The following is a 72,089-nucleotide window of genomic DNA, read 5'->3' as shown; positions in this document are numbered from 1 at the left end:
TTCCGGGTTGTTATTTCCGGACTCCTCTTCCCATAGTACGGATGGCTTAAAGAGCCGTTCCAGGAAGATGTTTGGAGGGACAGCGTCGCGTTTCGCGCCGATGCGTGCCAACACGTCGGCTGCTTGGTTATTATCCCGGGCTACGTGGTGGAATTCGAGTCCTTCGAACCGAGCTGACATTTTTAGGACAGCGTTACGATAGGCTGCCATTTTCGGATCCTTGGCGTCAAAGTCTCCATTTACTTGGGATATTGCAAGGTTTGAATCCCCGCGCACCTCTAGGCGTTGAATACCCATGGAGATTGCCATCCGGAGACCATGTAGGAGGGCCTCGTATTCGGCTGCATTGTTGGAGTCCGTGTACATTATATGAAGTACGTATTGGACTGTGTCTCCGGTTGGGGACGTCAGTACGACGCCAGCCCCCAAGCCGGCCAACATTTTGGAGCCGTCGAAATGCATAATCCAATTGGAGTATGCGCCGTACTCTTTAGGGAGTTCGGCTTCGGTCCATTCAGCGATGAAGTCAGCCAAGACTTGCGACTTTATAGCTCGCCGAGGTTTATAAGTTATATCGAATGGTAAGAGCTCAATGGCCCATTTTGCAATCCTGCCCGTCGCATCGCGGTTGTTTATAATGTCGTTGAGGGGCACTTCGGAGGCCACTGTTATCGAACACTCTTGAAAGTAGTGTCGGAGCTTCCGGGATGCCATGAACACCGCGTACGCTATCTTTTGATAATGCGGGTACCGGGACTTGCAGGGAGTTAAGACAGTGGATACGTAGTACACTGGTTTTTGAAGAGGGAATTTATGCCCTTCTGTTTCTCGTTCGACGACGAGCACCGCGCTTACAACTTGATGTGTTGCCGCGATATATAACAACATTGGTTCGCCCAGGTTAGGCGCAGCCAGGACCGGATTTGTTGCCAATATGGCTTTTATTTCTTCGAGTCCGGCAGTGGCAGCATCCGTCCACTCGAAGTGTTCGGTGCGCCTGAGGAGGCGATAGAGGGGCAATGCCTTTTCTCCCAAACGGGAGATGAAGCGGCTTAGAGCCGCCACGCATCCAGTCAATTTTTGTATTTGTTTGAGGTCTTTTGGAATATCCAGTTGTGACAGAGCTCGGATCTTGGCTGGGTTTGCTTCAATTCCTCTACCGGATACAATGAAGCCCAGGAGCTTTCCGGCTGGTACGCCGAAAACGCATTTTTCCGGATTCAGCTTAATGTCATATGCTCGGAGGTTGTCGAATGTGAGCCTCAAATCGTCTACTAGAGTTTCGACGTGTTTGGTTTTGACGACTACGTCGTCTACGTATGCCTCTACTGTTTTGCCGATCTGGGTAGCCAGACATGTCTGAATCATGCGCTGATATGTTGCGCCGGCGTTTTTGAGTCCGAAGGGCATCGTGTTGAAGCAGAATGGTCCGTATGGAGTAATGAATGCCGTTGCGGCTTGGTCCGCCTCCGCCATCTTGATTTGATGGTAGCCGGAGTATGCGTCAAGGAAGCACAATGAATCGTGCCCTGCAGTAGCATCGATTATTTGGTCGATGCGGGGAAGGGGGAAAGGATCCTTTGGGCAGGCCTTGTTGAGGTCTTTAAAATCGACACATAGGCGCCAGGATTTGTCCTTCTTTGGTACCATTACCAGGTTTGCTAGCCAGTCCGGATGTTTGATGTCTCTGATGAATCCGGCTTCCAGTAGTTTGGCTAGCTCTTCTCCCATTGCCTGTCTTTTGGGTTCGGAAAATCGCCGAAGAGCCTGTTTGACTGGCTTGAATCCTTTTAGGATGTTTAGGCTGTGTTCTGCCAATCTGCGTGGGATTCCTGGCATATCTGAAGGGTGCCAGGCAAAGATGTCCCAATTTTCCCGAAGGAATTCTCGTAGTGCGGCGTCTACATCAGGGTTCAACTGTGCCCCGATGGAGGCCGTCTTTGTTGGGTCCGTTGGATGGACCTGGAATTTGACTATTTCGTCCGCTGGTTTAAAGGAGGTGGACTTGGATCTCTTATCGAGTATCACATCATCCCTATTCACCGTAGAGCGCAGCGCAGTGAGTTCCTCCGCCGCTAGGGCTTCGGATAGTGCCTCCAGGGCTAATGCGGCTGTCTTGTTTTCGGCGCGGAGTGCTGTGTCCGGATCACTGACGAGAGTGATTATTCCGCCGGGCCCGGGCATCTTAAGCTTCATGTACCCGTAATGGGGTATGGCTTGAAAAATTGTGAATGCCTCTCGTCCTAATATAGCGTGATATCCGCTGCTGAACGGGGCCACTTGGAACGTGACCTCCTCGGACCTGTAATTGTCCGGCGAGCCGAACACCACATCAAGTGTGATTTTTCCTGTGCAGCGTGCTTCCCGGCTAGGGATTATTCCTCTAAAGGTTGTGCTGCTTCGCTCAATGCGGCTCCAGTCTATTTCCATTTTTTGAAGAGTTTCCTCGTAGATGAGGTTTAATCCGCTGCCGCCATCCATGAGTACCTTGGTAAGACGAAAGCCGTCCACTATTGGACTGAGGACCAATGCGGCTGGTGCTCGGGCTGTTCGGAATTTAGGTTCGTCGCTGGCGTTGAAGGTGATGGCCGTGTCGCTCCATGGATTTGTTGTTGCTACTTGGTAGACTTCGGCGAGGCTGCGGATTGTTCGTTTCCGCATATTATTTGATGCGAAAGTCTCGAAGACTGTTGACACCGTACTGGTACTGTTAGAGTGGTTCTCTGGGGTTAGAAGCTCTTCGCCACTTTTGGCCACCTGCCGCAGTATCCAACATGCTCGAAGGCTATGTGTTGGAGTGGCGCCTTCTGTACTGTGAATTTTACAGGGTCCGCTGAGCCACCCCTCCAGTACGGTTCCGTGCCCTTTATGGGGTTTTTGCTTTTTGGTTTTTGTACCTGGTGCCTGAGTATGATGCACCCTTTTGTTTCGGACTAGGGTTGTATTCGGAGCCGGATTGTCCCAAAACTTAGTTTCGGTTTTCCGGAAACTCTCCATCGCACAGTACTTGCGTACTATGGACGCCAGGTCGGCGAATCGTGTAATTTCACGACGACTTACGGCGTTCAAGATTCCCTTGTCCGTGCAATTATTGCAGAAAATTGAAATTGCGTTTTCCTCACGGCAGTCCTTTATCCTGTCCATAACCAGGAGAAATCTGGCCCAGTAATGATGTACTGTTTCAGCGGGCTCTTGCCGGATTTGAGATAGATCGCATATGTTTGGGTGGGTGGCTGGAATTGAGTCCGGAACCCTACCCATCTCGAGGCTCAAGGGCCAGAAAGTTTCCGAATTTGGAAGCTTGGTTTGCTGGAGGTTGTCCAACGAGTCTGGTCTGATGTCTGACTTTATGTTCAGTGCTTGATCGACGTCCGTCCCTCCGCGGAAATCCGGCATGGAGGGTTCGGGGGTCCGGACATAACTAGTTTTCAATGTATAAGAAGAATCGCCGCGTTGTTCCTCTACCATAGCAACGTGGTGGGTAACCTGGGGAGAGTTAATCTCTTAGATCGGTTTTAAGCCCAATCTGATTGTAGTCCGTAGCGACTCCCAGGGCGGCGATGCGATCCAAGAGCTCGTTTACGGACAAGAGCTCTATTGGATCCAGCTACTCGGCGAATTCCGAGTTGACGTGAAGATTGCTTTTGATGACCCGAGAGGTCATCGTCGAAGCGGTGGCCGAACAGGCGGTCATGAGAAAACCACCTAGCCGGATAGTTTGGCCGGAGGCTAGGGCTCCTTTGGCGATGATACCGTCTTTAAAGACAGGAAGAGGCATCCTTCCTGCTCGCGACGGCACAGAGGAACTCTCAATGAAAGCACCAATGTCGGTGTCAAAACCGGCGGATCTCGGGTAGGGGGTCCCGAACTGTGCGTCTAGGCGGATGGTAACAGGAGACAAGAGACACGATGTTTTTACCCAGGTTCGGGCCCTCTCGATGGAGGTAAAACCCTACTCCTGCTTGATTAATATTGATGATATGGGTAGTACAAGAGTAGATCTACCACGAGATCAAGGAGGTTAAACCCTAGAAGCTAGCCTATGGTATGATTGTTGTAATGGTTGTTCGTCCTACGGACTAAAACCCTCTGGTTTATATAGACACTGAAGAGGGCTAGGGTTACACAGAGTCGGTTACAATGGTAGGAGATCTACATATCCGTATTGCCAAGCTTGCCTTCCACGCCAAGGAAAGTCCCATCTGGACACGGGACGAAGTCTTCAATCTTGTATCTTCATAGTCTCTGAGTCCGGCTGATGATGATAGTCCGGCTATCCGGACACCCCCTAGTCCAGGACTCCCTCAGGTACGAAACCACCTCAAAGTTATTCTTTCCGACCAATCCATTGAGTTATTCCTATAAGTGTCACAAACAGCCCTACAGTTCGTAGCAAAATAACACCATATGACACACATCAATCAACCCTAATCTCATCAAGATATTCCAATGTCACCACAAGTATCCATGGGTCAACTATACGTTATGCATTAAATAACTTCAGATTCATAATATTCAATCCAACACAAAGAACTTCAAGAGTATCCCAATATTTCTTTTGGAGAAAGGAATATGAAAACACGTACCAACCCCTATGCATAGATTCCCCAATGTCTTCACACGACATGCAGACATTACTTCTGCTGCGTAGAGCGGATGCGTGGAGGAGCCATATTGTTTTGACTTCTAATATGTACAGATAGAGAGAGAGGGGGGGGGGGGGGGCGTTGTTCGATCGCCGTGTCATCTGTGTGATGACATGACCCTCTGTTGGCTCGCTGGGAGAAACTTAAGCTGGCAGCTGCAATGCATAATTTGCAGGTATCAGCTAGTGTTTCTCTTTTCGCGGGGTGTATGGACCTGAACTTGAGCAGTACTTTAAGAAACATGGGATTAAGACATTGTTGGATGCTGTTGTTACATCTCATGGCCTCTCCTTCATTTTGCAGCTGTCCGGCTTTCTGTTTCAGGTCCCCAATGTATAACTGTTTAAGCTTTATTAAGCTGGATGCAGCTCTGTGAAGTGTGGATGTTGGGGCAGAGTTGGATTAGCATTAGCCATGGACTTTGTAAAGATTATATGTCCATTTTGCCAAGACAAGGACTAAAAAATATTCTACTTTAACTTGTTGAATCATCAGTATTTGTTTCGAGTCTTTATTATAAATAGAAATCCACATACGCATTAGAAGAGATTCATGATTTTGAGAGGAAACACCGTGTGACTAAAGTGTGACTCAAGTACCGTGTTTAGTGGGTTGTTTTCTTTTTAAACTTGCATTGGATGGTTATTATAGTATCATGCTAAGATTTTGTCACTCACTTTGGCATCATCTAATCAATCTTTTATTAGTGTTCCATGAAGATTGGTTTGGCAGTTTCTTGGCTATTTAGCCGTTAGTTGATTGGATTTCTCGTATGAGAATTAAGGAATTTTGAAGCGCATTAGTATCAACGGAAGGAAATAATAGTGAATTGACGTGATGATGTTGTGGATAGTAACCATGGTGGGATTTTAGCCGAGTCCATTTCAGGTTCCCTATGTTTCAAAGTGTAAATGTATTTCTATATCAGTTAAAGACAAGCAAGTTACAAGTAATTATTATGCTGTTAATATAAATCATAGAATAACCAGTAATTATTACGCTGTTAATATAAATGCTCTTATATTTTTGTACGGAGGGAGTGCCAGATTTTTAGGACCCGCCTCTGCTGCTAAAATCACTGTTGAAATTGAGGTAAAATCACTTTTGAAATTGAAAAAATTGAATTGGAGTACTAATCACTACTCCCTCCGTCCCAAAATAAGTGTCTCAACTTTGTATTAACTCTAGTAGAAATTTGTATTAAGCTCAAGACATTTATTTTAGGACGGAGGGAGTATTTTTTTAGTCCCCATTTCTGAACCTATGCATCAGGCAAAGTACTCCAAATACTATAAGAACTGGAGTAAAAGATTACTAGTACTACAAGCCACTCCAAACACTATAAGAACTCCAAATGCTACAAGCCACTGCAATGATGCCTTCAGAGAAATTCAGTTAACATGACAGGAGTACATACTGTAAGATTTAAGTAGTTAAGATTACACTGTCACTGCTATACAGGGCTGAATCTCACTGTCGGTTATGCAGGACTAGCCACTGCTATACAGTACTCCAACGTACTGTATGCGATTCAGCACAAACGTTTGATCATCTATCTCACTCCACTTACTGTCAATTGACACTGCATAACTAACTGTCAGTTGTCGACAGGAGTATGTTAATTGTCCAGGGCTGAATCTTAACACTGTATTTTATCATCTCACTCTACTTACTGTCAATTGACACTGTATACACTATCAACTGTACTGTACTGTGTGCAATTCAGCAGAAACATTGCAGCACTGAAACGTTTGTACCCAGTACAGTACACTGAATGTACACTGAATTGAGAAAAAAGAAAAAACTTGGCAACGTGATCTTCTTTTCTTTCTCCTGCTTGTTTGTCTTGTTAGTGAGGCATTTGTTTATCTGTAGTGGCATCCAGGATGAAGCTCGCGGGAAGCAACAGAAGATACGGAAACATTTTTTTTTTTGAGAATCAGAAGAAACGTTCTCAGTTGGGCGTTGCTAGAGAGAACAAGCAAGGCTGGAAGAACGAGCGGCCTTGCCCTCACCAACGGTTCTTTTCTTCTTAGTTTTCTGTTTTCTCAATTTCTTCATTTATTTTGGAAATCGGCAAATCTTTTTTAAATCATGAAAAGTAATTTGAATTCGTGAATTTTTTGAAATCACAAACAATTTTCGAATTTTCGAACATTTTTCCAATTGGAGGACATGTTTTTTAAATACACAAAGATCTTTTTCAAACTCGCGGACTTTTTGGAAAGTCATTAACATTTAATCAAACCCACAAACATTACTCAAATTCTTGAACATTTTGTGGAATCCGCAAACATTCGTTTGAAATTCACAAACAGTTTTTAAGCTTGCAAACATTTTGTGAAATGAGGTGACATTTTTAAACTTGATGGACATTTTCTAAAATTCAAGGAACTTTTTTTTCTTGAAATTCACAAAAAAATTTGAATCCGTGAGGAATTTTCAGAGTTTGCAAATATTCTTTGAAGTCATAAACAATTTTTCAAGACGCGAGCATTTTTTGGATTCACGAAGATTTTACAAACATACTTTAGGCGATTCAATACACCGTGGTGGCCCGATTGGAACTTTAGCGCCCGACTGACATAGTCACGGAGTTAGTTTCTTAAAGCAAATCAACCTGTGGTTGGGATGGTTAGGTGGACAGTGGTATCCCTAGTCAACCAGGGTTCAAGTCCTGGTGCTCGGATTTATCCTGCATTTATTTTAGGATTTTCGGCGATATGTGTTCAGTGGGAGGAGACGTTCTCGTCGACTACGAGGCGCCTACGGTGACTTCATAAAATCCCAAGATGATGTGCCGACTCAGTGTCTCGGAAGTGCTCATAGGGGTAGAGTATGCGCACGCGCGTGTGTGTTCATAGGGGTGAGTGTGTGCGCATATATATGAGCGCTTGCGTATGTACTTTGTTAAAAAAAGTTAGTTTATTAACAATTTTTGAGGAACCGCTAAAAATCAATTTTTGAGGAAAACCATACTAGCTGCATTTTGCCGCAAGTTGTCAACCTATCGGACACGTTCGATGGTACATGGGCAAGCCCAGTTAGCATTTTTATACAAGCGATCATTTTCCGGTTTTGGAACCATCTGGATGGTTCCTAGCCAGTTTTAGGGACCTTTCAGAAGGTTCTTTAACCGGTTTTCCCCCCTAATTTTCTTTTCTAGGTTTTTCTGTCTTTCCTTTTGTTCTCCTTTTTCATAAAATGTTCAAAATATTTGATTTGTTCGTGTTTCCAATTTTTGTTCAGATTTTTCAAAAGTATTCTCAAAATTCAAAAAAATGTTTGAGATTTATAAAAATTGTTCACTTTATTTTAGAAAATGGTCGAAATTTCCAAAATTCAGAAAGTATTGAAAATATTCAAATACATTGCCGGAAATGATAGGAATATTTCAAAAAAAGTTTGCGTTTTACAAAATTTGTTCAAAGATTTCAAAAGATGTTCCAGATTGTAAATTTTTGTTCTGTGTTCAAAAAATGTCCGTGCTTCCAAATTTGTTCAGGATTTTTGAAAATGTTCTCCATTTTGAAAATTGTTCTCAAATTCAAAAAATGTTTGTGCTTTAAAAAAATTGTTTACAAATTCAAGAAATGTTCATGTTTTAGAAAAATGTTACCCGAATTTAGAATTTGTTCGTGATATCATAAAATTGTTCGCTTTTGGCAAAATTGTTTGTAATATTAAATTTTTACTCAAAATTTGGAAAAAATATAAAGGATTTTTTTCAAACAGTGTTAAGTCTTATACTGTGATTAATTCTTTAAGCATTCTACTGTAGAATAGTCAACTTAGCTGTTTGTTCTTTATTTGTACCTTCTCTTCTTGACGGGCTTGAGGGTAGACACACAATCCTGCTATACCTGACTACATTCAACTTCTCTAGTCTAGGACTATACAAAAGAAAAAAAGAGAAGGGTTGTTTCATTCAGAAAGAACAACCAAGAACAGAGCTCTACTCGACTCTTCACATATGGCACCCACTAAAATGGGTACTACAGTCTACAGATCAAATGAAGTTCAGATCTGAAACTGATGGATTTTTCCATCCTTCTATAATCAGCTCTCCTTTTTTTGGCAACTTAAGCTTTATACTAGCTTTTAAAGACAAGTTACAGACAGCAATGTGCAATGATGCACATTAAGGGCAGCTGATCACAGCTTTTACATGACAAGTACTACCTCCGTTTCAGTTTACAAGTCATGCGCGTATACCTAGGTTGCCAATTTTATCACCTTAATCTAAACTATATAACATAAAAATTATATCTTTTGAAAGTAGAAACTTCGAAGTTTACGTTGGTATATTTTTTGTAATATATGACTTGTATTAGGTTGGTCAAATTGACAACCTAGGGGTACGCGCACGCCCTGTAAACTGAGAGAGAGGTAGTATCAGGGTCATGCCTGACACGAACACACACGAACAGACAAGCTCTATCATCTCTTATGTTGTAAGGATCACGCGCCTTCCTATGCGCTATCTTAATTTGCTTTTTTTTATTTTACCTTGAAAATTCTGGAATCAGTGCCGTCAGTGAGCTGCATGTACTGATGCAAGTTTGGCCTTATGGTCCAATGTCCGTTTATAATAGAATGAAAATTCTCATGTATGTTTGCATTGTTGAGATGGGTCTTTTCTTCATGTATGCCATGATAAAGTGCGATACTTGCAGGTTAAGAGACATATGGTATAGAGGGCGGACCTTTTCTCATGCACGTTGTGCTATGATGTGGCATGCTTGCATGTTGAGAGAAATAGTTAATCGGAGCTAGCTATTTAGGTACAGACAATAGAAGATATAGATTCCCTAGAAAAAATTAAATATAGATCAATTACATACTCCACACACAACTCCACGGGTACATAATTTATTGGCAAACAGGATCCTCATCTGGCGGTTTACAAGATACGAATTGAAGTATGAGAAACAGAGGTGGAAATTAAGAAGAAGAAAACGTACTACAACACAAACATGAATGAGAAACAGAGGTGGAAATTAAGTCTCAAAAGATAGCATGCATCATGCTGGCCCAAATCAGTGCGGGTTAATGATCTCGAACTCTTCTGGGTTCTGACTAACTAGAATTTTGACGGGCACACGTACCATCATGCCGACAGCGCTGAGCAAGGCCCAGACGTGGGTGACGAACTCTCCACCTTCGGCGAGCATGTCGATGTGCTTGGCAGTGCTGTTACATGGAGCTATGTAGAGCAAAGGTCTCAACCCAGAAATCTGCCAATCACATTCCACAGTGCTGCAATTTTTTCTGAATTTCTCTGTCCATCAATTTTTCTTTCTCGATTTTTCTCCACTGCGACCCGTCAGCGGATGCTCTCAACTTCCCGTCTTTCTTACGGTCCTCACTGTGCCATCGCATCAACTTGGCATGCTCTTTGTTTCTGAACAGTCGTTTCAACCGTGGTATTATAGGAGCATACCACATCACCTTCGCAGGAACTCTCTTCCTGCGGGGCTCGCCGTCAACATCACCAGGGTCATCTCGTCCGATCTTATACCGCAATGCACCGCATACCGAGCATGCGTTCAAATCCTCGTACGCACCGCGATAGAGGATGCACTCATTAGGACATGCATGTATCTTCTGCACCTCCAATCCTAAAGGGCATACGACCTTCTTTGCTGCGTACGTACTGTCGGACAATTCATTATCCTTTGGAAGCTTCTTCTTCAATATTTTCAGTAGCTTCTCATATCCTTTGTCAAGCACAGCATTCTCTTCCTTTCACTGCAGCAATTCCAGTACGGTACCCAGCTTTGTGTTGCCATCTTCGCAATTGGGGTACAACTCTTTTTGTGATCCTCTAACATGCGATCAAACTTCAACTTCTCCTTTTGACTTTCGCATTGCGTCCTTGCATCGACAATGACCCGGCGGAGATCATCATCGGGGACATCGTCTGGTTCCTCTTGATCTTCAGCAGCTTCCCCCGTTGCAACATCATCGGGCAAATCGTCTGGTTCCTCTTGATCTTCAACAGCTCCCCCCGTTGCAGCATCACCGTATTCAAGGGGCACATAGTTGTCATCGTCCTCTTCTTCTTCGCCGTCTTCCATCATAACCGCTATTTCTCCGTGTCTCGTCCAAACATTATAGTGTGGCATGAAACCCTTGTAAAGCAGGTGGGTGTGAAGGATTTTTCAGTCAGAGTAAAACTTCGTATTCCCACATTTAGTGCATGGACAACACATAAAACTATTCTGCTTGTTTGCCTCAGCCACTTCGAGAAAATTATGCACGTCCTTAATATACTCAGAGGTGTGTCTGTCACCATACATCCATTGCCGGTTCATCTGCGTGCATTATATATAATTATGTGTGTCAAAAGTAAGAAAATCAGACAAATATCTATCTAAAGTAAGAAAATCAGACAAGTATCTATCTAAAATAAGAAAATCGGTAAGAAGATAAGAACAAGAGGCTCACCACGGTGGTGTCAGCGACGAGATCGGCGCAGGCGATCAACAGCGGTGAAAACGGGGACGGGGCGTGACGGACTTCTAAATCTAGTCAAATCTCCGTGACAATTATTTTTGCCGCCTTGATCAAAGATAGATTAAGGATAGAGCTGGTCCTATTAGCAAAATTTCTTTGCAGAGTACAACACCGATATTAGGACATATGGTTTGAAAAAGGAATAAATTTTCATAAAAAGCAATATCCCTAGATAGGGATGGCAATGGGTACCCATTACCCGCGTACCCGGTGGGTAAAAACCCTATTAGGGCAAGGGTATGAGTCAGAAAAATACCCATGGGTATACAAATACAAAAATTTAAAACCCATTGGGTATAGCGGGTACGAGTATGGTTTAGTATAACCCATACCCATGTACCTATAGACCCGCATATTATCTGATTAAATAATAGGCAATAAATATTATTTAGCAACATATTAAACGATTTATACATAAATACCGCAGCTAGCCCACAACGAAGCCACAAGCCCACATTCAGATCCCATACGTGATACGTATCTAGGTGATTGATTCTAAAATAGCGTATCTAGGTGATTGATTGATGTCCAAAATTGCCTCCTTTTATATGGCTATATCAGTGTGATTGACATCCAGAATTACCTTGCAGGCTCGTAGCAGCCAGCAGATCGATCTCATCTTCTCACCCCCGCCTACCACCGCTAGCGCCTCCGGCCGCTTGATGGCCTCGCACCACTACCCCGTTCATGTCCTCCAGAGCTCGCACGTGGACGGGAACCACGAGGTGGAGCTGCAGCTCGACGACCACCATGGCCAGGAGCATGGCACACCTACCTCGAGCGCAAGCCCAAACCTAGCGCCAGGAATGAATCAACTCCCTGGACGACGTCAAGGTCTGCCACCAAATGCTCCGGGGTCCAAGGAGTAGCACAGTCACAACACTATGTCTGAGACGTCCGTTATGTGTGTCAAAAGTAAGAAAATCAGACAAATATCTATCTAAAGTAAGAAAATCAGACATGTATCAGAAAGAAGATAAGAACAAGAGGCTCACCACGGTGGTGCCGACGACGAGATCAGCGCGGACGATAAACAGCGGTGAAAACGGGGACGGGGCGTGACGAACCGCTAAATCTAGACAAATCTCGGGAAAAATGGAGCTCCGAGGTCGAGCTTCGAGAGGAGAAAGCTTAACTAGTGTGTCTCGGGCATTTCATCGAACACCTCATGTGCATAGGAGATGAACTAGAGGACCCAAATGCCCTCTCCTAGCCGGATTGAAAAAACAGAGCATTATGGAGTGCTCTGCCGCGGCGATGGGTATATATAGGCAAATTGTTTGTCCCGGTTCGTGGCATGAACCGGGACTAAAGCCCCCCCTTCTACACCGGTTCAAGGCATGAACCGGTACCAATGACTGTGGGCCAGGAGCAAAGTCCATTGGTCACGATTCGTGCCTAGAACCGGGACAAATGGGTCCAGACGAACCGGGATCAATGCCCACAAGGCCCCGGCCGGCCCCCTGGGCTCATGAACCGGGTCTAATACCTTCCATGGGTCACGGTTCGTGAAGAACCGGAACTAATGGGCTGGCCAGGCCCGAACGATAACCCTGTTTTCTACTAGTGATACTACTGGCACTATTGCGCTGCTAGATGCAAATGCAGGTGGTCACGCGCAAGAGTGACGGTCGAGGACATGTGGCGTAGCCAAGCGCCCACCTACCATCCCCGCGTATAAGATGCCACTAACTTTTCTTTCTCTGAACTTTGATGTAGTATTACGATAGTACCGGACTATACTACCGGTACTCAATGCCAACAGCACGTGAGGAAAGCACGAGCTGTGGACCGTGCCCGGGAACCTGCGCGAGTCTTGCCTCTCACTCTCTTTCCTCTTTCCTGCACATTATTAACTGTTGGATCATCATCAAGGTGGTGGTGCACAGTAGCCGAGGAAACCGCAGCCACTCCGCCACTCCACGTATGCGTTCCCATTCTCTTTTTTGTTCAATCTTTATTCCCTCAAAAGTGTTACAAACTCGCGGGCATTTTACATGACATTAGGGGGCCATTCTCATATCTTAGTAATATACAGTACGAATAATCAGTTTTGGATCTCAATTGCATGTGCTCGCACTAAAGGTTCCATCACCACTGGTGGAAAAAAGGCCTTTGGTCGCGGTTGCGCAACCGCGACCAAATAAGCGCGACTAAAGCCCCCCACCTTTAGTCGCGGCTGCTTAAGAACCGCGACTAACGGCCCGTCCACGTGGGCGCCAGGCGGCCGTCGGGGCGGAGGACCTTTAGTCGCGGTTCTTCTGGCCAACCGCGACTAAAGGCCGCCACAGGTTTAGGGTTTTAGCCCCCCCCTAAACCTGTTTTCTGTTTAATTTGTATTGTTTTATTTCTTTTGTGCTTTATTTTAATTTTGAAGGAGTTTCATATATTCTCTCTCTCTCTCTCTCTCTCTCTCTCTCTCTCTCTGCTCTCTGCTCTCTCTCTCTCTCTCTCTGCTCTCTGCTCTCTCTCTCTCTCTGCTCTCTCTCTCTCTCTCTCTCTCTCGATCATCGCTCTGTAGAGCAGTTGAGGGCGGCGAGGCCGGCGGCCCGAGGATGGATTGGGGGGCGGCGTTGAGGGCGGCGAGGCCGGCCGCCGGCGTTGAGGGCAGCGAGGCGGCGCGGTGGGCGAGGGAGGCCGGCGGGCGGCGTACTAGGGCGAAAGGGGGCGACGGGCGCCGTACGTGGGCGAGAGGGGGCGGCGGGCGACGGCGGGCGGCGTCGAGGGCGCGGGCGACGGCGGGCGGCGTCGAGGGCGAGGTCGACGGCGGGCGGCGTCGAGGGCGAGGGCGGCAGGCCTTCGGCGCGGCAGAGAACGAGCAGAGAAATGGAGGCGACGGGTCGGGCGGTTGTATTTATAGCCCCCCCCCCTTTAGTCGCGGTTGGGGAGGCGACCCACGACTAAAGGGTAACCTTTAGTCGCGGTTGGGGAGGCGACCCGCGACTAAAGGACTTTTTTGGCGGGTTTTTCGTTCCCGCGCGCAACCACCTTTAGTCGCGGTTGGGCAGGCCAACCGCGACTAAAGGTATTTTCCAAATACTTTTTCTTTTTGAAAATCTTAAAAATACAAATAATATATCAAAAAATTCAGAAAAATATAACTAATTCAATTCAATATGTTAAAAACACAAATATTATATCAAAAAATTCAGAAAAAAAAACTAATTCAATTCAAAATTCTAAAAATACAAATAATATATCAAAAAATTAAGAAAAATAAAACTAATTCAATTCAAAATGTTAAAAATACAAATAATATATCAAAAAATTCAGAAAAATAAAACTAATTCAATTCAAAATTCTAAAAATACAAACCTACACCCACTTGTGAAGAGAATGGCTCCAAATGGCTAAGTGTTGGCTGCTGGATGGGTATATATAGGGGAGGGGCTTTAGTTGCGGTTGGCCTGGCAAACCGTGACTAAAGGTGCCCGAAGGCCTTTAGTCGCGGCAAACCGTGACAACTCCAACAGTATATACATACATACATATATACACTGTGAAAGTTGTCGTTTACATGTAAATAATGTGTAGCATATTTTTTTTCCGCATTTCCATAGGTACCTGGTGTTAGAAAGGAGAGAGGTTTGGTGGAATAGTTTGATGTATTGCTTGAGCCTCGTGGGCATATATATATATATATATATATATATATATATATATATGAATACAATGATCAACTTGGAGTATAAGACAAGGCGGGGCAAATCCTAGTCTATCTTATGTTTCCTAATGAATCAATATACTCAACACCCCCCGCAGTCACAACGGTAGCGACGCAGATGATGAGACTGGAGAAGAATCTAAAAGCAAGCTGACGGACACCCCCCATAGTCGTAACAGTCGATGCATCACGAAGTCGTGGCTGGAGTGAAAACCGACGAGATTGCTCAAGCAGGCGGTAGCCCTTTGTGCCGTTTGTCGATGTAGCCGAGAGCGTGGGTGGTGGAGCCGTGGTCGAGGTAGCCGTGCAAAGAATGCCGTGGTTGATGTCGAGTCGGGGTAGCCGGTGTTGAGGAAGTCGCCGTGGAGCGGCGGGCGCAAGGAGGCGCCGAGTTAGTCATGGGCGCAGTGGTGTCGAAGTAGTGGTGCGCCAGGGTAGATGATGTTGACGACGCGTCGCGCCGGGGTTGGCAACCCCGGGGACACATCATAGACGAAGGCACGCGTCGGTGTTACCAGCACCGGGCATGTGTAGATGGACGAAGACGAAGTTGACGAAGCACCGCACCAGGCTTGCCAGGCCCGGGGACACATCATGGACGAAGGCACGCGGCGGTGTTGCCAACACCGGGCATGCGTAGACTGGGACCTGCACGAGCTGTACGCCATGTCGAAGAAGTCGGAGAGGCCAACAGAGAAGAACTCGACGACGGTTGCAGCGTCCATCGGTGCGGGGCCAATGTCACCAACGATGGTCGGAGTAGACGAAGTGGTCGGGATAGATGACGGCGACGCTGACGACGGGCTGGTGCTGGATGAAGACGAAGGAGGTGGACGGGCGGCTGTGGCTGCTACGGGGTAGTGGCGGCGGTGGCCAAAGAAAAGCAGCGGCGGCGGCCTGACGGCGGCGGCGTCGGTTTGATTAGGAGCGCGGCGGCAGTGCTCAAAGTAGGCGGAAATCCCTGACAACGTGACGAAGACCGGCGCGGACGGTGGCATTCCCGTGCCAAGGGAGACGGCGCGGCGCATACCACGGGAGGTCGACGCGCGGTGACGGCGGAGTGGATCGCGGGCCGCGGCGCTATAGCCCGAAGGGGCGACGCAGCGGCGACAAGAGGGTCGGGGTAACGGCGGGAAGACCACGGGGCGGCGGCGGGGACCGCAGGCCGCGACGCTGCGTCCCGAAGGGGCGACGCAGCGGTGGATCACGAGTCGGTGCAGCCGTGGGGACGGCCTCGGGGCGGCGGCGGGGACCGCATATCGCGACACTATGGCCCGAAGGGGCGTCGCAGCGGCGACGCACGGGCCAATGCAGCCGCGAGGAGAACCACGAGGCAGCGGCGCTGCGGCCCGACGGGGCGACGCAGCGGCAGCCCAATGCTCGATCGTTGGAGAGGCGTGCTGAACTCGGGGACGATCTTCACGGGACCTGCGGAGGCGCGCGTAACCGACGGGCCAGGTCGGTCGCGCAACGTAGATGAGGTGGATCGCCGCGGCGAGCGGGTGATCAAACCGATCGCGCGCGAGGTCGGGCACGCCGCTCGGTGGAGACCTGGTGGTGGCGGAGTCCGAGATGAAGCCGACGACGACGGAGCGTCGTGCGGACGAGCTTGTCAGCACCGGCACCCAGGCTGCCAAAGCAACGCCGGCGCCGGGGCAGCGAGGCCCGAGCGACCAACGGAGCAGCGGCACCCGAGTTGAGGCAGCCGACAAGCCTGACGCAGCCGTCCCGACGCAGCCGAGGACGAGGCCGGCGAGGTAGACCGCCGGGCCGCCGTGCAGACGCAGCGAAGGCGGGTGATGTGGATCAATGGGCGGGCCGCCGCACGAGCAACGACTATGATTGGCCGTCGCATGGCGCGTGGTCGCAGGATCGGGGCGATGCATGTGTCCCGGTGAGAGCAGGGCGGCGACGGCCGGCGCAGGGCGACGGGCGGACCGATGCGGGGACGACGGCTGGCCCTGACGGGCCGCATCGGCGCGCATGGCCGCCGGTTCGGAGGAGAGGCCGACGGTTCGCGCCGGGGTCGGAGGAGAGGCGCTCGGGGTCGACGGCGGCAGTGGGCGACGCAAACCGATCAAGAATAGATCAGAAAACCAAAAAGAAACCGCGCGATCAAGATGACCGGCGGGAGAGAGAAAACCCCGGAGCAAGGCTCGGGGAAAAGACTCTCTAGGGCAGCCGGTCAACATGACTGGCGGACGAGCCCTAGGTACGGGCGGCACGGCCCCCGGCGGCGGTCATGGAGGCCGACCGCCCCGGGGGCGGCGCGCAGGTGCGGAAGCGGCGGCGGCTAGGGTTTAGGATCGACTTGCGATAGATACCATGTTAGAAGGGAGAGAGGTTTGGTGGAATAGTTTGATGTATTGCTTGAGCCTCGTGGGCATATATATAAGAGTACAATGATCAACTTGGAGTATAAGACAAGGCAGGACAAATCCTAATCTATCTTATGTTTCCTAATAAATCAATATACTCAACACCTGGCAACTTCTTCTTGTTTGTTGCTCCTTACATGCACACACATTTACCAAAGTCAATCTTGTCTTAGAATAATTCATATCAAGTTGTTTTTACAATCACTTTAATCACTATAATTTTGTTCATATTGATAAAAGGTGGAGGGAACACACATCAATATCTGGCTATACTGTTTTGAGAAAGAGCGTAACCTTTTTTTCTGGAAAGGAACGTGACCAAGTTTACTTTCATTTAACCTAAAAAATTGTGACTTTTTGTTAATCATTTGTCAATATTTGTATGAATGAGATATATGCATCATACAATATTTAAGGGAAGGATACCCACATACTACGGATCCCATTTTACGTGCTTTACCAATTTCCTGAGCACCCAGGCTTGATAATTATTATTATTATTTTGATCAAAGCGTGGTTACAGAGAAAGGTGGGACGGACGAGCAGAGCACCAAGCTACAACATTTTCAGAGAGGGAGGGCACACAGCTAGGAATCGGCATGTGTTCTACGACTTTCAGGGAGCCTACCACGCCACAGAACGGCGTCTTCACGACAGCACACGAGCAGCCTCCCCGCTGATGGTTGTTGCCGTTGAAAAACAACCGAGTTCCGGTGCTTCCAAAGTTGCCAGCAGCACAACATGGAGAACTCCACCTCCGAGCTCACAGCCGAGGCCGCTTGAGCCGCAAGCACGCCCAGGTTGCACGCCGTGCCGCCGTCTGTGTCCATGCCCACCCTGCGCCAAAAGGCCACCGCGAACGGGCAGCCGAAGAGCAGGTGACCGGCGGTCTCGAGAGCGGCTGAACACAGGGGGCAACCAGCCTCGTCTGTCGAGACGATGTTCTTCCTGAGCAAGACATCGCAGGAGTGGATGCGTTTCTGAACCAGGAGCCAACAGAAGAATTTCACCCTTGAGGGGGCGTGTGACCCCCAGACCGTGTCCGCGTAGCCGGCGCTCACACCCCCGAAGTGCAGGAGCCCGTACACCGCCCTGGACGAAGAGCCCCCTTGGGGGCGTGCTTGTGACGCAGCCGGCACACGTCCGGGTCAGCTCCGCCCGTCGAGGCAGACATCAGGCCCGCCACCGCACTGAGCTTGCGGTCCTCCGCTCTGGTCAGCCGAGGGACCAGGAAGCTGGCAACGCCACGCTGACGCACCTGTCAGACGGTGACCTCCTCGTTCATGGTGTGAGAGAAGAACCGGCGGATTTCGGGTAGGGGGTCCCGAACTGTGCGTCTAAGGCTAATGGTAACAGGAGGCGGGGGACACAATATTTACCCAGGTTCGGGCCCTCTCTATGGAGGTAATACCCTGCTTCCTGCTTGATTGATCCTGATGATATGAGTATTGCAAGAGTTGATCTAGCACGAGATCGTAGAGGCTAACCCTAGAAGCTAGCCTATGATTATGATTGTTGTTGTCCTACGGACTAAACCCTCCGGTTTATATAGACACTGGAGGGGGCTAGGGTTACACAGAGTCGGTTACAGAGAAGGAAATCTACATATCTGAATTGCCAAGCTTGCCTTCAACGTAAAGGAGAGTCCCACCCGGACACGAGACGAAGTCTTCAATCTTGTATCTTCATAGTCCAACAGTCCGGCATAAGTACATAGTCCGGCTGTCCGAGGACCCCCTAATCTAGGACTGCCTCAGTAGCCCCTGAACCAGGCTTCAATGGTGATGAGTCCGACGCACAGACTGTCTTCGGCATTGCGAGGCGGGTTCCTTCTCCGAATACTCCAAAGAAGATCTTGAACACAAGGATCGTGTCCGGCTCTGCAAAACAAATTCCACATACCACAAGGATCGTGTCCGGCACAATATTCCACAAGTCTAATCTGCCGACAACTTTTTCATAGCGTGACATCACGCCGCGGCCAGATCATCATGTGAACCATTTTTCTCAACCTGCTACTGCACATCTTGCGAGGCGGTTTTATTGGCACATCTTGTCGAAGCATAGATCGTGTCCCCTTATCACGGGATTCTCATCAATACGGGTATGAGTAACCCAACCGCGCCATTAACGCGGCGCTTGGGAAATAAGCGAGTTTCCAGGACAAGTGGGGAGGCGCAGGATCCCTGCTGCCTTTATAAGGAGATAATGACTCCCTTTTTTCACCCACGCCTTCTTCTTCCTCTGCTTATCCATTCTCTCTCGCTCGAGCTCCAGCGCCCAAGCATTCGTCTTCTCCGCCCACAAAGGACCTCTAAAAATGTTCGGATCCGGAGCCGGAGGCAAGTGGATGGCCTCCACTGTCCGGGAGAAGGATGTCAAGAAACTTCGGGAGGCCGAGTACCTGTCCAAGAAGATTAGCCACCGCCTTCCGACGGCGGGACAGATTGTCCCTACTCCGGAGCGCCATGAGAGGGTTATATTCCTCCCTCACTTTGTCCGCAAGATAGGGTTTCCCCTCCACCCATTTGTTCGCGGCATTATGTATTACTACGAGATTGATTTCTAAGATCTATCCCCCAATTCCTTCCTCAACATCTCGACATTCATCGTCGTGTGCGAGGCCTTCCTCCGCATCTCTCCACACTTTGGATTACGGTTGAAGATCTTCGATGTGAAGCCCAAGGTGGTGAGTGGCGAGCACGCGGAGTGTAGAGGAGCCATGGTGAGCAAGATGCCCAACGTTACATGGCCATCAGGCACATTTAATGATTTTGTCAAAGGATGGCAACAACAGTGGTTCTATGTCACTGAGCCACGTGGCACAAAATGGGCCGCAGCTCCCGAATTTCGATCCGGAGCTCCACTGCGGCTTACGTCCTGGCCCAAAAAGGGCCTAAATTGGTCTTCGCCCAACGAGTTTTTGGTGCTCCAGACGCGCGTCAATGGTATGGAAAACAAGAATATCAAACTTGTCAACGTAGTCCAGGTGATGTTAGTTCACCGGATTCTCCCTTGTCAACACAGGGCCTGCAATTTATGGGAATTCGACCCGGCCAAGGACCAGACCCTGCTAGAGTCTTTGGATCATCGCACAAAGACATCTGGAAGGTGCTCTTTAAGTCCGGAAAATCGTGGCCAGCTTCGGCCGAGGACCGCGGGTACCAACTGTCCCGAACCGCGAGTCCGGTAAGTCATCGTATGTTGGCAAGTCATACGTCTTATTTGCGTAATCCAAGGGAGATGCTTAATGTATTTTTCCACAATTCTCCCAGGTCTGGACGAAGAAGGCGGGGCAGATCTACTGCTCGGCCCCACTGCCAGAAGAACCATCCGTCCCGCTTCTGACGAAGATGCTGGTCCCGGCGCCTTATAAGGAGCCGAAGAAGAAAGCCGAGAAAGAGGCCAAAGAGACCAGGGGTGGCCTTCATTGCCGAGGCACTTCGGACACAATATCCGAAGACTCTGATGCCCGCTCTTCCTCCAAGGAGGATGAGGAAGAGGAGGAAAACCAATCCCCCCCCCCCGCGAGGGGAAGAAAGAAAAGGACGACCTCCACACACTTGGAGGCTGAGTCGCCCAAGAAGGGTAAGACTCCCCTTCCGGAGGAATCCGCCACTGCCGCCGACAGCAGCCCGGAGTGGGATCCCAGGGTCCAGCCCCTGGTGAAATCATAAGTATATGAAGCCCGGACATGTTCATGTATCCAGACTCACTATCGTGCAGCGTTTAACGCTTGCGTTGGTTTTCCTTGAAGAGGAAAGGGTGATGCAACAATAGTAGCGTAAGTATTTCCCTCAGTTTTTGAGAACCAAGGTATCAATCCAGTAGGAGGCTCCTCAAAAGTCCCACGCACCTACACAAACAAACCAAGAACTCGCAACCAACGCAATAAAGGGGTTGTCAATCCCTTCAGGGCCACTTGCGAAAGTGAGATCTGATAGAGATAGTATGATAATATAAATATATTTTTGGTATTTTATATTTTAGATGCAAAAAGTAAAGATGCAAATAAAAGTAGAAAGCAAATATGATAAGAGATAGACCCGGGGGCCATAGGTTTCACTAGAGGCTTCTATCAAGATAGCATAAGTATTACGGTGGGTGAACAAATTACTGTCGAGCAATTGATAGAAAAGCGAATAATTATGAGATTATCTAGGCATGATCATGTATATAGGCATCACGTCCGCAACAAGTAGGCCGACTCCTGCCTGCATCTACTACTATTACTCCACACATCGACCGACTCCTTCCTGCATCTAGAGTATTAAGTTCATAAGAACAGACTAACGCCTTAAGCAAGATGACATGATGTAGAGGGATAAACTCATGCAATATGATATAAACCCCATCTTTTTATCCTCGATGGCAACAATACAATACGTGCCTTGCAACCCTTTCTGTCACTGGGTAAGGACACCGCAAGATTGAACCCAAAGCTAAGCACTTCTCCCATGGCAAGAAAGATCAATCTATTAGGCCAAACCAAACTGATAATTCGAAGAGACTTGCAAAGATAACTCAATCATACATAAAAGAATTCAGAGGAGATTCAAATATTACACATAGATAAACTTGATCATAAAGCCACAATTCATCGGATCTCGACAAACACACCGCAAAAAGAGATTACATCGAATAGATCTCCACAAGAGAGGGGGAGAACATTGTATTGAGATCCAAAAAGAGAGAAGAATCCATCTAGCTAATAACTATGGACCCGAATGTCTGTGGTAAACTACTCACAACTCATTGGAAGGGCTATGGTGTTGATGTAGAAGCCATCCGTGGTGGATTCCCCCTCCGGCAGAACGCCGGCGACGGCTCCAAGATGGGATCTCACGGATACAGAAGGTTACGGCGGTGGAAATTGTGTTTCGGGTGCTCCCTGGATGTTTTCGGGGTACGTAGGCTTATAAAGGAGGAAGAAGTACGTCGGTGGCTGTCCGAGGGGCCCACGAGACAGGGGGTGCGCCCTATAGGGGGGCGCCCTCCTATCTCGTGGAGGCCTCGGCTGCTTCTTGACTTGCACTCCAAGTCCTCTGGATCACGTTCGTTCCAAAAATCACGCTCCCGAAGGTTTCATTCCGTTTGGACTCCGTTTGATATTCCTTTTCTTCGAAATACTGAAATAGGCAAAAAAAAAAAGCAATACGGGCTGTGCCTCCGGTTAGTAGGTTAGTCCCAAAAATGATATAAATGTGTAAAATAAAGCCCATAAACATCCAAAAGGGGTAATATAATAGCATGGAACAATCAAAAATTATAGATACGTTGGAGACGTATCAAGCATCCCCAAACTTAATTCCTTCTCGTCCTCGAGTAGGTAAATGATAAAAACAGAATTTTTGATGTGAAATGCTACGTAGCATAATTCTCAATGTAATTTTATTTATTGTGGCATGAATGTTCAGGTCCAAATGATACAAAATAAAAGTTCATATTAACATGAAAATAGTGATACTCCAAGCATACTAATCAAAGTAATCATGTCTTCTCAAAATAACATGGTCAAAGAAAGTTATCCCTACAAAATCATATTGTCTGACTGTTGCTCTATCTTCATCACACAAATTATTTAATCATGCACAATCCCGATGACAAGCCAAGTAATTGTTTCATACTTTAATAATCTCAAACTCTTTCAACTTTCACGCAATACATGAGCGTGAGCCATGGACATAGCACTATATGTGGAATAGAATGGTGGTTGTGGAGAAGACAAAAAGGAGAAGATAGTCTCACATCAACTAGGCGTATGAACGGGCTATAGAGATGCCCATTAATAGATATCAATGTGAGTGAGTAGGGATTGCCATGCAACGGATGCACTAGAGCTATAAATATATGAAAGCTCAACAAAAGAAACTAAGTGGGTGTGCATCCAACTTGCTTGCTCACGAAGACCTAGGGCACTTTTGAGGAAGCCCATCATTGGAATATACAAGCCAAGTTCTATAATGAAAAATTCCCACTAGTATATGAAAGTGACAACATATGAGACTCTCTATCATGAAGCACAAGTGTGGAAAAGAGATAGTAGCATTGTCCCTTCTCTCTTTTTCTCTCATTTTATTTTTTTTCTTTCTTTTTTTCTTTGGCCTTCTTTTTTTGTTCTTTTTGGCCTTTCTCCTTTTTTTTCTCCTTTTTTTCTTCTTTTTTCTTTTTGTAAAGTCCGAAGTCTCATCCCGATTTGTGGGGGAATCATAGTCTTCATCATCCTTTCCTTACTAGGACAATGCTCTAATAATGAAGATCATCACACTTTTATGGATTTACAACTCAAGAATTACAACTCAAAGCTAGAACAAGATATGACTCTATATGAATGCCTCTGGCGGTGTACCGGGATATGCAATGAATCAAGAGCGACATGTATGAAAATTATGAAGGTGGCCTTGCCACAAATACAATGTCAACTACATGATCATGCAAAGAGCAATATGACAAAAGTAATCTGTGTCATATGAATGGAACGGTGGAAAGTTGCATGGCAATATATCTCGGAATGGCTATGAAAATGCCATAGTAGGTAGGTATGGTGGCTGTTTTGAGGAAAGTATATGGTGGGTGTATGGTACCGGCAAAAGTTGCGCGGTGCAAGAGAGGCTAGCAATGATGGAAAGGTGAAGTGCGTATAATCCATGGACTCAACATTAGTCAAAAGAACTCATATACTTATTGCAAAAATCTAGAAGTCATCAAAAACCAAAGCACTACGTGCATGCTCCTAGGGAGATAGATTGGTACGAAAAGACCATCGCTCGTCCCCGACCGCCAATCATAAGGAAGACAATCAATAAATAAAATTGTGCTCCAACTTCATCACAAAGCGGTTCACCATACGTGCATGCTACGGGAATCACAACCCTCAACACAAATATTTTTCATAATCACCTCAACTAGCATGACTCTAATATCATTATCTCCATATCTCAAAACAATTATCAAGCATCATATTGATCATAGCATCCAATTCTTTTTCTATGATAGTTTTTATTATACCCAACTTGGATGCTCATCATTCTAGGACCAACTTTGTAACCGTAGCAAATACCATGCTGTTCTAAAAGACTCTCAAAAAGATATAAGTGAAGCATGAGAGACTAGCAATTTCTTCAAAATTAAGACACCATCGTGCTCTAAAAAATATAAGTGAAGCACTAGAGCAAAAACTATCAAGCTCAAAAGATATAAGTGAAGCACATAGAGTATTCTAGCAAATTTTAATCAAATAGGATTCTCCCAAAAAGGTGTGTACAGCAAGGATGATTGTGGTAAACTAAAAAGAAAAGACTAATATAATACACAACGCTCCAAGCAAAACACATATCATGTGGCGAATAAAAATATAGCTCCAAATAAAGTTACCAATGAACGAAGACGAAAGAGGGGATGCCTTCCCGGGGCATCCCCAAGATTAGGATTTTGGCTATCTTTGAATATCTTGGGGTGCCATGGGCATCCCCAAGCTTAGGCTCTTGCCACTCCTTATTCCATAGTTCATAAAAGCTTTACCCAAAACTTGAAAACTTCACAGCATAAAACTCAACAGGAAATCTTATAAGCTCCGTTAGTGAAAGAAAACAAAACCACCACATAAGGTACTGTGAACTCATTCTTTATTTATTTTGGTATTAAACCTACTGGTATTCCAACTTCTCTATGGTTTATAAACTATTTTACTAGCCATAGATACATCAAAATAAGCAAACAACACACGAAAAACAGAATCTGTCAAAAACAGAACAGTATGTAGCAATCTGTAACTAACGCAAACTTCTGAAACTCTAAAAATCCTACCAAAATAGGATGTACTGGAAAATTTGTTTATTGATCAGAAGCAAAAAGAATCAATGCAAAAACACGTTTTTGTGATTTATTGAATTTTTTCTCGTGAGCGCAAAGTTTCTATTTTTCAGCAGAATCAAATCAACTATCATCATAGTTTATCCTACAGGTTCTACTTGGCACAAACACTAATTAAAAGATAAAAACACATCTAAACAGAAAGTATATGCAAAATTTATTGAATAACAGCAAGGAAAAAAATATTGGGTTGTCTCCCAACAAGCGCTTATCTTTAAAGCCTTTTTAGCTAGGCATTGATAATTTTAATGATGCTCACATGAAAGACAAGAATTGAAGCACAAAGAGAGCATCATAAAACACGTGATAAAAAACATCTAAGTCTAACATACTTACTATGCATAGGAATTTTATAAGCAAACAAATTATCATAGCAAGCAAAAACTAGCATATGCAAGGAAGAAGAAAGAGACGATAGCAATCTCAACATGACGAGAGGTAATTTAATAAGATAAAAATTTCTTTGACCATATTTTCCTCTCTCATAATAATTACATGTAGGATCATAGGCAAATTCAACAAAATAGCTATCACAAAACATATTCTCAACATGATCCACATGCATGCAAAGTTGACACTCTTCCAAGATAGTGGGATTAACATTAACTAAAGTCATGACCTTTCCAAACCCACTTTTATCAAAAATATCATAAGATTGAACATACTCCAAATATGTGGGATCTAAAGTTGACACTCTTCCAAACCCACTTTCAATATTATTGCAAACACTATTATCAATCTCATATTCATCATGGGGCTTAAATAAATTTTCAAGGTTATAAGAAGAATCACCCCAATCATGATCATTGAAACAAGTAGTAGACATAGCAAAACTAGCATCCCCAAGCTTAGGGTTTTGCATATTATTAGCACAATTGACATCAAGAGAATTTATAGGAAAATCATTGCAATCATGCTTTTTATTCAAGGAGTTATCGTGAATCTCTTCATAAATTTCTTCATCATAATTTTCAGATTCACAAATTTTGAGCAAAGCTTCATAAAGATAATCTAGTGCACAAAACTCACTAGCAATTGGTTCATCATAATTGGATCTCTTAAAAAGATTAGCAAGAGTATGAGGATCCATAGATCTTAGGTTCTCTGTTTAGTAATAAATAAGCATCTATTCCAACCAAACCAGCAAACGAAAGGGCAAGCAAAAGAGAGAAGAGATTGGGAAAGAGAGGGCAAATAAAACAGCAAGAGTGAAGTGGGGGAGAGGAAAACAGGAGGCAAATGGCAAATAATGTAAATGCGAGGGAGATAGGTTTGTGATGGGTACTTGGTATGTCTTGACTTGAGCGAAGACCTCCCCGGCAACGGCGCCAGAAATCCTTCTTTCTACGTCTTGAGCTTGCATTGGTTTTCCTTGAAGAGGAAAGGGTGATGCAGCAATAGTAGCGTAAGTATTTCCCTCAGTTTTTGAGAACCAAGGTATCAATCCAGTAGGAGGCTCCTCAAAAGTCCCACGCACCTACACAAACAAACCAAGAACTCGCAACCAACGCAATAAAGGGGTTGTCAATCCCTTCAGGGCCACTTGGTAAAGTGAGATCTGATAGAGATAGTATGATAAGATAAATATATTTTTGGTATTTTATATTTTAGATGCAAAAAGTAAAGATGAAAATAAAAGTAGATTGAAAGCAAATATGATAAGAGATAGACCCGGGGGCCATAGGTTTCACTAGAGGCTTCTCTCAAGATAGCATAAGTATTACGGTGGGTGAACAAATTACTGTCGAGCAATTGATAGAAAAGCGAATAATTATGAGATTATCTAGGCATGATAATGTATATAGGCATCACGTCCGCAACAAGTAGACCGACTCCTGCCTGCATCTCCTACTATTACTCCACACATCGACCGACTCCTGCCTGCATCTAGAGTATTAAGTTCATAAGAACAAAGTAACGCCTTAAGTAAGATGACATGATGTAGAGGGATAAACTCATGCAATATGATATAAACCCCATCTTTTTATCCTCGATGCCAACAATACAATACGTGCCTTGCAACCCTTTCTGTCACTGGGTAAGGACACCACAAGATTGAACACAAAGATAAGCACTTCTCCCATGGCAAGAAAGATCAATCTAGTAGGCCAAACCAAACTGATAATTCGAAGAGACTTGCAAAGATAACTCAATCATACATAAAAGAATTCAGAGGAGATTCAAATATTACACATAGATAAACTTGATCATAAACCCACAATTCATTGGATCTCGACAAACACACCGCAAAAAGAGATTACATCGAATAGATCTCCACAAGAGAGGGGAGAACATTGTATTGGGATCCAAAAAGAGAGAAGAAGCCATCTAGCTAATAACTATGGACCCGAAGGTCTGTGGTAAACTACTCACAACTCATCGGAAGGGCTATGGTGTTGATGTAGAAGCCCTCCGTGATGGATTCCCCATCCGACAGAACACCGGCGACGGCTCCAAGATGGGATCTCGCGGATACAGAAGGTTACGGCGGTGGAAATTGTGTTTCGGGTGCTCCCTGGATGTTTTCGGGGTACGTAGGCTTATATAGGAGGAAGAAGTACGTCGGTGGCCACCCAAGGGCCCCACGAGACAGGGGGTAAAGCCCTATGGGGGGCGCCCTCCTATCTCGTGGAGGCCTCGACTGCTTCCTGACTTGCACTCCAAGTCCTCTGGATCACGTTCATTCCAAAAATCACGCTCCCGAAGGTTTCATTCCGTTTGGACTCCGTTTGATATTCCTTTTCTTCGAAATACTGAAATAGGCAAAAAAAACAACAATACAGGCTGGGCCTCCATTTAGTAGGTTAGTCCCAAAAATGATATAAATGTGTAAAATAAAACCCATAAAAATCCAAAAGGGGTAATATAATAGCATGAAACAATCAAAAATTATAGATACGTTGGAGACGTATCAGGTATCATCCCAAAGGGACCCAAGCCAAGGAGGGGGTGGAAAGACCATCGAGATGACAGCGGAGGGTCAAACCTCGGTGGCCGAACACACGGGGGAGAAGACTCCCATGGACACCGACGGCGGGGATTATCTTGAATTCGGCCCCAGCCAGACACAGTCCCGGAGACCAACACGACTCCGGAATCAGGCAGGCAACCTCCCTTGACAGAAGGGGGTGCGCCTGTTCCACTGGCAACCTCAGCCCAACCAGAGGTGCCGGATTCATTATCAGCAGCGCTGAAAAGCGCCTCCATCGTTGAAGAACACTGTGCCCTTATGGGTACGGTGATTGAGAAGATTCAGTCCGCTGAAAGCGAGCTGAATGAAGTCTGCATCAGCCTTATAATGGGCTCATAGGTATGTTGTGAGGTTTCAAAGAGTGTTACAGTATAGATAGTAGCCCCTGATACACTGTTTGGTGTTCAGAAGAAAAAACCGGACATAGGGTCGAATATATGTTCGCAGGAGACTTACTTTGTGACACCTCTCCCTCTTTTGTTTTTTATAAGCAGGCGTCTGTAGTGTCTGGTGCCTCTCATACTGCAGAAGTCTCTGGACTAAAACAGAGTCTGGAGCGGGCCGAAGAAGAACTCGGCCAAGTGAAGAAGCAGTTGGAGGATAACCAAGGTATGCAAAAAACCTTGTTCGCATTCAGCGCGAATGAACAATTGAGTATGACAAAAAATTTCATGATGTGCTCTAGGAGCGACGATCGAAGTCGAAGCTCTTAAGAAGGCGGTGGCCGAGGCCGAGAAGAAGGCAGCCACAGAGCAGGCTCTTCGTGAAAAGCATGAGGCCAGGGTTATTGAAGCTGAGCAAGAGCTCCAAGAGGCCGTGAAGAAATGCGAGACCTTGGAGCAGAGTTTAACAAAGAAAGAATTCGAAATCACCAAGGCTCGTCAAGCCGCACGCGATGCCCGGGGGGAAGCCCAAGGCGCCCTGCAGGAAATCCAGGAGACGATAAAGATCGCGACGGGTAAGGCTTTTTCTGTGCAAAGCAAGTATTTGAAGGGAGAAAACCATGTTACTAATTCGGATTTCTCCAGGGGTATTTGCGGAGCTGCCATGCAGCGTATCTGATGCCGCACAATTTTATCGAGACAAAGAAAGGATCACTGCGGAGAAGCTTTTCTGGTCACAGTATCTGGCGCCAGAGTATCCAGTGCCCTTTGCCGATCAACTGAAGCAGCTGATCGAACTCCACGAGGCGGCCGAACTAGCCATGAAGGATTTAATTATCCGGCTATGGCCTGCCGAGCCGATTCCCAGCAGCTACTTCGGGCTTGTGAAGCGGCTTGTGAGTGCCTTCCCTTGACTTGAAGTCATCAAGCGATCGGTCTGTATGGAGGGTGCGTGAATGGCCTTCGCCCGTGCGAAGGTGCACTGGGCGAAGATGGATGCTGAAAAGCTGATGACCGAAGGACCGCCGGAGGAGAAGGAGCACCGCAAGCCCGAGTTATATTATGATAGTGTCCTGAAAGGATCCCGCCTTGTGGCGGAGCAATGCGCCAAGGACATTATATTCCCATGAATACATTCATGTTGTCCTATGTAATGTTTTAAACAAGGTTATTTATACTATATAGTGACTGTTATTTGCAAGCTTTACCTCCTGTGCGGCCGTTTTATATATTAATCCTGAGAGTTAGCCAGTCGTCGGCTTCTGCCCCCATGTAGGAAGTACAGGGGTGTTCGGGATAAACCTGGACACTCTTTACCCCAGTTTTGGGTCCTTGAAAGAGGTGTCTAGCGCAACGAACCAGGCAATCGGACTATACGGCTTTATCACCCTCACTTAGCGATAGGACTTTGACAAAAGGAAGGTAGGCGCAGCCCCTGGTGTTCGGAAGACCGCACTAGGGGCTCTATAAGCACCCGATCGGCAGAAAAAGCCGATCCATCGCACACTACATTAGTAATCGCATAATGCGGAAGAAATCCTTAAAGATTTTGTAACCTATCGAACAGCTGACCAGCTCTCGCTGTATCATGACAGTCAGTTTTCAGCTTTCTCTACTGAGGCGCTTGTCCGGAAGAACCGGGACACAATCGCAGTAGTTTTCCCTTTACTACCCTAGCCGATATAGCGGAACATAGGATAGCAAGCACAGGAGCTGGGCAACCCAACTATTGACCTAAGACATGATTCGGAGCTGATGCATATAATGCTATAAGTTCGGGGTGCCGAACGACCGTGAATGTATTCAGACTTTATTGCCGTATTATGGGTACCACGAGGCCCCTGTCATATTAAGGCGTGCCGTAGTGTACGGGTGCCAATTGACAAAAAAATATCAATAAGAAAGAACAGCAAGTAAGTGTCATATAAAGCCACATGTTGTAATTGAATGATACGTCGAGGCATACGTGTACAAGTAGTGCGAAATGTGGCACCGCGTTGAATTGAGCGAACACGGTTCGTCCGAGCAGTGCATGATAGCTGCTGCGAAAGGGGACGATATCAAAGACTAACTCTTCGCTACGGTAATTATCCGGGGGTCCGAAGACTACCTCCAGAGTGATGGAGCCTGTACAGCGGGCCTCTACGCCTGGTATAGCACCTTTAAAGGCGTTTTTGGTGGGTTTGATCTTTGAAGGATCTATTCCCATCTTGCGCGCCGTATCCTGATAAAGCAGGTTCAGACTGCTGCCTTCGTCCATGAGGACTCGTGTGAGGCGGAATCCGTCGATAGAATCTAGGGCTATGTATGATGTAATCCTCCCCTGAGGATAGGATCGGAGGGACGTGGTCCAAACATATGCGTGTGCTACCTCTTGAGCACTGCGTTGGATTTCCCCGAAGAGGAGAGGATGATGCAGCAAAGTAGCGTAAGTATTTCCCTCGGTTTTTGAGAACCAAGGTATCAATCCAGTAGGAGGCCACGCACAAGTCCCTCGTACCTACACAAAACGATAGCAACTCGCAACCAACGCTTAGGGGTTGTCAATCCCTTCATGGTCACTTACGAGAGTGAGATCTGATAGAGATAATATTTTTGGTATTTTTGATAGATAGATGCAAAGTAAAAAGTAAAAGGCAAAGTAAAAACAAAGCACGTAAATAAAGTGATATAGATTGATATGATGAGAATAGACCCGGGGGCCATAGGTTTCACTAGTGGCTTCTCTCAAGAGCATAAGTATTCTACGGTGGGTGAACAAATTACTGTTGAGTAATTGACAGAACTGAGCATAGTTATGAGTATATCTAGGCAATGATCATGTATATAGGCATCACGTCCGAGACAAGTAGATCGAAACGATTCTGCATCTACTACTATTACTCCACTCATCGACCGCTATCCAGCATGCATCTAGAGTATTAAGTAAAAATAGAGTAATGCCATAAGCAAGATGACATGATGTAGAGGGATAAATTCATGCAATATGATAAAAACCCCATCTTGTTATCCTCGATGGCAACAATACAATACGTGCCTTGCTGCCCCTTCTGTCACTGGGTAAGGACACCGCAAGATTGAACCCAAAGCTAAGCACTTCTCCCATTGCAAGAACTACCAATCTAGTTGGACAAACCAAAAAGGATAATTTGAAGAGACTTGCAAAGATAACTCAATCATACATAAAATAATTCAGAGAAGAATCAAATATTTTCCATAGATAATACTGGATCATAAACCAACAATTCACCGGTCTCAACAAACACACCGCAAAAAGAAGATTACATCGAATAGATCTCCACGAGAGAGGGGGAGAACATTGTATTGAGATCCAAAAAGAGATAAGAAGCCATCTAGCTACTAGCTATGGACCCGAAGGTCTGAAGTAAACTACTCACACTTCATCGGAGGGGCTATGGTGATGATGTAGAAGCCCTCCGTGGTGGATGCCCCCTCCGGTGGAGCTCCGGAACAGGCCCCAAGATGGGATCTCGTGGATACAGAAGGTTGCGGCGGTGGAATTAGGTTTTTGGCGGAGGAAGGAGTACGTCGGTGGAGCTCCGAGGGGCCCACGAGGTAGGGGGCACGCCCAGGGGGGCCCTCCACCCTCGTGACCTCCTCGGGCACTGCTTGGAGTAGGGTCCAAGTCTCCTGGATCACGTTCGGTTGGAAAATCACGATCCCGAAGGTTTCATTCCGTTTGGACTCCATTTGATATTCTGTTTCTTTGTAATACTGAAAAAGGCGAAAAACAGTAATTCTGGGATGGGCCTCCGGTTAGTAGGTTAGTCCCAAAAGTAATATAAAAGTGGAAAATACAGCCCAATATAGTCCAAAACAGTAGATAAAGTAGCATGGAGCAATCAAAAATTATAGATACGTTGGAGACGTATCAGCGTGTTTCCGCCACGAACGAGAAGAGAGGAATGAGCACCTCCCACTCGGGGGGTGAATAAAACCCGTTCTAGCATGCTACGGACCGGCTACAGCTATTTGTTTGTCAAGGTAAACCTGGCACCGGTCCGAGCTCCTTCCCGTAGCGCAGTGGCCGCAATGGCGTTATCAAACAGGGACACCCTAGTCGAGTCAATATTAGCGTTATTCTTGTCCGCCCCCGAGCGGATCAAGTTGAAATCGCCCCCAACAATCACCAGCGTGTTGGCAGCCCGTTTGGCCCCCACCAAATTTGTTAGTTCAAGAAGGAAATCAGCCGATCGGGAGTGATCCGCTAGTCCATAAACGCAAACGATGACCCACGACTATCTAGATACCCGGTGTTTAATGGTAGCAGCAAGAAAATACACACCACACTCCCAATTCATTACATCACACACTTCACGGTTACAACCCATCAAAATACCGCCTGAGTGACCAATAGAGGGTCCCCAGTGACAATCAAAGCCCTGCAAGGGATCGTAAGCGAGGAGCTCTCTAAAAGAAGTCCATTTTAATCGTTTCCTGGAGCTCTACGTCCATCCGTTCTTTGGCAATGTACTCCTTGAGTTGAGTACGACGGCCTCCGTGGCCACAACCCCGGATGTTCCAGAACATGTAACAAATTATATAATTCTATTACGGAGGCGAACTCCCCTGGAGGTCACCGCTTTCGCCACTCTCTTCCTCGCCGGAACCCAGCTGGAAGAAGAAAGAGCAGAAGCATCCCTTGCTTCCGTCCCCTCATCGGGCTCAAGATCAGTACTAGCCTCTACTGGTACGATGGCCAGCTCGTTCCTCTCCGTGCAACGAGCAGCCGCCGCAGCAAGCGCGGCTTGCACCTCTTCCCGCGCTCGCACCAAAGAGATAATATTGCCGTGTGTTGCATTGATCGCCACTCCACTATTGTCTAAGATACTAGCGAGGTGTTTGTCCTCGAAAGCATTCAGAATTCTAAAGGAGGGCAAGGGATTACCTGAGGTCTCCAGGTTCTTATTTGCGAGGCGGAGCTTGGCGCTCTCCATGGAGGACATCTCCCCCAGCATGGCCTTGGCCCGAACATTGGGCGCCCTCTACACCACCGGAGCCACCTTGGAGTGCCTGGCCTTGCTGCCCACACCAGTCAACACCAACGCCGCCCCCAACTCTCCACCAAGCGTCGACACCACCATCGCAGCCGTGGGCGTCAGCTGCTTATTCGACGGCTTCCTCCCTGCCGTCTTCTTGGGCTGACGGCCGGAGCCGCTGGAACCACGACGGGTAGACACGGGCGTCATCTCGCAGCCCTCATTCAGTACACATCCCGAGTCCATCCCCGTAGCCACCAGAGGAGAAGTAGGCAGGTGTGCGGCAGAAGAGGGGGCCCCCACCTCCCCATGCAGCCCAGTGAGCTCCGGGATCGGAGCCGCAATGTTGGAACCATACTCACCAAAGGTCATCTCAAGGGAACGGGCCAAAGGTGGCACACTCAACGCCGTGTCCTGGGTCGCCACCCCTATGGCCCCAGCATCGGCTGACAGAGCACCCAGCTTGTCCCAGGTTTCAGTGTTAATGGACGTGTCTTGGATGATGTCCTCTAGTTCCTCCCTCAGGTCTTGCATCTTTGTGTCCAGGTCCGCAGTCACGCCAGAAGCCCCGTCGCCCCCCAGCTTCAACTAGCCCCGAGCGTCACCGCTAGGCATGGAGTTGCCCATGGGCCACGAGCCCCCGTCCATGTCAAAATCATGGGGCGGGAGCTTGTCCGAGGGGTAGGCCCCGTACACAGTCGTCTCGACCCCACGCTTGGGTAACTGCTCGCGCTCGACCTTGACATGATACCCTTCATGGTTGAACCAAACTTCCACCACCCCGTTGAGCTTCTCCAGGGCCTTGCACGCCAGCTTCATCCTCACAGGCCCCAACCTGGTGAGGGAGAGCTCGTCGACCACAATCGGCCGACCGAGCATCCAGAACCCTTCTTTGATGCGCTCCTCCCGCCTGTGCTTCTTGGGGATGCAGTAGAGCCGGACCCAAGTCTCGGGCATGGCCATTGGTTGTTCCTCCTCATGTAGCATGTCCCGCACGCGAGTAGTGATGTCATGGATGGACAGAAAAAGCTTGCCACTGACTTGGCCATGTGAAGAAGATCAATATAAGGGAACACCACCATGAAGTCGTCGTCTCCAACTTGAGTAACTTGCCAGTCCCAATCCCCTGTCACCATGTGTTGCAGTTCTTGTTTGAGAATGCGGAGGTTGAGCTTCCCTGGCTCCATGGAAAGGATGACCGCGTTCACGATCCGGGCATCCACAGGAGCGTCTGCCTCAGCCTCTTCGTAAAACTGGAGATAGAAGAAGCCTTCACCCGAAATGGCACTGCCCATAATCTGCAGTTGATGTTCGTGGCCGCGCGACGTGCAGTGAGCAGACGCATGTCCCTCTTCCTTACATAGAACACAAAGCGGCTTGAACTTGCAATTGGATTGGAAGTGTCCCAAGCGCCCACACTTGAAACATTCCACTTGTGGGGCCTCTTCCATCGGGATGGGCTCCTCCACCGTGCCCTTGGATGAGGATGGCAACGCCATCGCCGGTGGCTTCGTGAAAGCCCGGGGCTTCCTGGCCAGCGGGTCACCGTGGCCCCCGACACAGTTCAGGTGCTCCATGGGCTTCCGCTCAAGCTCCCTGCGCCGTTGGCCGGCCTTCTTCTTCCTTTTGCGCTCCTGCTGCTAGATCCACCAAGGGGAGCAGGACCCCAATCCCCCTCACGCCCTTCCTGATCTTGGGATGCGTCTCGCTCCTCCCGAGCGTCGCGGCCGCCCGTACGCTCGCACATCGACCACTTCACCTTGTCGCGCAGCTCACGCTCCCTCCGCTGATCCGCCTCGTGGTCGATCTCCATCGGCCGCTTGTCCGCACACCGGTCACCCATCACGACCATCGCAAACGACTTGAGGAGAGGAGGGGAAGGGGAGAGATCTGGATGGTGCGGGCATAGTGAGCAAAGCGCCGCACCTCTCTAGTGGATCAGCCATATATAGCCGGAGACAGGCTGTGGGGCAGGCCGAGGCGGAGTGGGCCTACAAGGCCCAGTCTCCATCGGGCCGCGAGCCATGCAGGATGCTGAACCGCCGAAACCAGATGTTATGGGCCCCTGGACCAACCCAAGCCAGGCCCATTCCCCATCGATCCCAGCCCACCCGAGTCAACCCTAGGCACCAGGGCGAGGGCCGACGCGTCCCGACCGTGCCCCGCCGGCGCCGGCGCCGCAGAGGGACGGGAAGCAGGAAGGCAAGGCCAGTCAGCCACCAGTAGCGCTGCGCCACCCGGAGACACCAAGCCCGCCACCGCCTTGGCACAAATCGGCCTCGCTGCACCAGACGCAGCACCCCAGCTCGAGTCCGCTGATGCATAGGTTTCCAGATGCGGGAGGCCGTGGCCCTCAAACGACGGCCGCCTAGTGCGAAACGGTGGTCCCGACTAGTCCGCAGGCCGCGCCCCTCCGCCGACCGACGGGCCGTCTGGCACCACCGGCCAACACACCTCATCCTCCACCTCCGCGTCGTTTGCCTACAAGTCGTCCTCTGCCAACGACCAGAAGCAGTTGCACCGAGCCCAGCTCCCATCGCCGTCGCCGCTTCAAGGCTCGTCGGCCCGCGCATCGGGGAGGCACCCGAGCCTCACCGTACCAGCGTCCAATCCTCCGGTGACAGGGCACCAGGAGCTCGTTCCGCATCTCCCACGCAGTCGCCCGCACGCTCGCCTAATAGTTCGCTCATTTCGAAATCGTATGGCCAAGTACCTTTTACTAGCTTCAATATATCTTTTGTTAGAGCAGAAGCCAATATGGCTGTAGGCTGCTCATCTCTGTGCTCAACAGGCTAGTGAGGTTCGTCGGAGATGCCTTGGGATCAACCATGTTCCAAACTTCCTCTGTGATTGTATTACCCATGAAAGTATTGCCATTGAGTAATCAATAAGGCTTCTGAATTGCAAAAAAACATCGCCTATGGCTTGTTCAGCGAGTTCAACTTCCGACTCGCTGAAGGGCCGAGCGAGATGGGCCGGCGCACGCGCACGGCAGTCCACAAGCTCCTTCTTCTTCTTCTTTTATTTTTCCTTTTTTCTGTTTTCATTTTTTGCTTTACATAATTTTTCATATTTTAATATATATATATGTATATATTTATTTATTTATTTCAAAAAACACTCTATAAAAAAGATTTGACAAATGTTGAACAAATATTTCAAAATTATTAATCAAGCATTCCAGAAAATGTTGAATGTGTATAAAAAATTGTTGATCATTTATCAAAAAATATGATTTTTTTATATGTATATAAAAATTTTATTCAAGCATTTTGAAAACAAAAGTTGAACAAGTAATTGAAAAGTGATAATAAAGCATTTGGGAAAAATGAAATGTGTATATAATTTTTTGAGCATTTACTAAAACAAATATGAATTTTCTTGTATATAAATATGTTAATCAAGCATATGAAAAAAATGTTGAATAAGTATCTGAAAAATGTTAATGAAGCAATTGGAAAATGGTAAATGGTTAGCCTCAGTCATAGGTTCTATAAAGTATGCTATGCTATGTACCAGACCTATTGTATACCTTGCTCTGAATTTGGCAAGGGAGTACAATAGTGATCTAGGAGTAGATCACTGGACATTGGTCAAGAATATCCTTAGTGAGGACTAAGAAAATATTTCTCGATTATGGAGGTGATAAAAGAGCCCGTCGTAAAGAGTTACATCGGTGCAAGCTTTTACACCGATCCAGATGACTCTAAGTCTCAATCTGGATACATATTGAAAGTGGGAGCAATTAGCTAGAGTAGCTCCGTGCAGAGCATTGTAGACATAGAATATTTGCAAAATACATACGACTCTGAATGTGACAGACCCGTTGACTAAGCTTCTCTCACGAGCAAAACATGATCACACCTTAGTACTCTTTGGGTGTTAATCACATAGCGATGTGAACTAGATTATTGACTCTAGTAAACCCTTTGGGTGTTGGTCACATGACGATGTGAACTATGGGTGTTAATCATATACAGATATGAATATTGGTGTTAAATCACATGGCGATGTGAACTAGATTATTGACTCTAGTGCAAGTGGGAGACTGAAGGAAATATGCCCTAGAGGCAATAATAAAGTTATTATTTATTTCCTTATTTCATGATAAATGTTTATTATTCATGCTAGAATTGTATTAACCGGAAACATAATACATGTGTGAATACATAGACAAACATAGTGTCACTAGTATACCTCTACTTGACTAGCTTGTTGATCAAAGATGGTTGTGTTTCCTAGCCATCGACATGAATTGTCATTTGATTAACGGGATCACATCATTAGAAGAATAATGTGATTGACTTGACCCATTCTGTTAGCTTAGCACTTGATCGTTCAGTATGTTGCTATTGCTTTCTTCATGACTTATACATGTTCCTATGACTATGAGATTATGCAACTCCCGTTTATCGAAGGAACACTTTGTGTGCTACCAAACGTCACAACGTAACTGGGTGATTATAAAGGATCTCTACAGGTGTCTCTGAAGGTACATGTTGAGTTGGCGTATTTCAAGATTAGGATTTTTCACTTTGATTATCGGAGAGGTATCTCTGGGTCCTCTCGGTAATGCACATCACTATAAGCCTTGCAAGCAATGTGGCTAATGAGTTAGTTGCGGGATGAGGCATTACGTAACGAGTAAAGAGACTTGCCGGTAACGAGATTGAACTAGGTATTGAGATACCGACGATCGAATCTCGGGCAAGTAACATACCGATGACAAAGGGAACAACGTATATTGTTATGCGGTTTGACCGATAAAGATCTTCGTAGAATATGTAGGAGCCAATATGAGCATCCAGGTTCCGCTATTGGTTATTGACCAGAAACGTGTCTCGGTCATGTCTACATAGTTCTCGAACCCATAGGGTCCGCACACTTAAGGTTTCGATGACAGTTATATTATGAGTTTATGAGTTTTGATGTACCGAAGGTTTCTCGGAGTCCCGGATGTGATCACGGACATGACGAGGAGTCTCGAAATGGTCGAGACATGAAGATTGATATATTGGAAGCCTATATTTGGATGTCGGGAGTGTTTCGGGTGAAATCGGGATTTTACCGGAGTACCAGGGGGTTACCGGAACCCCCCCCCCCCCCCGGGGGGGGGGGGCTTAATGGGCCTACATGGGCCTTAGTGGAAATAGAGGGTAGCAAGGGGAGTGTGGGGCGCGCTCCCCAAGGCCCAAACCGAATTGGTTTAGGGCAAGGGGGCCGGGCCCCCTCTTTCCTTCTCCTCCTCCCCCTTTCCTTCCCCCTCAATTACTCCTACTAGGAAATAGGAGGAGTCCTACTCCTAGTGGGAGTAGGACTCCCCCTTGGCGCGCCTCTCCCTGGCCGGCCGCCTCCTCCCCTTGCTCCTTTATATACGGGGGCAGGGGGCACCCCATAGACAACAACAATTGATCTCTTGATCTCTTAGCCGTGTGCGGTGCCCCCCTCCACCATAGTCCTCCTCGATAATATTGTAGCGGTGCTTAGGTGAAGCCCTGCGACGGTAGAACATCAAGATCGTCACCACGCTGTCGTGCTGACGAAGCTCTCCCTTGATACTCGGCTAGATCTTGCGTGTGCATAGGAATTTTTTTGAAATTACTATTTTCCCCATCAGCTTCATGGCTAAAGGCCCTAAGGTATCACACCCCGAGTATGTTGATTTCAATAGTGATGAAGATGATTTGCTTGTTGACAATACTAGTGATGAATATTATGATGAAATTGCTATTAATCATGCTAATCAAGATGAAACGAATAACAATGATACGAAGGAGATTGAGCATATAACTAAAGAACTAAGCACTGTTAAGTTAGCTCATGAAGTTACTTTAGAGGATCATCGGGAGCTTTTAAAACTCATGAGAAGCTACGCTTTGAAAAGCTCAATTTAGAGAAAGAGCATGGGTTCTTAAAAGCAATCAATGATGATCTTTGAAAGAAAAGTTCTTCTTACATTGCCAAATGTTTACTCTTGTCTACTTACATGCCACAAGTAAAATCTAGCAACAAGAGCAAGAAATATTCTTCTTCTAGTAGTAACAATAACCATGCTAAATCCAATATTGTTGCTTCTAGTAGTTCTCTTGATTCCACTAATGATTCTCTTAGCCAAGTTACACTTGAGCAAGAAAATAGCTTATTGAAGGGAATTATAGAGAAAGGTGTTTACAAGAGCCTTGTCGGAAATAAGCAATTTGAGGAAATTGTACGCAAGCAAGGAAGGCATCGAAAGAATCAAGGTGTTGATTTTGAACGAAAGTTCAATGCCAATGGAGTTGAGTGGGAAGAAGATCAATACCCTAAGACAAAGTTTGTTCCTCAACAAGAGAAGTATGACCCTACTTCTTTCAAGGAAACACACGCTCAAGATGATCTTCCATCAAAAGACCACAAGCTAAAAGGCAAGGACAAGCTTCAAGAGTATATTGATGCATTTGAAGAAGCTCCTAAGGCCTTGGTCAAGTGGGTTCCCAAGACTACATCAAGTTCTACTTCATCAAGTACAACTACAACTCCAAGGATTCCCATCAAGTTGATGTGGATCCCAAAGAAGAAGAACTAGAGAGATCTTGAGGGTGACTCGACCAACATACTTCACTCATATTCATTTTGGCAAGGACAAGTGCAATCAACTTCCATATATTGCACTAGTTCAAGGAGTCACAAACCCTCTTGTTGGTAAGTCAAGGGACAAGGTAACCAAATGCTTCCATGGACATCAACATATGTGTACATCACTCTATGTCTATGGATACTCTTGTTTGTTCCTTGTGGGACTAACCCATGTAGGTATTGAAAATGCAACTCACTCCAATGGATTGCTCCAAATGGTCTACATCAACATTGAGCATCCACATCTTCAACATCTACATGAAGTCATCATCGACAAAACCCAAGGTTAGTTCATCCCTCTAAGGGGGGATATCACATCTAGGGGGAGCTTTGCTCTAAGAATTGAGCTAAAGCAACTCTAATGGTGTGAACACAACAATGCTTTATGTAAAAGTGATAACCCCACTTGTGCTTAAATGATGAGTATGACCTATGATCAAATGTTCTCATTTGACTCCTAAGTCAATATACTCATATATATAGATGACCTAGTCATCGCCAATTGCTTGATAGATGCTCGAGTGTTTGTGCATGCTTTGCCACATATTTCATTTGCTATATTATTGTGTGAGCATGTTGGTTGCATAATTTTCTCCATTCGAGGACATCCATTTGTTGATTTGATTGTTTGGTTTTTATTTTTGCCAAATGGATGGACAAGAATGCCTAAGTACTCCCTCTAGCTATCTATGCTTTTCTCTTCTCAAACTCTATTCACTAGTCATAAACCCGTGCAGCTGCACGGCCTAGCAATTATAGGGACATATATTTATTAATTAAAATTTCTTAAGATATAAATTGTAGATAAAATACCACTGGACGGATGCTAAGTAATTCCAACAATGGTAAGACATAAAAAAACACATGTATTATAAGGTTAATTATTTGATCTAGTGCATCCATTTTCCTATTGCAAACCACCATCATTTAGCTGATGGAAGCCTTCATCTCATAGTAGCAAAATACACCTTAATGTGAACTTAGGGCCACCAGCTAAAGAATGGAGGGTTATCGGGGGAAAAAAGTAAGGAACGGAGAGAGAGTATGAAATTTCATCCATATGGCAAGATACACATCTTCCTGGGCTATTTGATAACATAACTCGACAAAAGTTGAGAGAAGCATATGTAACGCCCCAGATCCGATGCGCCAGGTGTCTGCCAGTTATTCCCCGTCATTGCCATGTCATTTGCTTGCGTGTTGCATTTTATCATGTCATCATGTACATTTCATTTTGCAGACGTGTTCGTCTCATGCATCCGAGCATTTTCCCCGTTGTCCGTTTTGCAATCCGGCACTCCTATGTCCTCCGGCGTCCCCCTTTTGTCTCTTGTTGTGAGTGGGTGTTAAACTTTCTCGGAATGTCCCGAGGCTTGCCAAGTGGCCTTGGTATACCACCGGTAGACCGCCTATCAAGTTTCGTGCCATTTGGAGTTCGTTTGGTACTCCAACGGTTAACCGGGTAACCGTAAAGCCTCTTTTGTGTGCAGCCCAACACCCCTTCCAAACTGGCCCAAAACCCATCTAACTCCCCTCCATGCTATCGGTCGTTCGATCACGATCGCGTGGCCGAAAACCGCTCCTCATTTGGACTCTCCTAGCTCCCTCTACCTATAAAACTAGCCCCTCCTCCGAAATTCGCGAATGAAAAACCTAGCCCCTTCTTCCTCCGCGCGCCGGACACGTCCGCCCAGCGCCGGACGCGTCCTCCGCCGTCACTCCAGCCAACGGGCGTCCGCCACGTGGCTCGCCCGGCCGCCCCGCGCCGCAGGCCCACCGGGCCCGCCTCCGGCCCCCGCGGCCCGTCCGCGCCCCGCCGCCGCGGCCCCGCGCCGGCGCCCCGCTCCGGCCGCCACCCCGCCTCCTCCTCCGCCGCCCGCCGCTGCTCCTCCGAGCGCCGCCGCCGGCCTCGCCCTGCTCTCGTCCGCGCCGTTCGCCGCCGCCGTTCCACCACCACCGCGCCGCACTCCGGCGAGCTCTGCCCCGCCGCCGCGGCTCGCCTCCCGCCGGCGTCGCCTTCGTCCGCCGCTCGCCGCCTCCTCCCCGGCCCAGTCGGCGCCGCCCCGCTGCCTCCTCTGGCCGGAGCCGCGCCAACCCGGGCGAGCTTCCCGCGCCTCCTCGCCGGCCCGGCCTCGCCCCGCGCCGCCGGCGACCTCCTCCGCCTCCCCGCGCCGAGATCCGGCCTGGATCCACCCTTCTCCGGCCATCCCCACCAACTCCGGCAATCTCCCCGGCGGTCCTCGAAATCCGCGCAATCCCGAGGTTGACCCCGAAACGCCTAAGTCCCCGATTCTGCATATAATCATGCCATGTTCATCATGCTGTATCTCTGCATCCGTAGATCCGTTTCATGCGTGTAATATGTCAAATTGTTCGCCTCAACGAGTACTTCATTTCATTCCATTGCATCATTTTCATTTGAGCTCATCTTCGCGCCCAAAATGCTGTTGCAAGAGTGCATGTTGCTGTTAATCTGCTGAAAATGTTATAACTTGCTCATTTGTCATTTTTGCCATGATTTATGTGTGCATCCTATGAGGTTGATGTCTACATGTATGTTGATCTATGCTATGCCATCTTTCCAGGGGTGCTAACCATGTATTTTTGTGAGTTGTGTAGTGAGTGCATTGAGCTTGTTAAGTAGGGCACTTGCTGTTGCTGTTTTGCTAGACGGATTCTGTAATTTTGTGATGCCATGTTAACATGTTGCTACTAATCATTCTATGCATAATCTCGAGATGTTCCATAAACATGTTTTGATCTACATGTCATGCTCTATCCATTCATGCCCTTGGTTGCTATCATAGCCTGCTGTAGATTGTTCATATCTTGCTCCAAAGTTGCTAAATGATGTTGTTGTCAGCATGTTTACATTAAGTTCAGTTGTTTCCATGTGTTTTCCTAGTGATCCATGCACCCTATGACCTTGCTATTGCCATGCTTAGCTTCATAAACATGCCATGCCATGTATTGCTCTGTGGTGAGTGGTTCAAGCTCACCAACATGCCTACTTATTGTTGTTCCTGCCATGTATGAATCTGTAATATAACTTGCCATGTTTACATGGGTGCCATCTTATTTTCCGTGCCATTTTGGCTTATGGCCAGTAAGGGACTTTTGTTCTATGAAATTAGTAGATTCATGCCATGCCTTTGTTTGCCATGATATGTTCCTGTAACATGTTGTTTGATAGCTCTAAACATTGCAACCTGATGTTATTTCTGCAAAGTCTGAAACTGTTATTATTTGCAGTCTTCCCATGTCCTTTTGAGCATGTTCTAGTGGTTTCTGGAGATAGCTCAGTGTTCATGTTTTGTTGTGCTTTACCTGTACTTCATGCCCATGCCTTCTATTATTATGTTGGGGTGCTGTAGCATATTGTTTTGATGCTTGTAATATGCCTTGTTGCTGTTTTGGACAGATTGTTGCTATGACTTGTATAGAGTGTATGTGTTTCACCGTTGCTCCGTTTTGAGTGTGCTCTACATGAAACTTGCTTGTTTTTGCATGTAGTTCCATATTATCATGTTGCATCCTTGTTTTGGTGTGTTTGCTTTATGTTTGTTTGCATTTTGCATCAATGCCATGTTTAACTCGTTTTGCTCATATCTTCTAGGCCGTAGCTCCAAATCTAATGAACTTTATATGTAACTTGACTAGAATTTCGTGTAGATCATCTTGGTGCATCTTAACTTGCTGTTTAACAACTTGAACATAAGGTTTATTCAGATCTGTACCAATTTCGAAATATGCATATGAGGACTTACCGGAATTGTTATATGTTGTTCCCGGCCTCATTTAAACTTGCCTTGATGTGTTGTTCTTGTTTGCATCATCTCTTGCCATGAGTAGCTTCATGTAGCTTTGTCATGCATCATGCTTGTTGTGCATCATGTCTTGTCCATGTGTGGTGTGTTTACCATGTTGTGTGCTTCTTCTCGATAGTTCCCGTTTCGTTGCGATCGTGAGGATGCGTTCGTCTACGTGTGGTTCGTCTTCGTGGCTTCATCTTCTTCATGGACTCGTTCTTCTTCCTTGCGGGATTTCAGGCAAGATGACCGCTACCCTGGATCTCACTACTATCATTGCTATGCTAGTTGCTTCGTTCTATCGCTATGCTGCGTTACCTATCTGTTGCTCATCAAGCCTCCCAAATTGCCATGAACCTCTAACCTTTGACACCCTTCCTAGCAAACCGTTGTTTGGCTATGTTACCGCTTTTTATCAGCCCCTCTTATAGCGTTGCTAGTTGCAGGTGAATTTGAAATTTCTCCATGGTGGACAGGATTTTGGTTGGGATATCACAATATCTCTTATATTATTAATGCATCTATATACTTGGTAAAGGGTGGAAGGCTCGGCCTTATGCCTGGTGTTTTGTTCCACTCTTGCCGCCCTAGTTTCCGTCATACCGGTGTTATGTTCCCAGATTGTGCGTTCCTAACGCGGTCGGGTGATTTATGGGACCCCCCTGACAGTTCGCTTTGAATAAAACTTGTCCAGCAAGGCCCAACCTTGGTTTTACCATTTGCCTCACCACCACCTACCTTTTCCCTTGGGAGTAATTAACCCAAGGGTCATCTTTATTTTAGCCCCCCCCCCCGGGCCAGTACTTGTCTAAGTGTTGGTCCGAAACAAGCAACCTGCGGGGCCACCTCGGGGCAACTCAAGGACTGGTTTTACTCGTAGCTTGACTTATCCGGTGTTGCCCTGAGAACGAGATATGTGCAGCTCCTATCGGGATTGTCGGCGCATCGGGCGGCTTTGCTGGTCTTGTTTTACCATTGTCGAAATGTCTTGTAAACCGGGATTCCGAGACTGATCGGGTCTTCCTGGGAGAAGGTCTATTCCTTTGTTGATCGCGAGAGCTTGTCATGGGCTAAGTTGGGACACCCCTGCAGGGTATAAACTTTCGAGAGCCGTGCCCGCGGTTATGTGGCAGATGGGAATTTGTTAATGTCCGGTTGTAGATAACTTGACACCTGATCCAAATTAAAACTCATCAACCGAGTGTGTAGCCGTGATGGTCTCTTCTCGGCGGAGTCCGGGAAGTGAACACGGTTTCTGGGTTATGTTTGACGTAAGTAGGTGTTCAGGATCACCTCTTGATCATTGCTAGCTTCACAACCGTTCCTTTGCTTCTCTTCTCGCTCTCATTTGCGTATGTTAGCCACCATACTTGCTTAGTCGCTGCTGCAACCTCACCACTTTACCCCTTCCTTTCCCATTAAGCTTTGCTAGTCTTGATACCCATGGTAATGGGATTGCTGAGTCCTTGTGGCTCACAGATTACTACAACAACAGTTGCAGGTACAGGTTATCCGATGATCATGAAGCGAGAGCGATGTTTACTTGTTTTGGAGTTCTTCTTCTGCTTCTTCTTCGATCAGGGGATAGGTTCCAGGTCGGCAGCCTGGGCTAGCAGGGTGGATGTCGTTTGAGCTTCTGTTTGTGTTTCATCCGTAGTCGGATGTTGCTCTTATGTATTTGATGTTGTATTCGTGTGGCATTGTATGCCTTTTGTATGTATCCCCATCTATTATGTAATGTTGATGTAATGATATCCACCTTGCAAAAGCGTTCCAATATGCGGGTCTATCCTTGGTGGGACCGTCGAGTTCCTTTTGGATAGGGTCGCATATTGGACGTGACAAGTTGGTATCAGAGCCTCGACCGACCCTAGGAGCCCCCTTGATTGATCGTGTAGTTTGGCCGTTGTTGAGTCTAGAAGAAAACTGTTTTCGGAGTCTAGTTATATCAGAGAGTAGGAATTCTTTTTACTCCTCAGCCCTTTCGTCGCTCTGGTGAGGAATCTTGACGTAGTTGTTTTGAATTACTCCTCTTCCCCTTCAAAATTTTCTTTAGGTTCACGCAGTTGGTTTTTCGATGATTGTTCCTCAGCTCTTTTCATCCGGTGCATTTCTCGTCAAGTCGACTCGAACCTCTTTGTTTTTTGCCAAGTTCAATCCTCAGTTGTTTTTTTTTCTTCCCACCCACCCTCCCTTTTTCTTCTCGGAGCCCGAGTCCGTAATCGAGTATGCTTTCTACTCGTGTGATGTATGTGCTTTCTTTCCTCAATGATTTCAACCGGTGTTTTATCTTCAAGATATTCGTTGGTTTCCCCTTCCAAGTTGCCTTTGTTTTCCCGCCCTCCCACCCTCTTCTTCACGGAGCCTGAGTCTTTTTCGAGCATCTATTTCATTCGTGCGGAACCCCTTCAGTCTTTCGTCAATTATTTCAACCGGTGAATTCTCGTCTCGTTCGTCATTCTTCATCCCGTTCTTTTCCGGTGGATTCAATTCAAGTTTTTCGGGTTGATCACATTCTTTTCCTTTTGTAAAGTGTTCTCCTTGCTCGTTCGCCTCTCGCCAGTTTATCCTTCCGGAGTGTTCAAGACATCTCAGGAGATTCGTCTGTGTTCGAATTAATTCGAGGTTGTCACCTCATTCAAATATTTCAATTGTTCCGGTGCATCATCTATCTGTTCATCATCCCTTTCCAACGGTGTTTTCTTTTAGTGGGCCCTAACCCACAGGTCTTTTCCCAGGATCTTACCTGACTCTTCTAATTCCCCCGGAGTTATTCTCAATTCTTTTCAAGTGTGACGTAAGAATGGATCCCATCAGTCACATGCCTTCGCCAAGATCACTTTCAAATTCTTTTCATTGTTGGCTCAACCTCTTCGCTTTTCATTCTCCCGGAGTACCTCAATAATTTTGGTGGTGTTTCTCGTCATCATTTGAAGACCGAAGAAGAGTTTTCTCTAAATCTTGTCCGTTTTCTCGAAGATTCACGGTTCTAGTTTCTTGTTATCCTCTTTTAATTATTCCATTTGTCAGATATTCTTCCTTACCGATCCGGAGTATTTCAGGAGTTGATTTCTATTTATTTTCACCGGAGGCCATCATTCCAGTTATCGTTCTCTATTTTATCCCGGTGCTTAGTTCAAGTGTTCTTTAATCAGCTCATGATCTCTTTGTTCTTTTCCATCTAAATCCCCTCAAGCATATTTGTCTTCTAATTCTTCCCGGTGATTCAGTCCCTTTCGTCAGTCATTTTCGAATTCTTACGGTGGTTCGTTCAAGATTCTTTTCCTTGATTATCGTTTTTATTCATTCATTCTTTCTATCCTACCGGTGGTTCATGAAGACCTTCTCAAGTTTGCGATATGTCACTTCTCAATTTTTTTGCAAGAAGAATAAGTAGTATGCAAAAATCCATTGTTTGTCGTCAATTTAATTTGATGATGGATAAGCATACAATAAATCTTATTCTTATTTCATCCAAGTGATTAACCCCTTTCTTCGGAGTTTGTTCTTGATGAATAAATTCTACTCCCAAGTGTTTCATCTTTTCTTTTCTGGAGTTCAAATTTCCTCGGCCATCTCGTCGGAACCTCCATCTAATCATCGCAAGATTAATCTTATTCTTTCATCCTTCATTTCTATCTCGTCATTCTTTTGTTACCGGAGTTCTTCATGGTGGTTCTTCATGATTTATTTCACTCTCCAAGAGTTCATCAAGTATCATTCCATCCTCTCTAGTTCGTTCTAATCCTCCCATTTTTAGCCGGAGTGCTGCCTAAATCCTTTCAGTCTTATCCGTTTCTTTTCTCATTCTAACCACTCCGGTTAGAACGAGCGGTTTCATAGTCTATCCGATTTCGTGAGCTTTCGATTCTCATCATTCTCGTTGTTCCTCTCTTCTTCTCGAGTGCTCTCGATTCTTTGCTTTTTTCTTGAGTTCTTGCTTCACCTCATCCCTTTTCCCTTCCGTCTCGGTCCTAAGATCTCGGGACGAGATCTCTTGTTAGTGGAGGAGTGTTGTAACGCCCCGGATCCGATGCGCCAGGTGTCTGCCAGTTATTCGCCGTCATTTCCATGTCATTTGCTTGCGTGTTGCATTTTATCATGTCATCATGTACATTTCATTTTGCATACGTGTTCATCTCATGCATCCAAGCATTTTCCCCGTTGTCCGTTTTGCAATCCGGCACTCCTATGTCCTCCGGCGTCCCCCTTTTGTCTCTTATTGTGAGTGGGTGTTAAACTTTCTCGGAATGGCCCAAGGCTTGCCAAGTGGCCTTGGTATACCACCGGTAGACCGCCTGTCAAGTTTCGTGCCATTTGGAGTTCGTTTGGTACTCCAACGGTTAACCGGGTAACCGTAAAGCCTCTTTTGTGTGCAGCCCAACACCCCTTCCAAACTGGCCCAAAACCCATCTAACTCCCCTCCATGCTATCGGTCGTTCGATCACGATCGCGTGGCCGAAAACCGCTCCTCATTTGGACTCTCCTAGCTCCCTCTACCTATAAAACTAGCCCCTCCTCCGAAATTCGCGGATGAAAAACCTAGCCCCTTCTTCCTCCGCGCGCCGGACACGTCCGCCCGGCTCCGGACGCGTCCGACGCCGTCTCTCCAGCCAACGGGTGTCCGCCACGTGGCTCGCCCGGCCACCCCGCGCCGCCGGCCCACCGGGCCCGCCTCCGGCCCCCGCGGCCCGTCCGCGCCCCGCCGCCGCGGCCCCGCGCCGGCGCCCGCCGCCGCCTCGTCGCCGGCGCCCCGCTCCGGCCGCCGCCCAGCCTCCTCCTCCACCGCCCGCCGCTGCTCCTCCGAGCGCCGCCGCCGGCCTCGCCCTGCTCTCGTCCGCGCCGTCCGCCGTCGCCGTTCCGCCACCACCGCGCCGCACTTCGGCGAGCTCTGCCCCGCCGCAGCCCGCCGCCGCGGCTCGCCTCCCGCCGGCGTCGCCTTCCTCCGCCGCTCGCCACCTCCTCCTCGGCCCAGTCGGCGCCGTCCCGCTGCCTCCTCTGGCCGGAGCCGCGCCACCCCGGGCGATCTCCCCGCGCCTCTTCGCCGGCCCGGCCTCGCCCCGCACCGCCGGCGACCTCCTCCGCCTCCCCGCGCCGAGATCCGGCCCGGATCCACCCTTCTCCGGCGATCTCCCCGGCGGTCCTCGAAATCCACGCAATCCCGAGGTTGACCCCGAAACGCCTAAGTCCCCGATTCTGCATATAATCATGCCATGTTCATCATGCCGTATCTCTACAGCCGTAGATCCGTTTCGTGCGTGTAATATGTCAAATTGTTCGCCTCAACGAGTACTTCATTTCATCTTTTTCATTTGAGCTCATCTTGGTGCCCGAAATGCTGTTGGAAGAGTGCGTGTTGCTGTTAATCTGCTGAAACTGTTATAACTTGCTCATTTGTCATTTTTGCCATGATTTATGTGTGCATCCTATGAGGTTGCTGTCTACATGTATGTTGATATATGCTATGCCATCTTTCCAGGGGTGCTAACCATGTATTTTTGTGAGTTGTGTAGTGAGTGCATTGAGCTTGTTAAGTAGGGCACTTGCTGTTGCTGTTTTGCTAGACAGATTCTGTAATTTTGTGATGCCATGTTAACATGTTGCTACTAATCATTCTATGCATAATCTGGAGATGTTCTATAAACATGTTTTGATCTATATGTCATGCTCTATCCATTCATGCCCTTGGTTGCTATCATAGCCTGCTGTAGATTGTTCATATCTTGCTCCAAATTTGCTAAATGATGTTGCTGTCTGCCTGTTTACATTAAGTTCAGTTATTTCCATGTGTTTTCCTAGTGATCCATGCACCCTATGACCTTGCTATAGCCATGCTTAGCTTCATAAACATGTCTTCTTACTGTTGGTTGCCTTGCCATGCCATGTATTGCTCTGTGGTGAGTGGTTCAAGCTCACCAACATGCCTACTTATTGTTGTTCCTGCCATGTATGAATCTGTAATATAACTTGCCATGTTTACATGGGTGCCATCTTATTTTCCGTGCCATTTTGGCTTATGGCCAGTAAGGGACTTTTGTTCTATGAAATTAGTAGATTCATGCCATGCCTTTGTTTGCCATGATATGTTCCTGTAACATGTTGTTTGATAGCTCTAAACATTGCAACCTGATGTTATTTCTGCAAAGTCTGAAACTGTTATTATTTGCAGTCTTCCCATGTCCTTTTGAGCATGTTCTAGTGGTTTCTGGAGATAGCTCAGTGTTCATGTTTTGTTGTGCTTTACCTGTACTTCATGCCCATGCCTTCTGTTATTATGTTGGGGTGCTGTAGCATATTGTTTTGATGCTTGTAATATGCCTTGTTGCTGTTTTGGACAGATTGTTGCTATGACTTGTATAGAGTGTATGTGTTTCACCGTTGCTCCGTTTTGAGTGTGCTCTACATGAAACTTGCTTGTTTTTGCATGTAGTTCCATATTATCATGTTGCATCCTTGTTTTGGTGTGTTTGCTTTATGTTTGTTTGCATTTTGCATCAATGCCATGTTTAACTCGTTTTGCTCATATCTTCTAGGCCGTAGCTCCAAATCTAATGAACTTTATATGTAACTTGACTAGAATTTCGTGTAGATCATCTTGGTGCATCTTAACTTGCTGTTTAACAACTTGAACATAAGGTTTATTCAGATCTGTACCAATTTCGAAATATGCATATGAGGACTTACCGGATTTGTTATATGTTGTTCCCGGCCTCATTTAAACTTGCCTTGATGTGTTGTTCTTGTTTGCATCATCTCTTGCCATGAGTAGCTTCATGTAGCTTTGTCATGCATCATGCTTGTTGTGCATCATGTCTTGTCCATGTGTGGTGTGTTTACCATGTTGTGTGCTTCTTCTCGATAGTTCCCGTTTCGTTGCGATCGTGAGGATGCGTTCGTCTACGTGTGGTTCGTCTTCGTGGCTTCATCTTCTTCATGGACTCATTCTTCTTCCTTGCGGGATTTCAGGCAAGATGACCGCTACCCTGGATCTCACTACTATCATTGCTATGCTTGTTGCTTCGTTCTATCGCTATGCTGCGTTACCTATCTGTTGCTCATCAAGCCTCCCAAATTGCCATGAACCTCTAACCTTTGACACCCTTCCTAGCAAACCGTTGTTTGGCTATGTTACCGCTTTTGCTAGCGTTGCTAGTTGCAGGTGAAGTTGAAGATTTCTCCATGGTGGACAGGATTTTGGTTGGGATATCACAATATCTCTTATATTATTAATGCATCTATATACTTGGTAAAGGGTGGAAGGCTCAGCCTTATGCCTGATGTTTTGTTCCACTCTTGCCGCCCTAGTTTCCGTCATACCGGTGTTATGTTCCCGGATTGTGCGTTCCTAATGCGGTCGGGTGATTTATGGGACCCCCCTGACAGTTCGCTTTGAATAAAACTTGTCCAGCAAGGCCCAACCTTGGTTTTACCATTTGCCTCACCACCACCTACCTTTTCCCTTGGGAGTAATTAACCCAACAGTCATCTTTATTTTAGCGCCCCCCCCCCCGGGCCAGTGCTTGTCTAAGTGTTGGTCCGAAACAAGCAACCTGCGGGGCCACCTCGGGGCAACTCAAGGACTGGTTTTACTCGTAGCTTGACTTATCCGGTGTTGCCCTGAGAACGAGATATGTGCAGCTCCTATCGGGATTGTCGGCGCATCGGGCGGCTTTGCTGGTCTTGTTTTACCATTGTCGAAATGTCTTGTAAACCGGGATTCCGAGACTGATCGGGTCTTCCTGGGAGAAGGTCTATTCCTTTGTTGATCGCGAGAGCTTGTCATGGGCTAAGTTGGGACACCCCTGCAGGGTATAAACTTTCGAGAGCCGTGCCCGCGGTTATGTGGAAGATGGGAATTTGTTAATGTACGGTTGTAGATAACTTGACACCTGATCCAAATTAAAACGCATCAACCGAGTGTGTAGCCGTGATGGTCTCTTCTCGGCGGAGTCCGGGAAGTGAACACGGTTTCTGGGTTATGTTTGACGTAAGTAGGTGTTCAGGATCACCTCTTGATCATTGCTAGCTTCACGACCGTTCCTTTGCTTCTCTTCTCGCTCTCATTTGCGTATGTTAGCCACCATACTTGCTTAGTCGCTGCTGCAACCTCACCACTTTACCCCTTCCTTTCCCATTAAGCTTTGCTAGTCTTGATACCCATGGTAATGGGATTGCTGAGTCCTCGTGGCTCACAGATTACTACAACAAGAGTTGCAGGTACAGGTTATCCGATGATCATGACGCGAGAGCGATGTTTACTTGTTTTGGAGTTCTTCTTCTGCTTCTTCTTCGATCAGGGGATAGGTTCCAGGTCGGCAGCCTGGGCTAGCAGGGTGGATGTCGTTTGAGCTTCTGGTTGTGTTTCATCCGTAGTCGGATGTTGCTCTTATGTATTTGATGTTGTATTCGTGTGGCATTGTATGCCTTTTGTATGTATCCCCATCTATTATGTAATGTTGATGTAATGATATCCACCTTGCAAAAGCGTTCCAATATGCGGGTCTATCCTTGGTGGGATCTTCGAGTTCCTTTTGGATAGGGTCGCATATTGGGCGTGACAGCATATGCCACATAGGCTAGTTTTTTTTCAAAGATGATTGGTATAACAACTTTTAGCAATGTTACTTATTAGAAAAGGTAAACAATGTTCAAAAGAAAGTTCTAGTGGCTACACTTTACGTGGATATATGTTGCATTTAGTGTTGGATTTCATTATTGAAGGTTATATTACTTGTCGAGGTCGGTATATATATGAACGACACCCACAATGCGATTCATATCATTTACATATTTTCTATTTTTTTCTAAATGCATTGGGAAGTGATCCTTCCTTGGCATTCGAAAGACAAAAACAGTAGAGAATATCATAATACTTAATTGGTAATGTATCTATCTAGCATAAAATTGAACAATAGAGAATCTCATAATACTTGAAATGATTATTTTAACCCTCAAAATTTCAATTTTAATTGATGTGGTTGTGAAATATCCCTATTTCAAATACTCAAGAGTATGCCTTGCCAACCTTAGGACAAAAGGCAATGCTATTCTTCGGTTGATATTTATTAACAGTTTCGTGTTTATACATGAATCTTTAAGTGTGGTCATGCATGCATATTTTCTTACTTGTGTTACACTTAGGTTGTTAAATTAATAACTATGGTAGTTAAATTTTTTTAAGTGTGGTCATGCTTTTCATATAAATGTGTATTTTCATGAAAAATGTTCAGAATTTTGAAGTGATGATCACAATATTTTTAGAAACAACTAATTTTTTCAAAATTATGATTTTAACATTTTCTACTGCAACCGCGTAGGCTACTCCAGGCTAGCCATTGCACCACGAAACCTTCTATGGTAAAATGGCGCAGCTCCTGAGAAAAGTACTATTAGCCACAACAGGTCTAAAATATTTTCGAAAGTTCGAACAAAGTTTGTTTTCAAAACCTGAATCTTTTTCTAAACGCGGGCATATTCAAAATTGTGAATATTTATTAATAAAGTTGAACATTGTTTTGATCTGTGAACGAATTTTTGGAAAACAGCAAAGTTTTTCATAATTCTGTATAATTTTTTAAAATGTGAACATTTTTTAAATCTGCGCACAATTTTTGAAAATCAAGAACATTTTTATAGAATTCTGAACAAAAATTGAAAATGCGATTGTTTTTTGAAAAATTGAAAAAAAAATTGAAACTAGGTACAAAATTTGGAAAAGTGGACATTTTTTGGATTTGTGAACCATTTTTGACAAAAGGAAAAACAAAACATTTTTTTGGATCTGTGAACAATTTATGGGAAAGGGAACAAATAATTTTTATGCGAACATTTTAAATAAAATAAGAATGGTAACATTTTTAAAATTTGTGAACCAATTTTGAAAACGAGAACATTTTAAAAAGTGTATGATTTTTTTATAAATGGGAACTTTTTTTAAAATTTTGAACATTTTCTGTGAGTTTCAAACAAAATCTTCAGAAATCACGATTTATTTAGAAATTACAAGCATATTTTCAAATTAGCATATATTTTGCAAAATGTGAACATAATTTGAAATAGGATCAAAATTTTGAATTCTGAACAATATTTGAAATTTCCAAACATTTTTTGTAAAAAGTAAAATAAACTTCAAAAGGAAAAAAGGAAACGAAAAGGGAAAAGAAGAAAAAGGAAACACTAAAAAAGAGAAACTAAAATCAGGAGAGAAAACAAAGGCTCCAAACGGGAACGAACGAACTGGTCGAATGCGCCGGCCCAGTCGCTTAGCTGGTGCCCTTCCCTCTATGCGATACGCGACAATTTGCGGAAATCCCTATTTGACGCATTTTGCGTCAAACTGTCGCGGCGACGCACACCCTTCGGCCGTCTTTGGGCCGGCCCTTTTCCCTGTTTCCTGTTTCGAGCGACTCCATTGCCGCATGCCTATTTCCTCGTTCCCCTTTCTTCCTGCGACTGCCTTGTCTTGATTCCTTCTCTGCTTCCTCCTCTCGATTCCTCTTCCTTCCACTTGATTCTTCCCTGTGGTCTTCATTACTTCCTCCTTTGTGCGTCTCGTTCGCTAGGTGATCTGGTTTTTCATCTTCTCTCCCCTTCCTGCAACTATCTCGGATGGAAGTTAGGGTTAGCTGATTTTATTCTTTGTTGTTGGTAGCTGGAGTTTTGACAACCAAATTCTGAGGAATAGCACTTCAATTTTGTGATAATTGGTCTAGTTTCGTCAGATCCGGTGTTCCCCGTTTGGTTTTTATTCCAATTTACTAAGTTCCTCAACTGCATTCAGCTTTATTTTTCTGTTTGTGTTTGCAGGTTCATTTGAGATCTAACAGATCATGGTTGTTCTACAGGGCTGTAGATAAATCATTACAGCAAGTACTAGTCAACTGTTTTCTGTTCCGGTGCATGACTGTTTTTTTTCATAACCCTTTGTGTGGATATGTTTCAAGATATTTCGGATACGGCTATAGAAGTGAACAAGCATCTCCCTTCAATTATGTAAATGCTCTGAAATTTCCATGTATATACTTCTGCAGTGGCGACAGTTCTGGTGATACTGTTGTAGTTCTCTTCTAGGTTAGAATCAGAACTTGTACTAGACCTGTAATAGGATTAGACTTGTGTGGAACCGTTCTACTATTTAGCTCCATTGTTCTACAGCTTAGTTTTGGTGCTCACTAGATTTCTTTTCTACTATTTCTTTTATATTGTGCTACTGTTAGCAATGCTCTTGACCCCCACTCTTTGTCGGAGACGGCCACTCTATATATCGCCGGTGACCAACACCACTCAAGAGTCATGTTTCTCTGCTATGCATGAACTAGCTGCTACTGTAAACAAATCTGCTGAATCTCGCTTAGTTTTTCTGGTAAATGCTCATAGATACAGGAGGTGTTCTTCTCTTGAAAATGTTGAGTAACCTAGTATTCATTTCAACATTATTTCGTTTCCATGTAAATCATATCATTTTCTAGTTCATAAATAGTCATTACCACTTTTTAATGTGGTTATCTTCACAATACATTCTACTATGGTTTTGAATGTCCAGTTAATTAATTTGAAGCACCTCCTAGTTTGTTTGGCGGCTTAATTAGCATCTACCTCTCTAATCTGCAAGTTTTGTGATGTCAATTTAACTACTTGTTCACACTGTTTAGCTAACAGTAGCTACTTGCTTCCCTGGAAAAAAACACCAGCTAGTTGCTTGCTGATATGACTTTCCTCCACTATTTTTGTACTGGATTCTTCATAGACCTTGTTACATTTTTTGACACAAACTAATTCTGCGGTTACTGCAGTATTTTTCTGTTCAACTATTTTTGGAAATCATTCCTCAATCTCGGCAGATTGTTTTCAGAAAGGAAAGGAGTAGTCACAAGTAGTGATTACATTCATGTGTACTTCCATTTTTGTCTTATCAATGTATACGTCAGAAAGCATTCAGCTGTCTAGTTTCATATAACAGAATTTGTACCCTGTGTGCATGTGTCCTAAATGTTTGCATTTTCGTTTTTCTTGTTGTTTTCTTGTGTATCTCACACCATAATATTGCATCCGAAATAGAGAAGTTATCCTGAACCATATATTAAGGAAGTTCCTGTTTTGTTTGTTGTCTTGGTACCATATTCAAATCCAAGTTTCTAATAATTGAGCATGAATAGATTGTTGATTCAGCTTCTAATAATAATTTCGTCCAAAAATGAATTAAGCATGAATATAACTTTTTCAATCCAAGTTTTCATATTTTTCGAACAAAATTTAAATCCTAAAACCTTTTTTGAATGTCTCAAATAATTTTAAATTTCAAGAACATTTTTCTAAATATCAACACTTTTTCAAATCTTAGAACATAATTTCAATTCCAAGAACAATTTTTTAATATGAAGGGTAATTTTGAATTCAAAGAATAATTTTCTCAATCCTAGAACATTTTTTAAATTGTAGATCATTTGAATCAAAGAATATTTTCTCAAACTTAGAACATAATTTTTCTAAGAACATTATTTAAATTCGAAAAACATTTTTAGACGTCTTGAACATTTATCGAACCATAGAACATAATTTTGATTCCAAGAACAATTTTTGAATACCATGCACATTTTTGAATTCCAAGAAATATTTGTAAACCTCAGGATATATGATAAATTCCAAGAACATTTTTGAACCTTAGAACATTTATTTTAATCTTGGAACAAAATTTGCATCCTAGAACTATTTTTCAATCTTAGAACAAAAGTTGGATCCTAGAACCTGTTTTGAATGCATTGAAATATTTATGAATTCCAAAAAAAAATTAATGTCTTGACCATTTATCGAATCTTTTTTAAGGGAACATTTATCGGATCATAGAACATAACTTCAGTTCCAAGAACAATTTTTTAATACCATGAACACGTTTTGAATGCCAAGTACATTTTTTGAACCCTAGAATATTTTTTGAATCCTAGAATAGAATATGAATCCTAGAACAATTTTTTAACGTCTTGAACAAATTTTGAATTCCAAGAACATTTTTCAAATCCTAGAACAATTTTGAATCCGAAAACATCTTCTTGAATCATTGAACAATTTTGAATCCTAAAACAATTTTCGAATTTCTTCAACAATTTTTGAAGTCTAAGAACATTTTTGGAATCTTAGAGCAAACTTTGAATCCTAGAATCTTTTCACAATGCCTTGGATATTTTTCGAATCTTAGAACATAATTTCAATCCCAAGAAAAAAAATCTAAGAACATTTTTGGAATAAAAGAACCAATTTTGAATCAAAGAACATATTTTGGATGAACAAATTTTGATACCTAGAACTTTGTTTGAATTGACAAACTTATTCTGGAATGCCAAGAACATTATTTGAATCGAGGATCATTTATTTGACTTCCAATTTTAATCAAAGAACATTTTTTGGATTTCCAAGTACTTTATTTTTGTTGACGAACATTTTCTGAAATCCCAAGAACATTTATTTGAATTGAGTAACATGTTTTTTACTTCGAGAAACACTATTTCAGATAAAGATAATTTTTTGATTTCCAAGAACTTTATTTCAATTCATGAACATTTCTTCGAATGCCAAGAACTTTATTTGAATTGAGGAACATTTTTTGACTTCCAAGAACATTCTTTGAATTAAAGAGCATTTTTTTATTTCCAAGAACTTTATTTGAGTTGACGGACAATTTTTAAATCACAAGAACATTATTTGAATTGAGCAACATTTATTTGATTTCCGAGAACATTATTGAATGCTTACAGAAAGTTCACAATGCTCAGAAAGAATTTTATTTGAATTGGGAAACATTTATTTGATTTCCAAGAACATTATTGAATGCTTACAGAAAGTTCACAATGCTTACAAAAATAACATTATTGAAATCACAAGAACATTATTTGAATTGAGCTACAAAGTTCTTGGAATGGAGGGTTTCTCCAATGTAGGTACGTAAAAACTTGACAGGAGGCACTTACTTCTTGTGACATTCTCCCAAACATAACCAAAGAAGCTATACTAAAATAAAATAGCAATTATTTTAATATTGAAGGACGATCCACAAACTCTTCGCGAGAAATTTCTGTTTGAGATTGTCATTTGCAAGGACAATGAAATGCAGCTGTCATTGGTAACTTCATTGCTCTAGAGACATGTAAGTAATTCTAGTTCTTTCACTTGTTTTTTGCTGCTGTTCATTTCTCGACGGACATGTAAGAAATACTAGTTCTTACACTTTGTTTCATGTATTAAAGGGTGCAAATAATTTCCTGTAATCACATATCTTCGTCAGGGTTTCTCAATATTCATGTGACCCTTTCAAGGATAATCAATTTTGTACTTCATCAGTGCATGAGTTTAGGTAATTTCAAGATCTTCAGTCTTTTTACTAAATAATAGCGAATAGTGACCTGTTTTCACCTAAATAGATATTGTTTTATTAAAAAGGAACTACCAGTCTGTCTTATCAAGTTGAACATGTATTTTCACACATTTTTCTTAACAATATATCTAACCAAATCTATTTTTATAAGCAAGTAATTACGAGTGGTACTGTAAGCTAGGCATTTTTTTTCACGGAAATGAGAATGATCTTTCCCACCTAACCATCCTTTTCTTTTATTTTGCAGGTTTTCATCGCTAGTATTATTTTCAACTTCAAGCAAAACTCCACTGCCAAAAAGAATTTCAACTTAAAGAAAGAGTTCCATTGAAAAATGTTTCCTCTAGTTTTATCAATGAGAAATATGTTTTCATGTTGTTCCCTGTACTTAGTCACTGCAAATTTTGTGCTCCAGCGATATTTTCCTGCTAAGTTTCATGGACTATAGTTTCAGTTGTAAATAATTTTATCCTTTGAAACAGAAGACTCTTTGCACTTCACAGTTCACAGCTTAAGTTTTCCATTGAAAGAGAAGAAAGAGATAAAGTTCAATACTGCAGAACAGTTTTACTCAAAGCAACAGTTTTCCATTCAAATAGAAGAAAGAGGAACAGAAGGAAGCGAACAGAAGGAAGCGGACAGAAACATTGTCTTCTCGCTCGTTCGTGAAACAGAAAACGGCCCAGAAAGCCCGCCAAGTGGAGGCTCTGTGCGAAATAGCAGCAACTTGACGCAAAGAGCGTCATATAGGACCTCCCACAATTTGCCGCGACGGGTGGCAAATAGGGATTTCCATAAAAAAATGGTTATAGTACATGGGCTGGCCTAAATAAGGCGTCATGTGCAATTGGGCTGAAATATACCATTAGTACATGGGCTGGCCTAAAGAGACCGTTAGGGGCCGGCCCTGGTTTTTTGAAGCTTTTGTCTACAGTGCATTTCCTAAAACTACAACAGTGCATAGTCGTTTTCGAAGCTTTTGTAGCTAGCCTAACTATACCATTCGGTTTAGGTATGTTCCAACTGTTTATTTTCTCTGCCTGCTTTAATCTGTTCCTTTTCCGTTTTTATTAACGTTTTCCCCTTTATCTATTTTTCTTATTTTCTAGTTTTCAAGTACATGTTTAATTTTTTAAGTCATGTTGACCAATTTAATATACAGGGATACACTTTATTTTTTTCTCAAATGTACGTTAAGCGTTTATCCAATACATGTTGAACATTTGTCAAATGAACATTGAACATTTTTCAAATGCACAGCAAACAGTTACTAAACACACACTGAACATTTTTCAAAATTTTCATTAACTTTTCTAAAACGTGGAACATGTTTTAAGTGTTATTAACATTTGTTAAATAAGTGGTGAGCATTTCAAATACACAGTGAAGATATTTAAAACATACATTTTTAATACTTTTTAAAACATATGTCATACATATGTCAAATATTTTTCTAATACATGATTAATAAAATTCAACATGTTTAACATTTTTTAAATACACGGTGATTTTTTTTTGAAATACACTATGCACCTTTTTTTAATACACTACAATCATTTTCATGAACACATGATGAACATTTTTCATAATTTTATGAACATATTCTAAATTTCATGAATATTTTTTATGAATGGTAAGAACATCTTCTAAATATCATGAACAAAATTTTGAACGTGTGAGTATTTTTTTTTTTGAATAATAATTTTATTATTGTATGAATATTATTTATAATATCTTGGAAGCTACAAAAACAAGTGAAAAATCATCATTGGATAAAAAAAAGAAAACATAGCCAAACCAACGCTATGATGGAATGAACCAATCAAGATGCACAATGGACCACTCATGATGCTAAACGTGGGCCCGACCCATTTAACCTACGTTGTAGGCGAGCACTCTTGCGCCCCGCAGCAAGCGAGATCAAGATGTTCCCCATGAGCGACGACTAAGAGCATCTCCAGCCGGCCCCCCGACAGCCCCCCAGGAGCACTTTTTTAGCGCCGGTTGTAAAAAAACATCCCAGCCATGCACCCAGGACCTCGTTTTTCGCTGGATTTAGCGAATGTTACGGCCGGCGCGCCCACCCCACACCCAGCTCCCTGCGGGGCAGCTGGGAACGCCGGCGCTCGCCTTTTGCATGCGCAGGCCCACCTGCAGCCCCTCTCTCCCCTTTCTCCTCTCTCCTCTCCTTTCTCTTTTCCTTCCACCGCCCCGCATCTCGCGTCGCCGGCCTTGCTCCTCTCCTCGCCGGCCCCCGCCCCGCATCTCCCCGCTCGCCGCCTTGCTCCTCTCCTCGCCGCTCCCTGCCTGCTCGCCGCCGTGCTGCGTCTGGCTCCACCCGACCAGAGACAGAGGAGAAGAGGGGAGAGGCGAAGCCGGCGACGAGCCGGCCGGCTCCTGCCCTCTCCGGCCGAGCCGAGCACACCGGCGGCCGCGGCGGGGCCAGCCGCACCCGTTCCCGGCCAGAGGGAGGCGCGGGAAGGCGCGGGGACGCGGCAACGGGCGGCGCTAGAGGAGAAACAGAGGCGGGCGGGCGACGGTGGTCTTCGACGGTGCGGGCAACTCCGACGGGCTCCTCCTGATATAAGGACACCGGCGGGACCGGGGCGACGAGGCGCACCCGTTCAGAGGCCAAGGGGGCAGTGAGGAGGGATTGAACGGAGGGGAGGCCGCGGCGACAGGAGGTTAGAGAGGCGGCGACGGTGGTGATGGTTTTCGGTGGAACAGCCAGCTCCGGCGAGGGCAAGTGGGTGGGGCGAGCTGAGGGAGTGAGGGGGAGCTCGTGGACAGGTTGGGAGGAGGGGAGAGGGGCTAGGCACGTCGGGGTGGACCGAACTCCGGCGATGGCCACGGTGGTCCAGGAAGAAACGACAACCTGGGGAGCACAACGGCTGCAAAATTTTTGCACCCAAAGACTAAATTAGCGTCAGGGCCTTCCCAGGAGGCCGAAAAAACGCCTCGTGGGGGGCACAACGGCTGGAGATGCTCTAAGGGGCTCTCCAGGAACCCGGTGCTGAGAAGACAAATTTTATAATGTCCTGGACAGGGTTGCTCCCTTTAGATTTGTGCCTCCTTGTTCCTTGTTAGCAACGATCAGCGGGCCATGGGTCCATCTCGCTTCATGTTTGGGAGCCTCACATTGAAGAGAGATACACCGACCTGACAGAGCTGTAAAGAGAATAGAACCCTAACTTTTTTTCGGGGAATAGAACCCTAACTTAAACCCAAAAGACCCAACTAAGAAGTAGAATTACAAACAAGACCGAAGAATCCGTTGAGCTTGAAGCCATCATCTGTCACCTGCCTCCGTCACCACCACAGCAGCCACCGAAGGAAAACAGAACAAAACACGTGTTCATTCAAGTTTAATGCAGCCCCATCATTGATCTATAACTTTTCAGACCTCCAAAGTGGCTTACCAAAGATGAAGCCATGTAGTTGAAAGAATTTGGTCAGGGCAGCACCCTGGACATTGCCATAAAACTCCAGATTTGGCAGCCCCGCACGAAGGTGTCGGGGGTGCAACCTGGACTGTTTGCAACTGTCAACGACGTTGATCACCGTCGGCACCCACTCCTGAACAACCTCATGTGTTTCGCGCCGACGACAGAGCAAACGTTGTCGCAGCGACAGAGCCCGAGGACACAATCCACCACATGCATGTCGCCACCACCACACCATACCCACTTAAATAGACTAGCACACAAATCCATCACCTGCCATAGATCAGAACGCCATGTGGATGACGGATCTGGAGCTTCTTTAAAGTGGACTTCTCTCAACATGAATTGCTTGACTATGTAATTTGGTTGAGTTTTTGTTATTCTCGGTAAAATATGTGTGCCTATATGTTAATTGGTTGAGCTTTTATTGTTCTTGGAAAGTTAACTAAATAGTACATAAAGATATTCTTCCATCACAGAAGGATTACCTCTTCATTTTTTTAAAGCTCTTCACATTTTATAAAATGTCAAATGGCCGTATCATTTATAAAAGAGAAACGTATATTTTTTTGTCCGTCAATTCTATCAAAATTATAGAAATGATCCCTCAACTCCAAAACATGAAACTCCAGACTCCAGTCCCTTAACTTTCCAAACACAACAAGTTTGCCCCTCGTGCCCCCTTGGGTGGTTTCTCTCTAACATGGAGTTGTTTTGGCTCGAACTACGTTGGACCTTCCTATCAGTGGCGAAAGGAATAAATAGGCAAAATCAAAATATAGTGCACTGAATGACCTCGAAGGCTCGAACTCAGGACCTCGGGTACCACAGTGTTTGAGTTTCTGCCACGGACAGGCAGGTCCCACATAATTCGAGGTAAAAACCACTCCACGGCAGCAAAAACCCACCCGAAGTGGCACGAAGGACTAAACTTATCTGATTTTAAAAGTTGAGGGACTAAAGTTTGCTGGTTTGGAGTTGAGGGACCATTTCTATACTCTCGAAAGAGTTGAGGGACGAAAAATATACATTTCCCTTTATAATTCCCTAGAGAATGCTTTCGCCTAAAACCCTTTACATACCAACATGAGGATTACAAATTTATAATTCCCTAGAGAAAACACTATGATTATCATAAAACCATTTCTCAGAGGAGTATGCTTTTGCCATACGATTATGTACGCTTTGACAGTAACATTGGAAGATACTTTACATGAATGAAGGGAGGGGGAGAAAAAAAAGAACAGAGAATCAACCTCAGATTACAATTGCATCAGTTGATGCCGCCGCTAGTGTACAATTAACAATACACAATTGCAATGATGGTGCCCATCATCCTTTTCACAGGGCTTCCTTCCCAGAATCCTTCTATCTGTAGCAATATTTGGCCAGATGAACAACCACGCTGCGACGCACGACCAAATAATCTGTGCATACGGGTCATCTGCTGCCATTGCCAGGCAAAGAAATGGCACGAGAGAAAGAGACTACAGGTGATGTCATGTGTTTGCCTATGATCCACTCTCAATTTCGTTGCTGAACGGTAACCGATCGACACCCCTCTCGACTGCATCCCTCCATAGCCGATACCGGATGCCGAGCTTGTCATACGACACTGGCCAGTTCCAAACGTTAGCTCCATTGTTCATTCGGTCTTGTTGGCCGAGCACAAGCCGCAGATCCTCATTCAAGACCTGCAGAAGGTCGTGAAAGATTGCCATTGTCAGAACAGTTAGACACGATTGTTGAAACCAATTCAAGTCCCGTCTGACTTAGTTTGCGAATGACAGTTACTAATTACCAATTTATTAGCTGTCATGTTGACTTGTTATAGTTATGAAGAACTAAAACCACGACAATTATTATGGAACGGAGGGAGTGTAGCCACAAAATTTGGGACTTGCCTTCTCAGCGAAATGTGACCACAACAGGTGCATGAAAGGCATGTGCTTCATCCAGGGTGCGAAGTCGAGAGACATCCGGTACAACAGCCTGGTTTTATTCGTCGATGAGGGCAAGCATACATGGAGCTGGTGGAGATGCGTTGCACATTGTTGGGTGCTCTTCCCTTCTAGCTTTCCAGGCTTGGAGATGCCAATGGTTGACAAGACCATGCAGGGCGGTCGGAACTCCATATCGATGGGATAAGGATCCCAGTACCCTTGGAGCCCAGATGTAGGTGTCAAGAACTTCACAAAGCTGAGAATAATAACACAAGATCAACATGTTGGTTTGCACAGACATAATACCATCATGGTTACAGAAACTGTTTATTCATCAGTTAGTTCTACTTGGTGCCATCAGATGTATAGAAATACCTTGGAACACTCCAGCCCTTAGCAAAGGTGGATGTATGAGTAAAAGGGGCATGAGCAAGGTCTAATAGATTGTCCAAAAGAAGTCCATGTTCGACCGGTAGCTCCATCACTATCTGTTCAATGATCAACAAGAATAGTCAGTCCAGTCAAGAACTGAAATATACAGGACACCTGCACAATAGCACAACTGCTGCAGCATCATGATGTTCTTTACCTCTGCATGGATTGTAAACCCTGAAGGGGGCAGCAGGGAAGGGATGGTGGGTGTCGGCGTGTCATCGCCGGGCCAGATCCAGACCATTCCTTCTTGCTCGAAGCATGGCAATGCCCGGATGCGCACGTTGAGCATCTTTGTTGAGGGCATTTTTTCGCATTTTCCATCAGTCGAATACTCCCACCCTGAAGATTGTTTATAGAAACTAAAATATTACTTGGACATCATCGTTTACATGTCACAACAATAATGACCATAAGAAACCTGACTGGACAAAAAATTGCTCTGAGTTCTTACCATGGTAAGGGCAAGTGATTCTACCCTCATTCACTGAACCAAGATCAAGAGGACAAGCTCTGTGAGCACATGTATTCTGGACACATCCAGGCCTTTTATCTTTTCCGCGGAATATTACCCACTGTTCCTCGAAACAATCCATGGGCACCTGAAAGCGCACACATGAACTTGTCAAATAAACACATGTATCTATGACCGCAAAACTATCGATTAGCTTTGAGACAGGCATTTTACTCTACCATTGTGTCATCCTTGAGGTCGCTGGAGAAAGCCACCGGGTACCAGAAGTTCTTCAGATTGGCACTGTAAGGCTTCACAGGGCCAGAAATGTTGAGACTGCGGCGCTTCGGTTTTTGAGCTCCGACTCGGACCGTGGAGGAAGTGCTCGTAGTTGTATCAAGAGAAGTACTCGGATCGAGAGAAGCGCAATCAGCCGTGTTTGCGAAAGCGCTCCCATCCGACAACAGCCTTTCATTGACCACCGTCTCCATTTGCGCTAGCTTATCGAGGGCCGACGACACTCTGGATTCCGATAAATAAAGCTGTACGACATACGGTTAACAGTCAGGTTCCATACAACAATGCAAGATCTTTTATCTGGATTCTTCTCACAACAAACATACCTGGTTGTGGGCCTTTGCCAGTTCCTCCTGTAGCCCGTCGAGGTCTTTCCTCAGGTTCCCGACTGACTTGAAGTCCCTTGCTAAAGGATTAAGAACCTCCACCACCTGCATTCCATTTTGCACAATTCAGGTTATATATAGTCCACAACTACTAGTTTCATCCACAATTTCAACCTCAGGCATCTATCTAATACCCATTGAATCATTTATTTATGTCTTATAGACATCTCCCGACCCCCGCGTCGCCTAGGAGGCGACTCGGGGGAACCCTAGCCCGTCGCGCCGCCACCCCCTCTCCCCGGCTCCCCCTGCCGCGCCGCCGCCGGAGGAAACTGCCGGGCGAAGCCCGTGCGGCGGACGGCGGCGGCGGGGCTTCCCGTTCGCGCGCGCGGCGTCGTTCCTGACGGCGAGGGCTCCAGGTGGGGGAGGCTCGCCCTCCGGCGCTGCGGCCGCCGCGGCGCTCCCCGGCGGCCCTCTGCTCCGTCCGGCGGCGGCTGCGTCTGGCCAGGCGTGGGCAAGCCGGGGCGGCGGCCTCGGGATCGGCGGCGGCGCTGGTTCCTCCTCTCCCTCGTCGGGAGAGTGGGGGGCGGCGCTAAGGCTGGCCATCTTCGATCTGGTGCGGCGCATCTGGTGGCGTGCGGCGTGCCTGTGGGTTCGGCCGTGAGGACGGCGAGCCGTAGGCGTGCCAGATCTGGAGGTATTGCCCCTCTCCCTTCCATGCATCCCTTCCCAGTCCCCGGGTCGGTTTGGATCCTGCCGGATCCACCTCCGGTGTGTTCTGGTGGAGCAGATCGGTGTCCGGGGGAAACCTTGGCTGCCTTAGGCTGAGCGGCAGCGGCGACGCCGATTTTTGGCGCCGCTTTCCTCCTTGGGGGCGTTGCTGAGGGCACCATCTCTCCTCTCCAACCCATGTCCGGGTGAAAGCCCAAGATCCGATGCGGATTGGGCGTCGGCGGCGCCCTAGGCACCGTAACCTTCCTGGAGGCGACGCCAAGGACATTGGGATCGGATGGAAGGGTCTGCAGGTGAGGGGTGGGGGTGTGCTGCCTCCCTTCGGTGGAGCGGTGTTTCGTTCTACATATTCTTGGCGGCGGCTCTTGGCGGCATGGAGCAGCGGAGGCTTGGCGTCAGATGTGTGCTGACGGACAAGCGCAGGAGGTCGACGCTGTCTGGCGTCGTGGTGGCGTCGGCGGCAGCGAGACCGAGCAAGGCAGTTACAACAGTACAGCTCTGAAGATGGATATGTGGTAGGTGGTTGTGGCGGCCTCATACCCGGCGGGCGGCTTGGTTGAGGAGCACGCCGGACTGGTGGGTGCCCATACCCGGCAGGCGTCCAGGTTGGGACCTCAGGTCTTAGATGTTAGGTTTGGCTGCGAGGTCTGTTTGGTATTAGGCCCAGACCATCAGCGCCCCTTCATCAGTTAGATAGGAGTAGCGACAGAGGTTGCGAAGATGGTGGCTTTGGTCTTACTGTTGTACGACTTTGTAAGGTTTTGTGCTAATAATTAATAAAGTGGCCGTATGCATCGTCCAGATGCAGAGGCCGGGGGTATTCCTCCTTTTCGAAAAAAATGTCTTAATCTGACCAGTAGCACTCATTGTGAAATTCAGTAACTTTCTCATTGGAGATTTCTCTGAACCTACTACTACAGTACTACTATCAACCTTTATAACATCAGTTAATTTCAACATCAAGCATCTATCTAACATCCATTGGTTCCTCTATGCCTTACCCTGATCAGCAGCAACCATGGTAAAATTCGGCAAGTGCAGACAGAAACATTTCTCTGAACTTTTTTTTCAGGTAACATTTCTCTGAACCTACTGCAGGTACTAGCTACCATTATTCAGAGTTCAGAACATATTTTTCATACCTTGTTGTGAAGCACCATGATGGTGAGCAGGTCCTGCCGGGCCCTCCAGTCGCAGTACTGGATGTCGAAGCGGACGACGTCGAGCGCCTGCTTGGCCTCCAGGTACTGGCCCTTCTCGATCGGAACCCTCGGGCCGGGGTCGTCCACATGGAACAGGGCCTCCCAGTGGTGGTTATCCTTCAGGTAGTCGGCACTGTCATCCCTGAGCACCGCGTACACCTTGATTCCACCATACCTGCCAACTCCCTGCACCACAGTTTCCACAAAGAGAACCATCATGAGTTCCTCAGTTCACCATGGCAGGGTGGGTCCTTTTCTAAAAAAAACATGGCAGGGTGGGTGCAGTTCAACCAGCAGAGAACTGGATAATTTGGGTATACACTAGAAATTCAGAAACTCCGAAGAAGTTTGGAGATAATTTGGGTCTGTCTGAACTCTGAATATAACCAAGCTAGAGGATAACCAACGACTGGCGCAGCTGAGCTCAAGCACAGCAAATCGGCAATGTTCGTGGAGAACTGACCTTTCGGGAGAGGCAGCGGAGGGAGGGCTTGAGGAGCAGGTGCGGCACCAGGGAGAGCGAGGCGACTGTGGTCATGGACGCTGCCGCCGGCCGCCGTCGAGCAGCGGGAAAAGAGGGATTTTTCCGGGGCCGGGGAAATTCCTATATCTCTGTCTCTCGGAGAAGGAAGAAGATGTGAGCGTGGAACGGAATATTTTTGCCGGAAATCAGTCGATTTTTCGCGGCTGAAGTGTGCCTGACGCCTCGCGACGATAAGGGGAGGGGGCTGCCCGCGATCTCCACGAGCCTCCCGCGTGTTGCCACGTGGGAACCGGCGTCCTGGCTCCGGCCATGATGTGGAGGCCTCCGCCACCGCGCAGACCTTTTGGACCCAGTGTTCCTTGCTGGCCCGGGACAGGAAATTATCAGTGAAGCACTTCTACTTTTCTTTTATTACTTTTCTTTTTTGAGTTGAAGGACTTCTACCAAAAATCTAATTCAGCTCACTCAGCTCACGACTTGGAAAACATGTCCCTTCAGTGTCAAGTTTCAACTCACTGAGTATGCTGATGAAACGACTTGGAAAACATGTCCCTTCAGTATCAAGGGAGTATTCCGAGAGCTTCTACCAAAAACTGGTTATGCCGGGACAGGAAAATGCGAGTATCAGTGTCAAGTCTAATAGTTAAAACTTGGTGGACTTGTTCCACTAAAAGAAACCTAACCATCTAGGCTACACTCAGCTCACGACTTCTACTCATTGAGACATGTGGTGTGTAGTAAGAGCATCTCTTTTCTTTTCAAAAAAGGAGGGTAATACCAGCCACTCTATTGAAATACAGACATTATGGTCGTTACATAAGGCTGAAAGTAAAGCTCTCGAAATTGTGTCTTAACTTTTAGAGTAACCTCACCTCTCTTTCTTGAAAGGGGATTATATTAATATCAAGCGGATATTAAATACACCCAGCCTCTGCGTCAACAAGATGCCTAAAACATCCAGGATGCCAAAAAGGAAAATAAAAATAGAACAAAAAGAGAAAAAAGGAAAAAGGACCCGCCACGATGATCAATCACCTGCAGTAACAGCACTCTAACTACCACCAAAGACAGCACCCAGACTGCAAAGGAGGTCTCCAAAAGCAATGCCTCCAGGAAGGAAACAATGCACACGCGTTGTCGTTGCCCGATTAGAGATCTTAGGTTTTCACCCTAGAGAAAGACCGCGTTTCGAAAACAATGCCTTGAACAAGGCCACTGCCAGGCACAACCTATAAAGGCCAGACCTTGAGTTTTCACCCTGGAAATCAAGACTCGGTACTCAGAGGAGCACCACCAACAAAGAAGCCCTCCAGTGCTGCCGCCCCACTTGCGGAGGCCACTACTGCAAGTCACGTACCACCGGGCTCACAGGAACTCGTGTCCGGTCTGGACGGGACCATATCCCGCAAGCCATGCCAGAACAACTACCTATGAAGCAAAGTCTTCATCGCATCCAAGACCCTGCCTTTGGCACTTGCAGGTCCGCCAATCACACCGTGGCATTCTCCGCAGGTCTTGATCCCTTGGAAATCTTGGTACAGACATGTCCTAAGGTGTCAATAAAAACAAAGCTTCGTGATACCCGGTGAAGCTAGTTATGCTGATGTGCGTGTACTCACGACCGACCCTATCCAATCAAGGAGTCCAAGGAGCGCCATATGCGCCAGTCCTTGTTTTGCTTTGAAGGATAAGTCTGGAACTCTGCCAATGGTTAGATCGAAATGATATGAGGATGGACACACTTTGGAGCGGTTCAGTTTCCAAACAAGTTTAACTATATGGGTTAATTATCCTTTTGCCCTCAGTGGTGTCTCTGTGCTCAGTTTTGCCCTCAGATGCAAATTGTGCTCAGTTTTGCTCCTAGTCCATGCACAGCTACTATGACGAGGCCAAACGGCCATATTTGAGTCCATTCCGTCCGCCAGCGTTAGTGGTTGTGGGTCCGGAGCTTACACGTGGGACCGCGTGGGCGTGGGTCCGGAGCTGACATGTAGGCCCGTGCAACTAAATCCCGAAATCATTCGTAGCTCACTCTGCCCATCCGCTTCCCAGCCGGCCGGCTGACTTGCACCGCCGCCGCCACTTGCGCCGAATATTCTTATATACAGACTATGTGCGCTGGTTTTTCCATTTTTTGATTTTTTTTAAAATTTGTTTTGCTCATTTGAATTCTGGTCAAACTTAACTTTGACCAAGATTTAAACAAGTGTAAAACATCAAAATGAAAAACTAAGCCTGGATCCTTCTTAGTCACTCTAAAATGAAGCTGTGGTGAGTTTTTTTGAAATTTTCATGTTTATTTCGCCAAAACACTTGTCTTCACTTCATACAAGAGAGTTTGAGATACTTGAGATATCTTACAATACACATGAACTTATCGTTTAAATGTATGTAAACCTTGTTTATCAACTTAAATCGTTAGTATATGACATAAGAAGATTATGTGCGCAAGTTTTTTATTTTTCTGATTTTTATTTAGTTTATTATGCTCATTTGAAATCTGGTCAAACATAGCTTTGACTGCTCCAAACCCCTCCCAAACCCCGCTAACCCTAGCGCTAAAGCAGGACCGTTCATCTAACCCTAACGCTGAACAAGGGCCGTCGATCTAACCCTTCTAGAAGGAACCTGCGGGGAGGAGGGGGGCGATCCGTGAGATGCAATCTGATTGGTTGGGAGACTCTTTTTTAAAACAAATATCGGGCACGCTGGATGGACCGTTGGGCCATCTCGTTGTCTGGGCCTGAGACCGCAGTAATTAGCCCGTCTCAGCCTTTCCAGGCCTTGCATGCATGCTTGGGAGGTGGCGACGTGCATAGGCTGCAACGTGGGTTTGCATGCGCGGGAGGCTGCGACGTGCATGCATGCGAGCGAGGCGAGTGAGGCGCGCTAGGCGCGCTAGGCTAGCGAGGCCAGCTAGGTGGTTCAGGGCAGCGAGTCAGATGCACCGTCCGATCAAAGAGCTATGCAGTGATTCAAATGCACGCACGCGCCCCATGCATCGTTTTTGTGCAAAAATTTAAGAGTGCAAAGCATAACGGATACACACATGCGCCCGGATACCCACACGCGTTCGGATTCACACACGCACCGTTCTCATCCTTTCCATCTTCCTCTCCCACCCACAGGCCTATAAATGGGGTGCCTATCTTCCTCTCCCACCCATAAGCCAGATCCGATCCATTCTCTCCAACTTCAAACACCCAATCGACCGAGCCCTCCCCAAGCGAGACTATGCAGTTCAACGGGCCGACCTTCAGCCGTCCGCCTGTCGTGCCGGAGCTGCGCTACCCACCGGGCGTGCTCGTGGAGAGGGAGCTCCGTGTGTGGGCTATTTCAAGGTGGAGGGGTTCTGTTGAACTCACCCGCGCCTTCCTCAGAGCCGGCTATGCCCACCTCCCACGAGGCTCGCCGAGGATGTTCACCCTCAAAGAGGTTCGTGACCGCGCGACATCCTCCTACTGCTCACGGTCACCTTCACCAACCCGTTTGACGCACGTGAGCTCCTCGGCCAAGTCTTTTGGTGCGGCTGCGAGGCCATCTTCTTCACCGTCTACAACATCTACACCAACTACGAGAGCATCTTCCCCACTCCAACCGGGATGCACTCCCTTCCATACGACGACGAGGAGGAGGTGTGAAGATGAAGACGGTGTTGAAGGGGCGCGCGCGGCCAAAGTGGAAGGAGGAGGTCAAGATGAAGAATGTTTTTTATTTGTTGCTTTTCTATGTCGTGTCGTGTCGTGTCATGTTTCGTCATGAGTCCGTGAACTGTCCGTGAACTTATTATTGTAATGGTACTTGTGTTGCATCTTATCTAAGTTATTTATTAGGGTTTATTATGTGTGTTAAAAAATGTTCATGCCCAAACATATAATTTCTTCCCTAAACCAAGTCATGAAGCTCGAGAATATGTGGTTTTCATTAATGAAAATTGGAGGGGGTGAGAAGCCCACCGTTTCATTCAAAAAAAGTCATGAACTAACATGCAAATTTATTCCCTTTAAATCCTAAACCAAGTGCCACTCTAACACTAAACCAAGTGCCACTCTAACCAAAACCACATGGCAGTGCAAACATACGTTTTCAACCTTCCAACCCTCCAAAATTTCAGTGCAAAACAAAGGAAAACCACTCTCACGCGTGTGCAAACATTCACGGTCTCACTATTTTTTTTGACAAATTTCACAGTCTCACTATGTATAGCTTCCTTCCCTACCCATGTCAAAGTCTTGCCATCTGTCCTAGCGGTTACCAGCGCAGCCCTAAACACCACAAACCCACGCGGTCCTGGGTTCAAGTCCCCAGCCACACCATTTTTTTGTGCATTTTCCACCCTTCATTTTTTAGACTAATTAGTTTTTTCTCAATGTAATGCCCTTAAAAAATGTTCATTTATTTTGGCACCAGGTGTAAACCTCTACCAGAGGTGAGGCACATTTTCCATGACATTTTGGTCTTTGATTTAAATCACGGTGTATTTGAATTGGATTACTTAAGTTGCTATTAAATATTTAATAGCTCCAAAAAAATTCTGACCTTAATTGTTTGGCT

At 45.9% G+C, this 72,089-nt stretch overlaps 1 protein-coding gene across 1 annotated transcript; it reads right to left on the bottom strand.

Annotated features, from left to right (window-relative positions):
- Window positions 1–62,794: 62,794 nt before the first annotated feature.
- Window positions 62,795–67,824, bottom strand: LOC123072674 (chlorophyllide a oxygenase, chloroplastic). Its single transcript, XM_044496283.1, has 9 exons — window positions 67,515–67,824; window positions 66,992–67,237; window positions 65,118–65,222; window positions 64,734–65,036; window positions 64,495–64,642; window positions 64,198–64,382; window positions 63,984–64,096; window positions 63,570–63,864; window positions 62,795–63,359 (listed from the first exon to the last, which is right to left on the bottom strand). Exons 1-9 carry the CDS (start codon window positions 67,587–67,589, stop codon window positions 63,177–63,179), a joined length of 1,653 nt encoding a protein of 550 aa, XP_044352218.1. The 5' UTR covers window positions 67,590–67,824; the 3' UTR covers window positions 62,795–63,176.
- Window positions 67,825–72,089: the final 4,265 nt, after the last annotated feature.

The sequence above is a fragment of the Triticum aestivum genome, chromosome 3B (genome assembly GCF_018294505.1).
Source record: "Triticum aestivum cultivar Chinese Spring chromosome 3B, IWGSC CS RefSeq v2.1, whole genome shotgun sequence".
NCBI lineage: Eukaryota > Viridiplantae > Streptophyta > Magnoliopsida > Poales > Poaceae > Triticum > Triticum aestivum.
This window is presented reverse-complemented; position numbering and strand designations above follow the sequence as displayed.

Excerpts from the sequence above, each read along its gene's own strand:
- LOC123072674 (XM_044496283.1), bottom strand. The coding sequence starts at position 67,589 with ATGACCACAGTCGCCTCGCTCTCCCTGGTGCCGCACCTGCTCCTCAAG. Across the intron at positions 67,238-67,514 it reads TCCGCTGCCTCTCCCGAAAG|GGAGTTGGCAGGTATGGTGG; the intron begins GTCAGTTCTCCA and ends ACTGTGGTGCAG. Across the intron at positions 64,383-64,494 it reads AATCACTTGCCCTTACCATG|GGTGGGAGTATTCGACTGAT; the intron begins GTAAGAACTCAG and ends AACAATCTTCAG.